The 69259-nt window shown below is 46.9% G+C and overlaps 19 non-coding genes and 8 pseudogenes across 19 annotated transcripts; all 27 read left to right on the top strand.

Annotated features, from left to right (window-relative positions):
• Positions 1–1198: 1198 nt before the first annotated feature.
• On the top strand, positions 1199–1391 carry LOC130351764 (U2 spliceosomal RNA). The gene has a single exon (XR_008888325.1). It is a non-coding gene; the product is annotated as a U2 spliceosomal RNA (small nuclear RNA).
• A 2093-nt stretch (positions 1392–3484) lies between these two features.
• On the top strand, positions 3485–3675 carry LOC130351738 (U2 spliceosomal RNA). Its single transcript, XR_008888302.1, has one exon. It is a non-coding gene; the product is annotated as a U2 spliceosomal RNA (small nuclear RNA).
• A 3633-nt stretch (positions 3676–7308) lies between these two features.
• On the top strand, positions 7309–7517 carry LOC130351775 (U2 spliceosomal RNA; annotated as a pseudogene).
• A 2082-nt stretch (positions 7518–9599) lies between these two features.
• On the top strand, positions 9600–9790 carry LOC130351737 (U2 spliceosomal RNA). Its single transcript, XR_008888301.1, has one exon. It is a non-coding gene; the product is annotated as a U2 spliceosomal RNA (small nuclear RNA).
• A 2083-nt stretch (positions 9791–11873) lies between these two features.
• LOC130351736 (U2 spliceosomal RNA) lies at positions 11874–12064 on the top strand. Its single transcript, XR_008888300.1, has one exon. It is a non-coding gene; the product is annotated as a U2 spliceosomal RNA (small nuclear RNA).
• A 6908-nt stretch (positions 12065–18972) lies between these two features.
• On the top strand, positions 18973–19155 carry LOC130351776 (U2 spliceosomal RNA). The gene has a single exon (XR_008888330.1). It is a non-coding gene; the product is annotated as a U2 spliceosomal RNA (small nuclear RNA).
• A 2090-nt stretch (positions 19156–21245) lies between these two features.
• On the top strand, positions 21246–21436 carry LOC130351735 (U2 spliceosomal RNA). The gene has a single exon (XR_008888299.1). It is a non-coding gene; the product is annotated as a U2 spliceosomal RNA (small nuclear RNA).
• Positions 21437–27967: 6531 nt separating this feature from the next.
• Positions 27968–28147, top strand: LOC130351767 (U2 spliceosomal RNA; annotated as a pseudogene).
• A 2097-nt stretch (positions 28148–30244) lies between these two features.
• Positions 30245–30435, top strand: LOC130351734 (U2 spliceosomal RNA). Its single transcript, XR_008888298.1, has one exon. It is a non-coding gene; the product is annotated as a U2 spliceosomal RNA (small nuclear RNA).
• Positions 30436–32521: 2086 nt separating this feature from the next.
• Positions 32522–32681, top strand: LOC130351717 (U2 spliceosomal RNA; annotated as a pseudogene).
• A 693-nt stretch (positions 32682–33374) lies between these two features.
• Positions 33375–33559, top strand: LOC130351772 (U2 spliceosomal RNA). Its single transcript, XR_008888328.1, has one exon. It is a non-coding gene; the product is annotated as a U2 spliceosomal RNA (small nuclear RNA).
• Positions 33560–35641: 2082 nt separating this feature from the next.
• LOC130351732 (U2 spliceosomal RNA) lies at positions 35642–35832 on the top strand. The gene has a single exon (XR_008888296.1). It is a non-coding gene; the product is annotated as a U2 spliceosomal RNA (small nuclear RNA).
• Positions 35833–37925: 2093 nt separating this feature from the next.
• On the top strand, positions 37926–38116 carry LOC130351731 (U2 spliceosomal RNA). Its single transcript, XR_008888295.1, has one exon. It is a non-coding gene; the product is annotated as a U2 spliceosomal RNA (small nuclear RNA).
• Positions 38117–40223: 2107 nt separating this feature from the next.
• On the top strand, positions 40224–40414 carry LOC130351730 (U2 spliceosomal RNA). The gene has a single exon (XR_008888294.1). It is a non-coding gene; the product is annotated as a U2 spliceosomal RNA (small nuclear RNA).
• A 2086-nt stretch (positions 40415–42500) lies between these two features.
• On the top strand, positions 42501–42691 carry LOC130351728 (U2 spliceosomal RNA). Its single transcript, XR_008888293.1, has one exon. It is a non-coding gene; the product is annotated as a U2 spliceosomal RNA (small nuclear RNA).
• Positions 42692–44778: 2087 nt separating this feature from the next.
• On the top strand, positions 44779–44969 carry LOC130351727 (U2 spliceosomal RNA). The gene has a single exon (XR_008888292.1). It is a non-coding gene; the product is annotated as a U2 spliceosomal RNA (small nuclear RNA).
• Positions 44970–47048: 2079 nt separating this feature from the next.
• Positions 47049–47158, top strand: LOC130351721 (U2 spliceosomal RNA; annotated as a pseudogene).
• Positions 47159–47890: 732 nt separating this feature from the next.
• On the top strand, positions 47891–48097 carry LOC130351771 (U2 spliceosomal RNA; annotated as a pseudogene).
• Positions 48098–50191: 2094 nt separating this feature from the next.
• Positions 50192–50382, top strand: LOC130351726 (U2 spliceosomal RNA). The gene has a single exon (XR_008888291.1). It is a non-coding gene; the product is annotated as a U2 spliceosomal RNA (small nuclear RNA).
• A 2080-nt stretch (positions 50383–52462) lies between these two features.
• LOC130351725 (U2 spliceosomal RNA) lies at positions 52463–52653 on the top strand. Its single transcript, XR_008888290.1, has one exon. It is a non-coding gene; the product is annotated as a U2 spliceosomal RNA (small nuclear RNA).
• Positions 52654–54733: 2080 nt separating this feature from the next.
• Positions 54734–54843, top strand: LOC130351720 (U2 spliceosomal RNA; annotated as a pseudogene).
• Positions 54844–55575: 732 nt separating this feature from the next.
• On the top strand, positions 55576–55782 carry LOC130351769 (U2 spliceosomal RNA; annotated as a pseudogene).
• A 2094-nt stretch (positions 55783–57876) lies between these two features.
• LOC130351765 (U2 spliceosomal RNA) lies at positions 57877–58025 on the top strand (annotated as a pseudogene).
• A 2107-nt stretch (positions 58026–60132) lies between these two features.
• On the top strand, positions 60133–60323 carry LOC130351724 (U2 spliceosomal RNA). Its single transcript, XR_008888289.1, has one exon. It is a non-coding gene; the product is annotated as a U2 spliceosomal RNA (small nuclear RNA).
• Positions 60324–62431: 2108 nt separating this feature from the next.
• Positions 62432–62622, top strand: LOC130351723 (U2 spliceosomal RNA). The gene has a single exon (XR_008888288.1). It is a non-coding gene; the product is annotated as a U2 spliceosomal RNA (small nuclear RNA).
• A 2105-nt stretch (positions 62623–64727) lies between these two features.
• On the top strand, positions 64728–64918 carry LOC130351722 (U2 spliceosomal RNA). The gene has a single exon (XR_008888287.1). It is a non-coding gene; the product is annotated as a U2 spliceosomal RNA (small nuclear RNA).
• Positions 64919–67010: 2092 nt separating this feature from the next.
• Positions 67011–67201, top strand: LOC130351770 (U2 spliceosomal RNA). Its single transcript, XR_008888327.1, has one exon. It is a non-coding gene; the product is annotated as a U2 spliceosomal RNA (small nuclear RNA).
• The last annotated feature ends 2058 nt before the right edge of the window (positions 67202–69259 follow it).

Here is a 69259-nt window from a genome sequence, read left to right as displayed (position 1 = left end):
ACTTTCTGTGCGACAAATTCAGACAGGAAAAATCAGTATAAATCCTTAGAAAATTATCCCCCAGTGTCTCCATCTGCTGGCGGTATTGAATAAGCATTGCTGCACTGATGGGGTATGCATTAGACGAAAAAAAAGAAGAAAAAGAAGAATAATACGCCCAGAAAAGAGGCGAAAAGGAGAAAAACGTAAAAAAACGTGAAAAAAAAGTAAGAGGAAGAGAAGGGAAAAAAAGGTGGAAATGGGTTTAAAAGTGATTTCGGCGGAGAAATATATATATATATATAATATATATATATATATATATATATATATATATATATATATATGCGCACACACACACATAGATATAAACGTATTCTCCGTTGAGATATTGCAGCCGCTGCTGTGTCCAGGCCCAGGAGCCTTAGCACTGTGCTGTGATGTCACTCAATACCACTGACATCACTAGGTGTAAACAACATCTCTCCTTTGCTGTGTATGTGACTATGGAGCTGTTTGGTGATGTCGTCTATTACGGCCTTCATAGAAGCAACAGGAGATTGTTGCATCCATCTTGAACCCTCAGAACTACAGTGCTATGATGTCACTCACTTCCACAGGCCTTGCAGAGTGTACACAACAACAACCCAGCTTTGTTGTGTATGTAACCAAAGGGATTTGTGATGTCACCTAGAACCTTCACAGCAGCGACAGCTTTATGAGGAGCATCAGCACTGCTCTGCCTGAGCAGAACCATCACCGCCATAGGTTGTCAAATAACCCGGATTTAACCCACACAGGTAAGTCCAATGGGGTGCAGGCATGTCCTCTATGCTTACAGCTTCCCGTGGGTGTTGGTTTGATACCGTTTGGGGACAGCCAAGGAGGCATCTGCAGGCAACAAAGGTAGGTGTGTGCTTGTGTGTGTGTTTCCTATGCAGATCCTAAGCCCAGTGTCACATGCAAGTAGGAGGAGTAAGAAGGGTTCCTGGCAAATCCGGGTTATGGATTGCATTTAAAAAGGCCCCGTGGGAGTGCAATGGGCCCCTGTCTTGCTGCTTAGCAATAATGGTATGGGTTTAGGTTCTGCTGTGTGTACTGGTGGTTGACTGCCCCCCAGCCCAGAGTGTGCATGGAAAATTGTCTGGCAGCCTCCCTGACAGCAAGCAGTGATAGTGCCCATGAAGGGGACCTTGTTGGGCCCGCCCCTTTCACGGTTATCGCTTCTCGGCCTTTTGGCTAAGATCAAGTGTAGTATCTGTTCTTATCAGTTTAATATCTGATACGTCCCCTATCTGGGGACCATATATTAAATGGATTTTTTTGAGAACGGGGGCCGATTTCGAAGCTTGCTTCCGTCGCCCTATGCATTGACCCGATATGGCAGTATCTTCGGGTACAGTGCACCACCCCCTTACAGGGTTAAAAAGAAAGATTCCTACTTTCATTGCTACCTGCTTGCTGGCTAGCCAGCTAGCCAGCCCTGTGGGCCTTGCTGCTGCTGCAGCCAAAAAACAAAAGGTGGTGCTGCTGCTGCTTCTGCTGCTTCTGCTTCTGCTTGTGTCTGGCCCCTGTTGGAGCGTCCAGGCACAGGACTTCTGCTGCTGCTGACTAAATGGCCTCCTTAATTGGATCATTTGAGTAGCCAGCACACCTGTGCAGGTAGGGCATGACATGATAGGCAGCTGCCTTGATAGCGGGTGGGTGCTGAATGTTCCTAATTGACAAAATAAGATTAATGCTTATGAAGAAATATAAAATCTCATCCCTTCCCCAATATCGCGCCACACCCCTACCCCTTAATTCCCTGGTTGAACGTGATGGACATATGTCTTTTTTCGACCGTACTAACTATGTAACTATGTAACATAACATGGGGGGGGGGGGGTCTCCTGGCTGTTCACACAGGTGTGTCATTGCTGTACATTGACCATGCATTGCTTCTGTGGTATTGCAAAGGCAAAGACAAATGCTTCCAGCCATCCATTGCACTAATGGATTGGTCATCAGCTGGCTGTCTATGTCCCGCATCAATATAGACCAAAGTACAGAGGGTTAGGCTATGCTATTGTGCACCTACCTGATGCATCAGAAGGTGCGAGGCCCTTGCTAAATTCTGTGCACAGACTTTGAGATCTATGCTTTAGACTGTATCTAAACCTGCTCCAACATGGACTGACATTCTGGCCTACTTTCAGCCGATGCGACTTGTCTGTCGCTGAACAGTCGCTTTTTATGTATTCAGCACCTATGTATAATGTTGTAAAAATGCTCTAGAAGCTAAAGTCGCAGAAATGTCACACATATTTGGCCTGCAACTTTCTGTGCGACAAATTCAGACAGGAAAAATCAGTATAAATCCTTAGAAAATTATCCCCCAGTGTCTCCATCTGCTGGCGGTATTGAATAAGCATTGCTGCACTGATGGGGTATGCATTAGACGAAAAAAAAGAAGAAAAAGAAGAATAATACGCCCAGAAAAGAGGCGAAAAGGAGAAAAACGTAAAAAAACGTGAAAAAAAAGTAAGAGGAAGAGAAGGGAAAAAAAGGTGGAAATGGGTTTAAAAGTGATTTCGGCGGAGAATATATATATATATATATATATATATATATATATATATATATATATATATGCGCACACACACACATAGATATAAACGTATTCTCCGTTGAGATATTGCAGCCGCTGCTGTGTCCAGGCCCAGGAGCCTTAGCACTGTGCTGTGATGTCACTCAATACCACTGACATCACTAGGTGTAAACAACATCTCTCCTTTGCTGTGTATGTGACTATGGAGCTGTTTGGTGATGTCGTCTATTACGGCCTTCATAGAAGCAACAGGAGATTGTTGCATCCATCTTGAACCCTCAGAACTACAGTGCTATGATGTCACTCACTTCCACAGGCCTTGCAGAGTGTAAACAACAACAACCCAGCTTTGTTGTGTATGTAACCAAAGGGATTTGTGATGTCACCTAGAACCTTCACAGCAGCGACAGCTTTATGAGGAGCATCAGCACTGCTCTGCCTGAGCAGAACCATCACCGCCATAGGTTGTCAAATAACCCGGATTTAACCCACACAGGTAAGTCCAATGGGGTGCAGGCATGTCCTCTATGCTTACAGCTTCCCGTGGGTGTTGGTTTGATACCGTTTGGGGACAGCCAAGGAGGCATCTGCAGGCAACAAAGGTAGGTGTGTGCTTGTGTGTGTGTTTCCTATGCAGATCCTAAGCCCAGTGTCACATGCAAGTAGGAGGAGTAAGAAGGGTTCCTGGCAAATCCGGGTTATGGATTGCATTTAAAAAGGCCCCGTGGGAGTGCAATGGGCCCCTGTCTTGCTGCTTAGCAATAATGGTATGGGTTTAGGTTCTGCTGTGTGTACTGGTGGTTGACTGCCCCCCAGCCCAGAGTGTGCATGGAAAATTGTCTGGCAGCCTCCCTGACAGCAAGCAGTGATAGTGCCCATGAAGGGGACCTTGTTGGGCCCGCCCCTTTCACGGTTATCGCTTCTCGGCCTTTTGGCTAAGATCAAGTGTAGTATCTGTTCTTATCAGTTTAATATCTGATACGTCCCCTATCTGGGGACCATATATTAAATGGATTTTTGAGAACGGGGGCCGATTTCGAAGCTTGCTTCCGTCGCCCTATGCATTGACCCGATATGGCAGTATCTTCGGGTACAGTGCACCACCCCCTTACAGGGTTAAAAAGAAAGATTCCTACTTTCATTGCTACCTGCTTGCTGGCTAGCCAGCTAGCCAGCCCTGTGGGCCTTGCTGCTGCTGCAGCCAAAAAACAAAAGGTGGTGCTGCTGCTGCTTCTGCTGCTTCTGCTTCTGCTTGTGTCTGGCCCCTGTTGGAGCGTCCAGGCACAGGACTTCTGCTGCTGCTGACTAAATGGCCTCCTTAATTGGATCATTTGAGTAGCCAGCACACCTGTGCAGGTAGGGCATGACATGATAGGCAGCTGCCTTGATAGCGGGTGGGTGCTGAATGTTCCTAATTGACAAAATAAGATTAATGCTTATGAAGAAATATAAAATCTCATCCCTTCCCCAATATCGCGCCACACCCCTACCCCTTAATTCCCTGGTTGAACGTGATGGACATATGTCTTTTTTCGACCGTACTAACTATGTAACTATGTAACATAACATGGGGGGGGGGGTCTCCTGGCTGTTCACACAGGTGTGTCATTGCTGTACATTGACCATGCATTGCTTCTGTGGTATTGCAAAGGCAAAGACAAATGCTTCCAGCCATCCATTGCACTAATGGATTGGTCATCAGCTGGCTGTCTATGTCCCGCATCAATATAGACCAAAGTACAGAGGGTTAGGCTATGCTATTGTGCACCTACCTGATGCATCAGAAGGTGCGAGGCCCTTGCTAAATTCTGTGCACAGACTTTGAGATCTATGCTTTAGACTGTATCTAAACCTGCTCCAACATGGACTGACATTCTGGCCTACTTTCAGCCGATGCGACTTGTCTGTCGCTGAACAGTCGCTTTTTATGTATTCAGCACCTATGTATAATGTTGTAAAAATGCTCTAGAAGCTAAAGTCGCAGAAATGTCACACATATTTGGCCTGCAACTTTCTGTGCGACAAATTCAGACAGGAAAAATCAGTATAAATCCTTAGAAAATTATCCCCCAGTGTCTCCATCTGCTGGCGGTATTGAATAAGCATTGCTGCACTGATGGGGTATGCATTAGACGAAAAAAAAGAAGAAAAAGAAGAATAATACGCCCAGAAAAGAGGCGAAAAGGAGAAAAACGTAAAAAAACGTGAAAAAAAAGTAAGAGGAAGAGAAGGGAAAAAAAGGTGGAAATGGGTTTAAAAGTGATTTCGGCGGAGAAATATATATATATATATATATATATATATATATATATATATATATATATGCGCACACACACACATAGATATAAACGTATTCTCCGTTGAGATATTGCAGCCGCTGCTGTGTCCAGGCCCAGGAGCCTTAGCACTGTGCTGTGATGTCACTCAATACCACTGACATCACTAGGTGTAAACAACATCTCTCCTTTGCTGTGTATGTGACTATGGAGCTGTTTGGTGATGTCGTCTATTACGGCCTTCATAGAAGCAACAGGAGATTGTTGCATCCATCTTGAACCCTCAGAACTACAGTGCTATGATGTCACTCACTTCCACAGGCCTTGCAGAGTGTAAACAACAACAACCCAGCTTTGTTGTGTATGTAACCAAAGGGATTTGTGATGTCACCTAGAACCTTCACAGCAGCGACAGCTTTATGAGGAGCATCAGCACTGCTCTGCCTGAGCAGAACCATCACCGCCATAGGTTGTCAAATAACCCGGATTTAACCCACACAGGTAAGTCCAATGGGGTGCAGGCATGTCCTCTATGCTTACAGCTTCCCGTGGGTGTTGGTTTGATACCGTTTGGGGACAGCCAAGGAGGCATCTGCAGGCAACAAAGGTAGGTGTGTGCTTGTGTGTGTGTTTCCTATGCAGATCCTAAGCCCAGTGTCACATGCAAGTAGGAGGAGTAAGAAGGGTTCCTGGCAAATCCGGGTTATGGATTGCATTTAAAAAGGCCCCGTGGGAGTGCAATGGGCCCCTGTCTTGCTGCTTAGCAATAATGGTATGGGTTTAGGTTCTGCTGTGTGTACTGGTGGTTGACTGCCCCCCAGCCCAGAGTGTGCATGGAAAATTGTCTGGCAGCCTCCCTGACAGCAAGCAGTGATAGTGCCCATGAAGGGGACCTTGTTGGGCCCGCCCCTTTCACGGTTATCGCTTCTCGGCCTTTTGGCTAAGATCAAGTGTAGTTCTGCTCACTTGGTCTGGCCAGAGGGTGTCTGGGGTACCCGGCTCCTTTGCCTGGGGGGATCGTCCTTCTTAACGGAGGGACTTCACCCCCCTGCTGCTATCAGGGAGCCGGCTTAGTCCCCAGACAACGGGAGGCGATCCCCACCTACCTACTTCGGTGGGGGAGGTGTCTGGACATCATGGACATGGAGGAAGATTGCGGTTTTTCTTCGGAAGGCGTGCCGCCTTTTGCGAGACTTCGGAATGGAGTTCGTATTTCCCTGCTCGATGTCCGGAAGAAGGAAAGAGGCCTTGTCTTTGTCGTGGAAGAAGTGCTGTTTAAGTTGCTGGAAGTCAAGAGGGAGCAAATCCTATCCATGCTTGAGTTTCCCAGAAGTGGATACTACGACGTGGTGCTGGCTTCTGAAGAGGACTATGAGTCATTTTGGAACATATTGCAGCAAAAGAAGGTATGTCCGGTTTTGGAAGGGGTGGAGATAGTTCCACATTTCCCACGTAGAGAACGATTGGTGACTATAAGGATGTATAGCCCATATACTTCGGAGGAGGATATCGTTACCTTTTTGTCTCGATTCTGTGACAGTGTTCTGCCTAAAGGCAAGGTATTTAATCAATATGGACTATGGACCACCAAGTGGAGGTTCCATGTGAAATTTAAAATGGCAGATGGCAAGTTAGTGATCCCCCCAGGACGGTTTAAAATTGGTTCTGTGAACGGGGATCTGTATTTTTCTGGCATGCAAGATTTTTGCCGCAAATGTAAACAGTACGGTCACAGAAAGGAGGATTGCACGTTTTTGTGGTGTTTCAAGTGTCAAGAGGAGGGTCACGACGTGGAAAATTGTCAAAAGAAAAGGAAATGCCATCTGTGTGGTGAGGAGGGCCATCTGCTTGGCTCGTGTCCTAAGAAAAAGTCTGAGAAAAATTCAGAGAAAAAGGAAGCTGTAAAAAGAAGCAGAGAGGAACCAGCTGAAGTGAAAGAACCAGAAGTGGAGCAGGTTCCAACTAGAAGACCTACAGAGCAGAAGAAGAAGAGAGAGGAGGAAGTGTATGTGCCAGTGCAGTATTTTGGTGTGCTTGGTGGTTTGTTGGAAAATTTGTCGGAAGCAGAAAGAAAAACGTTTGACAAAGATATGATGGATCTAAAGATAGGCTTGAAGAACCGGGAGGAAGAAGCTCGGGATAAAGTCTATTTTTCTTTCAAGGCAGACATGAACCGTTTTGTTGAAACGTATAAAATTCCAGGCTGGTTAGCGTCTCAAGTTAAGAAAGATATAGCAAATGGCAATATCAGTCGAGGACTGATAGACTTTCTAATGGTGTTTGCATGGAGGAAGGGGATGACCTTCTAATTTGGTTTTGCTTAATTAGAAAGTAATGTTTGGTTTTGCTATTTTATGTTGTTTCTTATTTTGTTTTTAAATGTTCTATTTTGTTTCATTAGTGTTTAAGAAAAGAAATAAAAACATGTTACCTGATGATGAACACAAAATTGAGTTCCAAATAAGATCTTGGAACTCTGAGTGAGTTCTGAGGGCTAATAAAAAAAAAAAAAAAAAAAATCTGTTCTTATCAGTTTAATATCTGATACGTCCCCTATCTGGGGACCATATATTAAATGGATTTTTGAGAACGGGGGCCGATTTCGAAGCTTGCTTCCGTCGCCCTATGCATTGACCCGATATGGCAGTATCTTCGGGTACAGTGCACCACCCCCTTACAGGGTTAAAAAGAAAGATTCCTACTTTCATTGCTACCTGCTTGCTGGCTAGCCAGCTAGCCAGCCCTGTGGGCCTTGCTGCTGCTGCAGCCAAAAAACAAAAGGTGGTGCTGCTGCTGCTTCTGCTGCTTCTGCTTCTGCTTGTGTCTGGCCCCTGTTGGAGCGTCCAGGCACAGGACTTCTGCTGCTGCTGACTAAATGGCCTCCTTAATTGGATCATTTGAGTAGCCAGCACACCTGTGCAGGTAGGGCATGACATGATAGGCAGCTGCCTTGATAGCGGGTGGGTGCTGAATGTTCCTAATTGACAAAATAAGATTAATGCTTATGAAGAAATATAAAATCTCATCCCTTCCCCAATATCGCGCCACACCCCTACCCCTTAATTCCCTGGTTGAACGTGATGGACATATGTCTTTTTTCGACCGTACTAACTATGTAACTATGTAACATAACACGGGGGGGGGTCTCCTGGCTGTTCACACAGGTGTGTCATTGCTGTACATTGACCATGCATTGCTTCTGTGGTATTGCAAAGGCAAAGACAAATGCTTCCAGCCATCCATTGCACTAATGGATTGGTCATCAGCTGGCTGTCTATGTCCCGCATCAATATAGACCAAAGTACAGAGGGTTAGGCTATGCTATTGTGCACCTACCTGATGCATCAGAAGGTGCGAGGCCCTTGCTAAATTCTGTGCACAGACTTTGAGATCTATGCTTTAGACTGTATCTAAACCTGCTCCAACATGGACTGACATTCTGGCCTACTTTCAGCCGATGCGACTTGTCTGTCGCTGAACAGTCGCTTTTTATGTATTCAGCACCTATGTATAATGTTGTAAAAATGCTCTAGAAGCTAAAGTCGCAGAAATGTCACACATATTTGGCCTGCAACTTTCTGTGCGACAAATTCAGACAGGAAAAATCAGTATAAATCCTTAGAAAATTATCCCCCAGTGTCTCCATCTGCTGGCGGTATTGAATAAGCATTGCTGCACTGATGGGGTATGCATTAGACGAAAAAAAAGAAGAAAAAGAAGAATAATACGCCCAGAAAAGAGGCGAAAAGGAGAAAAACGTAAAAAAACGTGAAAAAAAAGTAAGAGGAAGAGAAGGGAAAAAAAGGTGGAAATGGGTTTAAAAGTGATTTCGGCGGAGAAATATATATATATATATATATATATATATATATATATATATATGCGCACACACACACATAGATATAAACGTATTCTCCGTTGAGATATTGCAGCCGCTGCTGTGTCCAGGCCCAGGAGCCTTAGCACTGTGCTGTGATGTCACTCAATACCACTGACATCACTAGGTGTAAACAACATCTCTCCTTTGCTGTGTATGTGACTATGGAGCTGTTTGGTGATGTCGTCTATTACGGCCTTCATAGAAGCAACAGGAGATTGTTGCATCCATCTTGAACCCTCAGAACTACAGTGCTATGATGTCACTCACTTCCACAGGCCTTGCAGAGTGTAAACAACAACAACCCAGCTTTGTTGTGTATGTAACCAAAGGGATTTGTGATGTCACCTAGAACCTTCACAGCAGCGACAGCTTTATGAGGAGCATCAGCACTGCTCTGCCTGAGCAGAACCATCACCGCCATAGGTTGTCAAATAACCCGGATTTAACCCACACAGGTAAGTCCAATGGGGTGCAGGCATGTCCTCTATGCTTACAGCTTCCCGTGGGTGTTGGTTTGATACCGTTTGGGGACAGCCAAGGAGGCATCTGCAGGCAACAAAGGTAGGTGTGTGCTTGTGTGTGTGTTTCCTATGCAGATCCTAAGCCCAGTGTCACATGCAAGTAGGAGGAGTAAGAAGGGTTCCTGGCAAATCCGGGTTATGGATTGCATTTAAAAAGGCCCCGTGGGAGTGCAATGGGCCCCTGTCTTGCTGCTTAGCAATAATGGTATGGGTTTAGGTTCTGCTGTGTGTACTGGTGGTTGACTGCCCCCCAGCCCAGAGTGTGCATGGAAAATTGTCTGGCAGCCTCCCTGACAGCAAGCAGTGATAGTGCCCATGAAGGGGACCTTGTTGGGCCCGCCCCTTTCACGGTTATCGCTTCTCGGCCTTTTGGCTAAGATCAAGTGTAGTATCTGTTCTTATCAGTTTAATATCTGATACGTCCCCTATCTGGGGACCATATATTAAATGGATTTTTGAGAACGGGGGCCGATTTCGAAGCTTGCTTCCGTCGCCCTATGCATTGACCCGATATGGCAGTATCTTCGGGTACAGTGCACCACCCCCTTACAGGGTTAAAAAGAAAGATTCCTACTTTCATTGCTACCTGCTTGCTGGCTAGCCAGCTAGCCAGCCCTGTGGGCCTTGCTGCTGCTGCAGCCAAAAAACAAAAGGTGGTGCTGCTGCTGCTTCTGCTGCTTCTGCTTCTGCTTGTGTCTGGCCCCTGTTGGAGCGTCCAGGCACAGGACTTCTGCTGCTGCTGACTAAATGGCCTCCTTAATTGGATCATTTGAGTAGCCAGCACACCTGTGCAGGTAGGGCATGACATGATAGGCAGCTGCCTTGATAGCGGGTGGGTGCTGAATGTTCCTAATTGACAAAATAAGATTAATGCTTATGAAGAAATATAAAATCTCATCCCTTCCCCAATATCGCGCCACACCCCTACCCCTTAATTCCCTGGTTGAACGTGATGGACATATGTCTTTTTTCGACCGTACTAACTATGTAACTATGTAACATAACATGGGGGGGGGGGGGGTCTCCTGGCTGTTCACACAGGTGTGTCATTGCTGTACATTGACCATGCATTGCTTCTGTGGTATTGCAAAGGCAAAGACAAATGCTTCCAGCCATCCATTGCACTAATGGATTGGTCATCAGCTGGCTGTCTATGTCCCGCATCAATATAGACCAAAGTACAGAGGGTTAGGCTATGCTATTGTGCACCTACCTGATGCATCAGAAGGTGCGAGGCCCTTGCTAAATTCTGTGCACAGACTTTGAGATCTATGCTTTAGACTGTATCTAAACCTGCTCCAACATGGACTGACATTCTGGCCTACTTTCAGCCGATGCGACTTGTCTGTCGCTGAACAGTCGCTTTTTATGTATTCAGCACCTATGTATAATGTTGTAAAAATGCTCTAGAAGCTAAAGTCGCAGAAATGTCACACATATTTGGCCTGCAACTTTCTGTGCGACAAATTCAGACAGGAAAAATCAGTATAAATCCTTAGAAAATTATCCCCCAGTGTCTCCATCTGCTGGCGGTATTGAATAAGCATTGCTGCACTGATGGGGTATGCATTAGACGAAAAAAAAGAAGAAAAAGAAGAATAATACGCCCAGAAAAGAGGCGAAAAGGAGAAAAACGTAAAAAAACGTGAAAAAAAAGTAAGAGGAAGAGAAGGGAAAAAAAGGTGGAAATGGGTTTAAAAGTGATTTCGGCGGAGATATATATATATATATATATATATATATATATATATATATGCGCACACACACACATAGATATAAACGTATTCTCCGTTGAGATATTGCAGCCGCTGCTGTGTCCAGGCCCAGGAGCCTTAGCACTGTGCTGTGATGTCACTCAATACCACTGACATCACTAGGTGTAAACAACATCTCTCCTTTGCTGTGTATGTGACTATGGAGCTGTTTGGTGATGTCGTCTATTACGGCCTTCATAGAAGCAACAGGAGATTGTTGCATCCATCTTGAACCCTCAGAACTACAGTGCTATGATGTCACTCACTTCCACAGGCCTTGCAGAGTGTAAACAACAACAACCCAGCTTTGTTGTGTATGTAACCAAAGGGATTTGTGATGTCACCTAGAACCTTCACAGCAGCGACAGCTTTATGAGGAGCATCAGCACTGCTCTGCCTGAGCAGAACCATCACCGCCATAGGTTGTCAAATAACCCGGATTTAACCCACACAGGTAAGTCCAATGGGGTGCAGGCATGTCCTCTATGCTTACAGCTTCCCGTGGGTGTTGGTTTGATACCGTTTGGGGACAGCCAAGGAGGCATCTGCAGGCAACAAAGGTAGGTGTGTGCTTGTGTGTGTGTTTCCTATGCAGATCCTAAGCCCAGTGTCACATGCAAGTAGGAGGAGTAAGAAGGGTTCCTGGCAAATCCGGGTTATGGATTGCATTTAAAAAGGCCCCGTGGGAGTGCAATGGGCCCCTGTCTTGCTGCTTAGCAATAATGGTATGGGTTTAGGTTCTGCTGTGTGTACTGGTGGTTGACTGCCCCCCAGCCCAGAGTGTGCATGGAAAATTGTCTGGCAGCCTCCCTGACAGCAAGCAGTGATAGTGCCCATGAAGGGGACCTTGTTGGGCCCGCCCCTTTCACGGTTATCGCTTCTCGGCCTTTTGGCTAAGATCAAGTGTAGTATCTGTTCTTATCAGTTTAATATCTGATACGTCCCCTATCTGGGGACCATATATTAAATGGATTTTTGAGAACGGGGGCCGATTTCGAAGCTTGCTTCCGTCGCCCTATGCATTGACCCGATATGGCAGTATCTTCGGGTACAGTGCACCACCCCCTTACAGGGTTAAAAAGAAAGATTCCTACTTTCATTGCTACCTGCTTGCTGGCTAGCCAGCTAGCCAGCCCTGTGGGCCTTGCTGCTGCTGCAGCCAAAAAACAAAAGGTGGTGCTGCTGCTGCTTCTGCTGCTTCTGCTTCTGCTTGTGTCTGGCCCCTGTTGGAGCGTCCAGGCACAGGACTTCTGCTGCTGCTGACTAAATGGCCTCCTTAATTGGATCATTTGAGTAGCCAGCACACCTGTGCAGGTAGGGCATGACATGATAGGCAGCTGCCTTGATAGCGGGTGGGTGCTGAATGTTCCTAATTGACAAAATAAGATTAATGCTTATGAAGAAATATAAAATCTCATCCCTTCCCCAATATCGCGCCACACCCCTACCCCTTAATTCCCTGGTTGAACGTGATGGACATATGTCTTTTTTCGACCGAACTAACTATGTAACTATGTAACATAACATGGGGGGGGGGGTCTCCTGGCTGTTCACACAGGTGTGTCATTGCTGTACATTGACCATGCATTGCTTCTGTGGTATTGCAAAGGCAAAGACAAATGCTTCCAGCCATCCATTGCACTAATGGATTGGTCATCAGCTGGCTGTCTATGTCCCGCATCAATATAGACCAAAGTACAGAGGGTTAGGCTATGCTATTGTGCACCTACCTGATGCATCAGAAGGTGCGAGGCCCTTGCTAAATTCTGTGCACAGACTTTGAGATCTATGCTTTAGACTGTATCTAAACCTGCTCCAACATGGACTGACATTCTGGCCTACTTTCAGCCGATGCGACTTGTCTGTCGCTGAACAGTCGCTTTTTATGTATTCAGCACCTATGTATAATGTTGTAAAAATGCTCTAGAAGCTAAAGTCGCAGAAATGTCACACATATTTGGCCTGCAACTTTCTGTGCGACAAATTCAGACAGGAAAAATCAGTATAAATCCTTAGAAAATTATCCCCCAGTGTCTCCATCTGCTGGCGGTATTGAATAAGCATTGCTGCACTGATGGGGTATGCATTAGACGAAAAAAAAGAAGAAAAAGAAGAATAATACGCCCAGAAAAGAGGCGAAAAGGAGAAAAACGTAAAAAAACGTGAAAAAAAAGTAAGAGGAAGAGAAGGGAAAAAAAGGTGGAAATGGGTTTAAAAGTGATTTCGGCGGAGATATATATATATATATATATATATATATATATATATATATATATATATATATGCGCACACACACACATAGATATAAACGTATTCTCCGTTGAGATATTGCAGCCGCTGCTGTGTCCAGGCCCAGGAGCCTTAGCACTGTGCTGTGATGTCACTCAATACCACTGACATCACTAGGTGTAAACAACATCTCTCCTTTGCTGTGTATGTGACTATGGAGCTGTTTGGTGATGTCGTCTATTACGGCCTTCATAGAAGCAACAGGAGATTGTTGCATCCATCTTGAACCCTCAGAACTACAGTGCTATGATGTCACTCACTTCCACAGGCCTTGCAGAGTGTAAACAACAACAACCCAGCTTTGTTGTGTATGTAACCAAAGGGATTTGTGATGTCACCTAGAACCTTCACAGCAGCGACAGCTTTATGAGGAGCATCAGCACTGCTCTGCCTGAGCAGAACCATCACCGCCATAGGTTGTCAAATAACCCGGATTTAACCCACACAGGTAAGTCCAATGGGGTGCAGGCATGTCCTCTATGCTTACAGCTTCCCGTGGGTGTTGGTTTGATACCGTTTGGGGACAGCCAAGGAGGCATCTGCAGGCAACAAAGGTAGGTGTGTGCTTGTGTGTGTGTTTCCTATGCAGATCCTAAGCCCAGTGTCACATGCAAGTAGGAGGAGTAAGAAGGGTTCCTGGCAAATCCGGGTTATGGATTGCATTTAAAAAGGCCCCGTGGGAGTGCAATGGGCCCCTGTCTTGCTGCTTAGCAATAATGGTATGGGTTTAGGTTCTGCTGTGTGTACTGGTGGTTGACTGCCCCCCAGCCCAGAGTGTGCATGGAAAATTGTCTGGCAGCCTCCCTGACAGCAAGCAGTGATAGTGCCCATGAAGGGGACCTTGTTGGGCCCGCCCCTTTCACGGTTATCGCTTCTCGGCCTTTTGGCTCCGATCAAGTGTAAACTTGGTCTGGGTCAGGGGTGCGGGTGTTCTGCTGAGCAGGAATCCGGAGTGGTGATCTTACTGTGGAATCGACAGACAAGAGAAGAATAATGGCTGGAAAGGAATACCTCCCTGCGATTGAGAAGACTGTACGTTTTGTGGTGGAAACTTCTGACCGGGGTAAGAATCGGATTGAGTACATTGGACATGAACTTGTGGAGAAATTGGGCGGTTTTGGCATGGATAGTTTGTTCTGTGTGCAAGAGAATAGGAAGCAAGGAATATATGATGTGTCCTTCATCTATGAAGCTGATTGCCAGAACTTCTATGAATGTTTGAAAAGAAATGCCAATAACTCTGTCTTGGAAAATGTAAAGTTTTTCCCTCTGTTTGAGATGGGAGTGAAGACTCTGTTTGTACATATGTACAATCCGTTCTTAGACCCGGATATGATTAAGAACTTTCTAAGTATCTACTGTGAAAGTGTCCAAGGGGGAGTGAAGCAAACTAGTAGTTTGGGTGTGTTTAATGGCACATGGAAGTTCTTTGTAAAACTGAAGCTGGATCCTGGGAGCATTGGTGGAGTGAAACACCCACCGGCCAATTTTTCAATCGCTGGAAACCGGGGTTATGTCTATTATTATGGCCAGCCATTGTTTTGCCGTGATTGTTTGCTGTTTGGACATGTTAAAGAGGCTTGTCCAGGTAATAAGAAGTGCCGAAATTGTAAAATGCCAGGGCATGAGGCGGGAGCTTGTCCACAGCCCAGAACTTGTGATCTTTGTGGCCTTGTTGGACATGTGTATAGAAATTGTCCGGAGGTGGCTAAGAGGGAGAAGGAGAAAGAGGCCAGAAAAGATTTGGCAATTAAAAAAAGGGAAAAGGCAAAGGCAGACATGGCAGAAAAGAGTGTGATTGCTAGCATTATTGAGAAAGCAACGGTGGTGGAAGAGAAGGTGCAGGAGGAGATTGAAGAGGAGATGGAGGAGGAGGTGAGAATTGAAGAGGTGCCTAGTCCTCAGGTGTCTGGCACTCAAAAAGTTGAATGGTCGAATTCAGAAGAGGAAAGTGCTAAAGAGAGAGAGGAAGATCTTTTTCGTCCCCCACGGAAGGCGGCGAGAGGTGCCAGTGGTGAAAAGATGGAGCAGACGGTGGTGGAGACGAGTAATCGTTTTGCCGCAATATCTGAGGGTGAAATGGATAAATGCATTGGAGAAGAAACTTCTCCCTCGACACTGAGCCGTAAAGTTCATTAACTCTCTTCTAGGTTTTTTCTTCCTATGGGTTGTTATTTGATTTGATATGTCTTTTTCGGTTAGTTTGTCAAATGTTAGAGTCTTTAAAAATAAGAATAGAAGAGCGGCCATTCTGGAGGAATTGGCAGGAACTAATAATGACATAATTTGTCTACAGGAATGTGGATTGGATTTTCCTCCAAAAAAGGAGGAGTGGAGATATGGACCAGCAGTGTGGTCTTGCTCTAATGTAAATAGAAATGATGGAGTTGGGGTTTTGTTTAGGAATAATAAGTTTAAAGTTTGTAGTCAAATGGTGTTAAGGGAAGGAAGGTGTGTGTTGGTGGAGGTTGGGTTACATGGGTTTAAGTTTAAGTTAATTAATGTTTATGCACCTGTGAATAAGGAGGAGAGGGTGGGTTTGTTTGAAATAATTAAGGGGTTTTTGTCTGGGAAGGAACCAGTGTTGTTAGTAGGTGATTTCAACTGTGAGATTGGGAGGGATGCGGATGTTTCTGGAAATATGCTTAAGAGTATGGTGAGTGATTTCAAGTTAAGAGATGTGGTTGAAGTGTGTGGTGTGAATCCTGTGTTAGCAACATATCATGCTGAGAGTGGAAGGAGTGAGTCAAGATTAGATATGTGTTTTGTGTCCAAAATGATAGGATGTATGTGGTATAAGCAAGAGAGAGTGATTTATTCTGATCATGAGCGTGTGAGTTGTGGTTTGGTGTTGGATGAGATTTGCATAAGTGGGAGGGGTTACTGGAAGCTTAATGTGAAACTGTTGGATGAAAAGGAGGTATATGATAGGTATATTAAGAAGTATAAGTTATGGTGTGAGAAGAAAAAAGAATTTTTGGATTTATTGTGTTGGTGGGAGTGGGTTAAAGAAAGAACTAAGGTTTTTTTCAAGAGGGAAGGTTATAAAAGGAAAGCTAGGGAAAGAAAGAAGTATGAATGGCTGAATAAAAGGTTGGGGTTTCTCATTAAGTTGAAAAAGAAGGGATGGAGAGTGGATGGTAAGATTGATGCTGTGAAAAGAGATATAAAGGATTGGTTGAATGAAAGAGGAAAAGAGTTAATGTACCGAGCAAAAGTGGACAAATTGGAGAAGGATGAAAAGTGTTCAAGATATTTTTTTAAGAAAGTGATTGGGAGAAAGGATGATTTAGTGAGTGTGTATGATAAGGATGGTGGTTTGGTGAGAGGCAAAGCTGTACTGAATGTGGTGAAAGAGTTTTATGAGGACTTATATGCAGTCAAACAGTGTGATAGGGGTTTGGCTGAGGAAGTGCTGGAAGTGATTGATAAGAAGGTAGATTGTAATGAGTATGAGAGTTTAATGAGAGAGATTGGAATGGAAGAAATTAAAAGGACGGTTGATAGTATGGCTAAAAATAAGACTCCTGGAGAGGATGGGTTGCCGGCTGAGTTTTATGTGAAATTGTGGGATGTACTGAAGGATGATATGGAGAGTATCTTTAAGTATATGTGGGCTAATGGAAGATTGGTGGAAAGTATGAAGAGTGGGATAGTGGTTTTGATTTATAAGAAAGGGGATGTGAATGATGTAAGGAATTGGAGGCCGATAACTTTGTTGAATGTGGATTATAAAATATTTGCAAAGCTGATTACAAATAGAATGAGGGACGTGATAGAGCAAGTGATTGGGGAGGAGCAAGTGTGTGGTGTGCCAGGAAGAAGAATTAGTGAGAATTTGTGTTTGTTGAGAGATATATTGTGGGATGGTATGTGTAGAAAGCAGGTGGTTCGTGTGTTGTCAATTGATTTTGAAAAAGCTTTTGACCGTTTGTCGCATGGGTTTTTGTTTAAGGTGCTAGTTAAAATGGGGTTTCCAGGTGATTTTGTGAATATTGTGAGAATGTTGTATAAGGAAGTGTATAGTAAGATTCTGATTAATGGATGGATGACTGAGGAGATTAAAGTATGTTCAGGGGTGAGACAGGGATGTCCCTTGTCACCTATTGCTTTTATTTGTGCTATGGAACCATTATTAGAATTATTGCGTAAGGATAAATGTGTGAGAGGTGTGAGAGTTCCGGGGGGTCGTGGTAAAGAGGTTAAAGTGTTGGCTTATATGGATGATGTATGTGTGGTAAGTGAATCTGTTGCGGCTGTAAGAAGATCCAAGTTATTGGTAAGTCTGTTTTGTGGTGCGTCTGGTTTTAAGGTCAATTGGGGAAAGAGTGAATATAAATGTTTTGGTGGTGTGACTCAGAGTGAGGATGTTGGTATGGAAGGGGTGGAAGGGCCTATTCAGGTGTTGGGGGTGAAGATGGATGAACGGTTGGATGGTAGAAATAGTTGGGAGGATGTGGGGAAGAGAGTGCAAAAGAAATTGAATTTTTGGAGGTTGAGAGAGTTGTCAATGGTTGGTAAGGTTATGATAGTGAAGAGTGTGATTTTGCCAATACTGTTATATGTTGCTGTTGTGTTTCCGCCAAGTTATATGGTTTTGCGAAAGGTGAAAAGAATGTTATTTGTGTTTTTGTGGGGTACAAAGATGGAAAGAGTTAAGAGAGAGATTGTAATGAAAGATGGTAAAAATGGAGGAATGGACTTTCCGAATGTTGATGTGTATCTGGGTGTGAATATTGTTTTTGCTTTGAAAAGAATGATGGGAGGTGAAAAGAGTTGTGCATGTATGGTGAGATATTTGGGTGGCAGTGTGTTATGTAAATTGGGTTGGTTGGAAAGAGATTTGAGAGTGCCTTATGCTTTTGTGTGTCCTAGTTGGTATGTATATGTGGTGAAATTTTTGGAGAATTATAGGTTGATTGGTGTGGGTCCAGAAGTGTTTGTGAGTAAAAAGAGTATGATTGGGTACATTAAAAAAGACGAAGTTGAATGTTCAATTAATATGGTGAGAGCTGTAGATGTGGGGAGAGTGTGGAAGAGTATAATGACTGTTGGAGTAACAAATAGACAACGTGAGATAGTATGGCAGAGTTTGCATGGTGCGTTACCGGTAAGAGAATTTCAAAGAAATAGAGGGATTGGAAGGTATGAGAGGTGTCCAAGAGATGGGTGTGATGGGATTGAGAGTGTGATGCATGTATTTTGGAATTGTGAAATGGCGCAAGGTGTGTGGAAAGGGATGAGTTTGCTGTTTAAAGAATTGACTGGTATAAGGTATATGTCGTATGATGTGGTTATGTTTGGACTTAGTATGGTAGGGAGAGATAAGGAAAGGGTTTTTTTTGTGTTGCTTGCCATTATTAAAGAAGTACTTTGGGATGTTAGGAATTTATGTGTATTCAAAAGAAAAAACGTGTCGGTGGAGGGTTGTATTAAGTTGATTCTAGATAGGTTATATGTTGTTTATTTGTGTGATAGGAAGAATTTGGGGGATAAGGATGCTGAGGGGATATGGAAGTTTTTGAAATGGAGATATCTTGTAAGTTTGTAATTGGTGATGGTATTTATGTTTGTTTGAAATTGAAAATAAAAAGAAAGACCTAATGATGAGTTGGACTTTACTTCAGAAAGTCTAAGTGACGAAGTATGGAGTTGGATTTTGATGTTTTAATGTCCAAACCTGAAGGTTTAAAAAAAAAAAAAAAAAAAAAAATCTGTTCTTATCAGTTTAATATCTGATACGTCCCCTATCTGGGGACCATATATTAAATGGATTTTTGAGAACGGGGGCCGATTTCGAAGCTTGCTTCCGTCGCCCTATGCATTGACCCGATATGGCAGTATCTTCGGGTACAGTGCACCACCCCCTTACAGGGTTAAAAAGAAAGATTCCTACTTTCATTGCTACCTGCTTGCTGGCTAGCCAGCTAGCCAGCCCTGTGGGCCTTGCTGCTGCTGCAGCCAAAAAACAAAAGGTGGTGCTGCTGCTGCTTCTGCTGCTTCTGCTTCTGCTTGTGTCTGGCCCCTGTTGGAGCGTCCAGGCACAGGACTTCTGCTGCTGCTGACTAAATGGCCTCCTTAATTGGATCATTTGAGTAGCCAGCACACCTGTGCAGGTAGGGCATGACATGATAGGCAGCTGCCTTGATAGCGGGTGGGTGCTGAATGTTCCTAATTGACAAAATAAGATTAATGCTTATGAAGAAATATAAAATCTCATCCCTTCCCCAATATCGCGCCACACCCCTACCCCTTAATTCCCTGGTTGAACGTGATGGACATATGTCTTTTTTCGACCGTACTAACTATGTAACTATGTAACATAACATGGGGGGGGGGGTCTCCTGGCTGTTCACACAGGTGTGTCATTGCTGTACATTGACCATGCATTGCTTCTGTGGTATTGCAAAGGCAAAGACAAATGCTTCCAGCCATCCATTGCACTAATGGATTGGTCATCAGCTGGCTGTCTATGTCCCGCATCAATATAGACCAAAGTACAGAGGGTTAGGCTATGCTATTGTGCACCTACCTGATGCATCAGAAGGTGCGAGGCCCTTGCTAAATTCTGTGCACAGACTTTGAGATCTATGCTTTAGACTGTATCTAAACCTGCTCCAACATGGACTGACATTCTGGCCTACTTTCAGCCGATGCGACTTGTCTGTCGCTGAACAGTCGCTTTTTATGTATTCAGCACCTATGTATAATGTTGTAAAAATGCTCTAGAAGCTAAAGTCGCAGAAATGTCACACATATTTGGCCTGCAACTTTCTGTGCGACAAATTCAGACAGGAAAAATCAGTATAAATCCTTAGAAAATTATCCCCCAGTGTCTCCATCTGCTGGCGGTATTGAATAAGCATTGCTGCACTGATGGGGTATGCATTAGACGAAAAAAAAGAAGAAAAAGAAGAATAATACGCCCAGAAAAGAGGCGAAAAGGAGAAAAACGTAAAAAAACGTGAAAAAAAAGTAAGAGGAAGAGAAGGGAAAAAAAGGTGGAAATGGGTTTAAAAGTGATTTCGGCGGAGAAATATATATATATATATATATATATATATATATATATATATATATATATGCGCACACACACACATAGATATAAACGTATTCTCCGTTGAGATATTGCAGCCGCTGCTGTGTCCAGGCCCAGGAGCCTTAGCACTGTGCTGTGATGTCACTCAATACCACTGACATCACTAGGTGTAAACAACATCTCTCCTTTGCTGTGTATGTGACTATGGAGCTGTTTGGTGATGTCGTCTATTACGGCCTTCATAGAAGCAACAGGAGATTGTTGCATCCATCTAGAACCCTCAGAACTACAGTGCTATGATGTCACTCACTTCCACAGGCCTTGCAGAGTGTAAACAACAACAACCCAGCTTTGTTGTGTATGTAACCAAAGGGATTTGTGATGTCACCTAGAACCTTCACAGCAGCGACAGCTTTATGAGGAGCATCAGCACTGCTCTGCCTGAGCAGAACCATCACCGCCATAGGTTGTCAAATAACCCGGATTTAACCCACACAGGTAAGTCCAATGGGGTGCAGGCATGTCCTCTATGCTTACAGCTTCCCGTGGGTGTTGGTTTGATACCGTTTGGGGACAGCCAAGGAGGCATCTGCAGGCAACAAAGGTAGGTGTGTGCTTGTGTGTGTGTTTCCTATGCAGATCCTAAGCCCAGTGTCACATGCAAGTAGGAGGAGTAAGAAGGGTTCCTGGCAAATCCGGGTTATGGATTGCATTTAAAAAGGCCCCGTGGGAGTGCAATGGGCCCCTGTCTTGCTGCTTAGCAATAATGGTATGGGTTTAGGTTCTGCTGTGTGTACTGGTGGTTGACTGCCCCCCAGCCCAGAGTGTGCATGGAAAATTGTCTGGCAGCCTCCCTGACAGCAAGCAGTGATAGTGCCCATGAAGGGGACCTTGTTGGGCCCGCCCCTTTCACGGTTATCGCTTCTCGGCCTTTTGGCTAAGATCAAGTGTAGTATCTGTTCTTATCAGTTTAATATCTGATACGTCCCCTATCTGGGGACCATATATTAAATGGATTTTTGAGAACGGGGGCCGATTTCGAAGCTTGCTTCCGTCGCCCTATGCATTGACCCGATATGGCAGTATCTTCGGGTACAGTGCACCACCCCCTTACAGGGTTAAAAAGAAAGATTCCTACTTTCATTGCTACCTGCTTGCTGGCTAGCCAGCTAGCCAGCCCTGTGGGCCTTGCTGCTGCTGCAGCCAAAAAACAAAAGGTGGTGCTGCTGCTGCTTCTGCTTGTGTCTGGCCCCTGTTGGAGCGTCCAGGCACAGGACTTCTGCTGCTGCTGACTAAATGGCCTCCTTAATTGGATCATTTGAGTAGCCAGCACACCTGTGCAGGTAGGGCATGACATGATAGGCAGCTGCCTTGATAGCGGGTGGGTGCTGAATGTTCCTAATTGACAAAATAAGATTAATGCTTATGAAGAAATATAAAATCTCATCCCTTCCCCAATATCGCGCCACACCCCTACCCCTTAATTCCCTGGTTGAACTTGATGGACATATGTCTTTTTTCGACCGTACTAACTATGTAACTATGTAACATAACATGGGGGGGGTCTCCTGGCTGTTCACACAGGTGTGTCATTGCTGTACATTGACCATGCATTGCTTCTGTGGTATTGCAAAGGCAAAGACAAATGCTTGCAGCCATCCATTGCACTAATGGATTGGTCATCAGCTGGCTGTCTATGTCCCGCATCAATATAGACCAAAGTACAGAGGGTTAGGCTATGCTATTGTGCACCTACCTGATGCATCAGAAGGTGCGAGGCCCTTGCTAAATTCTGTGCACAGACTTTGAGATCTATACTTTAGACTGTATCTAAACCTGCTCCAACATGGACTGACATTCTGGCCTACTTTCAGCCGATGCGACTTGTCTGTCGCTGAACAGTCGCTTTTTATGTATTCAGCACCTATGTATAATGTTGTAAAAATGCTCTAGAAGGCGGCGCAGAATCTTTTCGAAGAAACTCGCTGCCTCTGGAGAAGGATTTGCATAGCTCCTCCCACCGGGACCGGATCTGCATAGCTCCTCCCACCCGGGAAAGAAGACTTTGCGAAGCCTCTCTCCACAAGCAAGCAAGGAAGCGGAAAAGAGCCTGCTGGAAGAAGCCATGGCCTCAACCAGCAAGTCCACCCAGGAGGCTGCAGGGCAAGGCCTGGAGGTCCAGCCCCAACCACAGCAAGCTTCAACCTCCACCACGGCAAGGCAGAAGGGCGGCAGAATTCCTAACCTGGAAGCTCCAACCCTGGAGCCCTGGATGAGGCAGACTGTTGCCTTGAAGCTCAAGCCCGTGGACGGAAGGGTGCCGGACATGTCCCACGACGTGTTCTGCAAGAAGATGCTGGCGGATCAAGGCTTCCCCACGGCTGACACCCTGGGAATAGCAACCTTCTTTTCGGGAATCTTCTACATCACCTTTGCCACCATTGGGACCTGTAGAAGATACTGGGAGGTGGTGAAAGCGGCGAGTCCCGAATCCCCTTTCTCTCGCTTTGTGGGCAACTGCCTTATTCAAAGAGAGGAGAGGCGGGTGACGGTCTCAATGCGGAACCCACACACCCCAGGCACGGACATCTCGACCTTCCTGAAGCGCTTCTGCACCGTGGTGAGGGAGCCCACCCGCATCCTGAACTCACTCGGATACTGGACCTGCAAGTGGTCTGTGGTCGTCAGACTCAACAAGAACCCTGCTTCTCCAGACGGACTACAGCACCTGCCAACGACATTTTCCTTGGGCAACTCCACAGGACTTATCTTCTACCCGGACATGCCGCAGACCTGCAGGAGATGTGGCAAGATGGGCCACGAGGGCAAGGACTGTACGGAGGATGCCTGCAGGTATTGCCGTGTGACAGGTCACACGACCAAGGACTGCCCCAAGAGCAAGACCTGCAACCTCTGCGGACTGGCAGCCCACAGCTACAAGGACTGCCCCCAGAGGGAGAGAACATGGGCATCTGTGGCAGCGAGAGCACCGAAGCCAGCCCCAGCTCCGGAGCCAACACCACGGATGGCCAAGCCGACCAAGGAGGGTAAGAAGGCGAAAGCCACCACCCCTGCCCCGTCCCGCCCCTCCCCTGCCCCTCCTGCCCCATCCCCTGCCCCTCCCGCCCCATCCCCTGCCCCTCCCGCCCCATCTCCTGCCCCACCCCGCCCCACCCCTGCCCCATCCCGCCCCACCCCTGCCCCATCCCGTCCCACCCCTGCCCCTCCTGCCCCATCCCGTCCCACCCCCGCCCCTCCTGCCCCATCCCGTCCCACCCCCGCCCCTCCTGCCCCATCCCGGCCCACCCCTGCCCCCCGTACCCCACCCCGGCCCACCCCTGCCCCCCGTACCCCACCCCGGCCCACCCCTGCCCCGTCCTCCCCTGCCCGGCCCACCCCTGCCCCGTCCTCCCCTGCCCGGCCCACCCCTGCCCCGTCCTCCCCTGCCCGGGCACTCTCTCCTGCCCCCCGCCCCACCCAGCCTCCTTTCTCTCCTGGCCCAGCAGCACCTAACCCCCCTCCAGCTGCTGGTGCCCGCCCTTCGGAGGACTTTCCTGTGCTTCCTCCCCCAGGTACCATACAGAGGAAGAGGAAAGGAAGGGACAACGTATCAGAAGAGTCCCACAAAAGAAAGATAATCGAGACCTGCGAGACCCCTCAAGCTTCAGATGAGGAGGAGGAGATGGAGCAGGTCTGCGAGAGCCTTGAGGCTTCAGAAGGAGAGGAGGTGATGGAGCAGGCCCAAGTGGAGCAGGTCCAAGCAGAGCCAGTCCAAGCTCAATCTATGGAGGAGCTGCTGCAGGACCCAGAGGTTAAGAAAATCCTGGACACTCCGTCCAACACGGTCTACGACGAGTTCTTGGAAGGGCGCTACGAGAAGCCACACGAGCCGACAGGCGCCAGAGAAGAGGACCCGTCCGACCAGACTGGTAACTAGTATCAGAACTAACCTCTCTTTTTATTCCCATGGCTGATCTCAACATCTTCTGCATTAATGTGAGGAGTATTAGAGCTTGGTTTAGATTTCAGACTGTTCTTACGTTCTTAGATTCCCAGAGGTGTGATGTTTACATGTTGCAGGAATGTGCTTTGTCTGCTTCTAGGTCTTACAACCATCTGGCCAGGCAGTGGCCTCACGGCCCTTCCTACTGGTCTGGTGGGGGCGACAATAGGTCTGCGGGGGTGGCCATCCTGATCAGGGGAGGTAACTTTGCACTTGATTCCGTCCGGGAGCTCGTCTGTGGCAGACTTCTTGTCGCAGACGGTTCCTGGGCGGGTGAGCCCGTGCGGCTCATCAACGTGTATGCCTCCCCTGAGAGGGATGTCCGACTGGAGGTTCTCCAGGCCCTGCGGGCTGAACTCGCCACCACTAGAGCAGTAGTGTTGGGTGGTGACTTCAACTGCCCCATTGAGGTGGACGGGCGCAGTTCTGGCACATCCGCCAACCTGGACGTGACGTCTAAACTGCTGATTGAGATGGTGACGGAGGCATCCTTGCAGGACGTTGTCGGGTCCATCGGGAACGGCTCCGTAAACTATACGTGGAGCCGCCCCGATGGCTCGCTCCGTTCTCGGATAGACTTCATCTTCACTTCGAGAGCAGTCAGAAAGGTGTCGTACTCTATGGTCCCCTGCTTCTTCTCTGACCACAGGGCCATTCGATTCCGGGGGACTCTGGGCCATGGATTCCCACCTGGCCCGGGCTCCTGGAAGTTGAATTGTGCCCTGTTGGAGCAGAGGGAGGTCATGGAGGAACTTAGGGATGCTTACCTTGTATGGCGAAATGACAAATGTCTGTTCAAGTGCATCAGCGATTGGTGGGAATATGTTAAAGTCGAATTCCGTTGTTTCTTTCAGGCAAAAGGCAGACAACAGGCGTGTGCGAAGAAGTGGGACTTGAGGAAACTGCAGCGCGAGCTGCGGTCCCTGCAGGACCTGCTCCAGTGTGGCTGGGACGTCAGGGAGGAGCTGGAGGAGACCAAAAAGAGCTTGAAAAGGCACTTTGAGGAGGAATCCAAGCGAATCGTCTTTCGTTCCAAGGTGGAGAACCTGGAGAAGGGTGAGAAATGTAACTCTTTCTTTTTCAGGAAGCTCCATGCCGGCCACACGCCCCTGACTGAGCTACGAGATGAGACCGGACACATGAGGAGCGGCAAGGAGGAAGTGATGGGGGTCGTCCACGACTTCTACAGCAACCTCTACGCCCCCAAGTCATCCGACCCCGAAGCCGCCGAGAGGTTCCTGTCAGGTGTCACTAACGTTGTTGATCCCGCAGGTGCGGCGGCTATGGACTATCCCTTGACGGTGGGGGAGCTGCTCTCTGCCGCTAAATCCTTTAAGCCCGGCAGGACCCCGGGCAGTGACGGTCTCCCGGCCGAGCTCTACGTAGCGCTGGGTGACCTGATCTGTCCGGACCTGTTGGAGGTGTACGAGGAGATGGTGGTGGGGGGCAGAATGCCTCCGTCGTTGAGGGAAGGGATGATCACGATCTTGTATAAGCGGAAGGGGGAGAGATGTGACCTGAAAAACTGGCGTCCCATCTCTCTCCTGAACGTGGACTACAAGATCCTCGCCAAGGTGCTGGCCAACAGGCTGAAACCTGTCATGGGGCAGATCGTCCATCCGGACCAGACCTGCAGCATTCCTGGCCGCAGGATTGCCGACAGCCTTGCCCTTGTGAGAGACACGGTCCATTACATCCAGGACCGCGGGGGCCGCGCCGCCCTGGTCAGCTTAGATCAGGAGAAGGCGTTCGACCGTGTCTCCCACGCATTCATGGACAGGGTTTTGCGCAGGCTGGGTCTGGGGAAGATGTTTTGCTCTTTTGTTAACGTTATGTATTTTGACATTTACAGCACGGTGTTGGTGAACGGCTGGAAGACTGACCCCTTTCCTATTCTTTCAGGGGTTAGACAAGGCTGCCCTCTTTCACCTCTCCTTTTTGTTTGTGTTATAGAGCTCTTCGCTGAGACTATCCGGCAGAATGGAGAGATCAGAGGGATCACCGCACCAGGACCAGATCGCCACGAGGTCAAGTGCTCGCTCTACATGGACGACGTGACCGTCTTCTGCGCTGACCAGCGTTCGGTGACTGCACTCGTCCAGACCTGCGAGGACTTCGGCAGAGCTTCGGGGGCAAAAGTCAACTGCGGGAAGTCGGAGGCCATGCTCTTCGGGGAATGGCACCTGGCTTCTTCCGCCCCCTTCCCCTTTGCCGTTAAGCCGGACTTCATTCAAATTCTTGGAGTCTGGTTCGGGAAGGAAGGAGCGGCCCTTAAGTCTTGGCAAGACCGACTAGGAAGGATAAACTCAAAGATCGGACTGTGGAGCTCCAGAAAGCTCACGATGGAAGGCAAGGCACTTGTCCTGCGGAGTGAAGTTTTGCCTGTGCTCCAATATACCGCACAGGCCTGGCCTCCCCATACCACCGTTTGCAAGGCCATCACCCGGACAGTGTTTGGCTTCATCTGGGGCAAAATGGACAGAGTCAAGAGGACCGTGATGTACAAGGAACCCCGCAAGGGTGGGAAGGGAATACCCGACATCCCCGCTCTGCTGAGGGCCTCCTTTGCATGTGTCACGGTGCAGCGGACTCTTGTAGAAAAGACTGGCTCAGCGGGCAGGTCCATGTCTCGCTTGCTTCTCATGCCCCTCTGGAGACAGCTGGGCTGGGACAAGTGGGACAGCTCCATCCCTTACAACTGGAACACTCCCTGGTTCTATGGGGATGTTGTCCGGTTTGTGAGGGAGCACCAGCTGGAAGGACTGAAACCAGACCTATGGAAGCCAAAGACAATCCACAAGCTCATCCGAGCTAAGGACTCGACCGAGCTGGTTCCGGGACTCCCCGCAGCCACTGCAGAGACAGTTTGGAACAATGTGGCCTCAAAGCGGCTTACCAATGGACACAAGGACTTGTCGTGGATGGCCGTCATGGGAGGTCTCTCTCTCAGGTCATTCATGCATGCCCGCAACCTGTGCAAGACCCGGTACTGTCCCCGTTGCCCCTACGTGGAGGAAACATCTTTCCACGTGTTTTGGCAGTGCCCCTTTTCACAGGGTCTGTTGGACGCCCTAGAACAGGAACTCAGAGACTCAGTGCCCAGGAGCTGCCTATCGTACCATTCGGTGCTTTACGGCCTGTTCCCTGGGACCCACGACGTGGAGGCCATCCAGGAGGCCTGGCGCCTTATGAACTGTTTTAAGGACGCAGTGTGGCTTGCCAGGAACCGCCTCGTGATCAACAGGGAAAACATGTCCGTCCGGGACTGCCGCAGGTTCATCAAGAACCTGCTTAGAGACTATTCCATCTTGGACAGCTCGGCCGTTGATGAGGAAGAAGAGGAGTGAAGACCCCTCTCCTTCTCCCATGTCTCCCTGAAGATACAGCCCAACAGTTTGGCCCTGTGATCCGCCCCCTCCCTACCCCCACATAGTCGCCCACACCCCTACCCCGATCACAGATTGTATTAATTGGTTTTTGTTTGATCTCTTGTGCCTTTCTATTGCAGGATTGAGCTGAATGTTAGAGTAGCATGGTGTGCGATGTATAGCTTAGGGAACCTTTGCTGTGTATTGTACTATCATGCTTTGTGTGACTGTAATTTATTGTACGACTTGTAATGACTGAACGGAAAATAAAGCTCTTTCAATCAAAAAAAAAAAATCTGTTCTTATCAGTTTAATATCTGATACGTCCCCTATCTGGGGACCATATATTAAATGGATTTTTGAGAACGGGGGCCGATTTCGAAGCTTGCTTCCGTCGCCCTATGCATTGACCCGATATGGCAGTATCTTCGGGTACAGTGCACCACCCCCTTACAGGGTTAAAAAGAAAGATTCCTACTTTCATTGCTACCTGCTTGCTGGCTAGCCAGCTAGCCAGCCCTGTGGGCCTTGCTGCTGCTGCAGCCAAAAAACAAAAGGTGGTGCTGCTGCTGCTTCTGCTGCTTCTGCTTCTGCTTGTGTCTGGCCCCTGTTGGAGCGTCCAGGCACAGGACTTCTGCTGCTGCTGACTAAATGGCCTCCTTAATTGGATCATTTGAGTAGCCAGCACACCTGTGCAGGTAGGGCATGACATGATAGGCAGCTGCCTTGATAGCGGGTGGGTGCTGAATGTTCCTAATTGACAAAATAAGATTAATGCTTATGAAGAAATATAAAATCTCATCCCTTCCCCAATATCGCGCCACACCCCTACCCCTTAATTCCCTGGTTGAACGTGATGGACATATGTCTTTTTTCGACCGTACTAACTATGTAACTATGTAACATAACATGGGGGGGGGGGGGGGGTCTCCTGGCTGTTCACACAGGTGTGTCATTGCTGTACATTGACCATGCATTGCTTCTGTGGTATTGCAAAGGCAAAGACAAATGCTTCCAGCCATCCATTGCACTAATGGATTGGTCATCAGCTGGCTGTCTATGTCCCGCATCAATATAGACCAAAGTACAGAGGGTTAGGCTATGCTATTGTGCACCTACCTGATGCATCAGAAGGTGCGAGGCCCTTGCTAAATTCTGTGCACAGACTTTGAGATCTATGCTTTAGACTGTATCTAAACCTGCTCCAACATGGACTGACATTCTGGCCTACTTTCAGCCGATGCGACTTGTCTGTCGCTGAACAGTCGCTTTTTATGTATTCAGCACCTATGTATAATGTTGTAAAAATGCTCTAGAAGCTAAAGTCGCAGAAATGTCACACATATTTGGCCTGCAACTTTCTGTGCGACAAATTCAGACAGGAAAAATCAGTATAAATCCTTAGAAAATTATCCCCCAGTGTCTCCATCTGCTGGCGGTATTGAATAAGCATTGCTGCACTGATGGGGTATGCATTAGACGAAAAAAAAGAAGAAAAAGAAGAATAATACGCCCAGAAAAGAGGCGAAAAGGAGAAAAACGTAAAAAAACGTGAAAAAAAAGTAAGAGGAAGAGAAGGGAAAAAAAGGTGGAAATGGGTTTAAAAGTGATTTCGGCGGAGAAATATATATATATATATATATATATATATATATATATATATATATATATATGCGCACACACACACATAGATATAAACGTATTCTCCGTTGAGATATTGCAGCCGCTGCTGTGTCCAGGCCCAGGAGCCTTAGCACTGTGCTGTGATGTCACTCAATACCACTGACATCACTAGGTGTAAACAACATCTCTCCTTTGCTGTGTATGTGACTATGGAGCTGTTTGGTGATGTCGTCTATTACGGCCTTCATAGAAGCAACAGGAGATTGTTGCATCCATCTTGAACCCTCAGAACTACAGTGCTATGATGTCACTCACTTCCACAGGCCTTGCAGAGTGTAAACAACAACAACCCAGCTTTGTTGTGTATGTAACCAAAGGGATTTGTGATGTCACCTAGAACCTTCACAGCAGCGACAGCTTTATGAGGAGCATCAGCACTGCTCTGCCTGAGCAGAACCATCACCGCCATAGGTTGTCAAATAACCCGGATTTAACCCACACAGGTAAGTCCAATGGGGTGCAGGCATGTCCTCTATGCTTACAGCTTCCCGTGGGTGTTGGTTTGATACCGTTTGGGGACAGCCAAGGAGGCATCTGCAGGCAACAAAGGTAGGTGTGTGCTTGTGTGTGTGTTTCCTATGCAGATCCTAAGCCCAGTGTCACATGCAATTAGGAGGAGTAAGAAGGGTTCCTGGCAAATCCGGGTTATGGATTGCATTTAAAAAGGCCCCGTGGGAGTGCAATGGGCCCCTGTCTTGCTGCTTAGCAATAATGGTATGGGTTTAGGTTCTGCTGTGTGTACTGGTGGTTGACTGCCCCCCAGCCCAGAGTGTGCATGGAAAATTGTCTGGCAGCCTCCCTGACAGCAAGCAGTGATAGTGCCCATGAAGGGGACCTTGTTGGGCCCGCCCCTTTCACGGTTATCGCTTCTCGGCCTTTTGGCTAAGATCAAGTGTAGTATCTGTTCTTATCAGTTTAATATCTGATACGTCCCCTATCTGGGGACCATATATTAAATGGATTTTTGAGAACGGGGGCCGATTTCGAAGCTTGCTTCCGTCGCCCTATGCATTGACCCGATATGGCAGTATCTTCGGGTACAGTGCACCACCCCCTTACAGGGTTAAAAAGAAAGATTCCTACTTTCATTGCTACCTGCTTGCTGGCTAGCCAGCTAGCCAGCCCTGTGGGCCTTGCTGCTGCTGCAGCCAAAAAACAAAAGGTGGTGCTGCTGCTGCTTCTGCTGCTTCTGCTTCTGCTTGTGTCTGGCCCCTGTTGGAGCGTCCAGGCACAGGACTTCTGCTGCTGCTGACTAAATGGCCTCCTTAATTGGATCATTTGAGTAGCCAGCACACCTGTGCAGGTAGGGCATGACATGATAGGCAGCTGCCTTGATAGCGGGTGGGTGCTGAATGTTCCTAATTGACAAAATAAGATTAATGCTTATGAAGAAATATAAAATCTCATCCCTTCCCCAATATCGCGCCACACCCCTACCCCTTAATTCCCTGGTTGAACGTGATGGACATATGTCTTTTTTCGACCGTACTAACTATGTAACTATGTAACATAACATGGGGGGGGGTCTCCTGGCTGTTCACACAGGTGTGTCATTGCTGTACATTGACCATGCATTGCTTCTGTGGTATTGCAAAGGCAAAGACAAATGCTTCCAGCCATCCATTGCACTAATGGATTGGTCATCAGCTGGCTGTCTATGTCCCGCATCAATATAGACCAAAGTACAGAGGGTTAGGCTATGCTATTGTGCACCTACCTGATGCATCAGAAGGTGCGAGGCCCTTGCTAAATTCTGTGCACAGACTTTGAGATCTATGCTTTAGACTGTATCTAAACCTGCTCCAACATGGACTGACATTCTGGCCTACTTTCAGCCGATGCGACTTGTCTGTCGCTGAACAGTCGCTTTTTATGTATTCAGCACCTATGTATAATGTTGTAAAAATGCTCTAGAAGCTAAAGTCGCAGAAATGTCACACATATTTGGCCTGCAACTTTCTGTGCGACAAATTCAGACAGGAAAAATCAGTATAAATCCTTAGAAAATTATCCCCCAGTGTCTCCATCTGCTGGCGGTATTGAATAAGCATTGCTGCACTGATGGGGTATGCATTAGACGAAAAAAAAGAAGAAAAAGAAGAATAATACGCCCAGAAAAGAGGCGAAAAGGAGAAAAACGTAAAAAAACGTGAAAAAAAAGTAAGAGGAAGAGAAGGGAAAAAAAGGTGGAAATGGGTTTAAAAGTGATTTCGGCGGAGAAATATATATATATATATATATATATATATATATATATATATATATATGCGCACACACACACATAGATATAAACGTATTCTCCGTTGAGATATTGCAGCCGCTGCTGTGTCCAGGCCCAGGAGCCTTAGCACTGTGCTGTGATGTCACTCAATACCACTGACATCACTAGGTGTAAACAACATCTCTCCTTTGCTGTGTATGTGACTATGGAGCTGTTTGGTGATGTCGTCTATTACGGCCTTCATAGAAGCAACAGGAGATTGTTGCATCCATCTTGAACCCTCAGAACTACAGTGCTATGATGTCACTCACTTCCACAGGCCTTGCAGAGTGTAAACAACAACAACCCAGCTTTGTTGTGTATGTAACCAAAGGGATTTGTGATGTCACCTAGAACCTTCACAGCAGCGACAGCTTTATGAGGAGCATCAGCACTGCTCTGCCTGAGCAGAACCATCACCGCCATAGGTTGTCAAATAACCCGGATTTAACCCACACAGGTAAGTCCAATGGGGTGCAGGCATGTCCTCTATGCTTACAGCTTCCCGTGGGTGTTGGTTTGATACCGTTTGGGGACAGCCAAGGAGGCATCTGCAGGCAACAAAGGTAGGTGTGTGCTTGTGTGTGTGTTTCCTATGCAGATCCTAAGCCCAGTGTCACATGCAAGTAGGAGGAGTAAGAAGGGTTCCTGGCAAATCCGGGTTATGGATTGCATTTAAAAAGGCCCCGTGGGAGTGCAATGGGCCCCTGTCTTGCTGCTTAGCAATAATGGTATGGGTTTAGGTTCTGCTGTGTGTACTGGTGGTTGACTGCCCCCCAGCCCAGAGTGTGCATGGAAAATTGTCTGGCAGCCTCCCTGACAGCAAGCAGTGATAGTGCCCATGAAGGGGACCTTGTTGGGCCCGCCCCTTTCACGGTTATCGCTTCTCGGCCTTTTGGCTAAGATCAAGTGTAGTATCTGTTCTTATCAGTTTTCATGCTGGTGGGGATGGGTGCTGCATGGAGGATGCAGGTGTACCAGGGCTTTCCGGGGCTGGTTCTGAGGAATCAGCTCGACGGCTGCCCCGATGTGACCTGTTCCCTCCGGGTCTCGCCATGAGGCTGAGAGGGTCTAGAGCCGAGGTACTTTTGTGCCTCGGGGAGTGGTGACCCCGAGGTGCCGAAACTCACTGGGAGAATAGACTCACTGAGTTGAAGCACGGGCACCATAATCTCTTCACCTTGTGGCACTCACCTCTTGATTCCCGGCCTTCTGGCTAGGATCAGAGAAATTTTTATAGATCCGGCCGGATGTCCGGGCAGTATATCTGCACACATTCACTTATTTATTTCTTTTTTGTCTCACTGTGTCACTTTTTGCGTGTTGTGTGTTCACAGGATTGGTCAGGATGCGGTAGCCCTTCTGGGTGTCCCTCCTGGCGGTCTAGGGGAGGTGTGTGTGGCCATTAGGTTCCGCACCTCCCTGCAAACACCCCGGGTACTCCTGCTTTGGCAGGGTACCTACCGTAATCGGCTCTGCGGGCAGATACCTTGGCTAACGCCAAGGGGGATGCCGGGAGCATTTGTGGTCCCCTAGTAGCTTCGGCGAAAAGGGACATCGAACCTGGAACCTCGCAGGTACCTTTTGGTCCGGAGGCGAAGGGTAAGGTTTGTTGGGGGGCCTCTCTCCTATCGGAGAAGGGCTTGCGATAGACCGCATCCTTTGTGCACGTTTTTTTAGTGTAACACGTTTGCACTTTTTCTTGCACTTTGGGTGAATCGAAAGCACGTTCCTCGGCTTTAGATAAAAAAAAAAAAAAAAAAATCTGTTCTTATCAGTTTAATATCTGATACGTCCCCTATCTGGGGACCATATATTAAATGGATTTTTGAGAACGGGGGCCGATTTCGAAGCTTGCTTCCGTCGCCCTATGCATTGACCCGATATGGCAGTATCTTCGGGTACAGTGCACCACCCCCTTACAGGGTTAAAAAGAAAGATTCCTACTTTCATTGCTACCTGCTTGCTGGCTAGCCAGCTAGCCAGCCCTGTGGGCCTTGCTGCTGCTGCAGCCAAAAAACAAAAGGTGGTGCTGCTGCTGCTTCTGCTTCTGCTTGTGTCTGGCCCCTGTTGGAGCGTCCAGGCACAGGACTTCTGCTGCTGCTGACTAAATGGCCTCCTTAATTGGATCATTTGAGTAGCCAGCACACCTGTGCAGGTAGGGCATGACATGATAGGCAGCTGCCTTGATAGCGGGTGGGTGCTGAATGTTCCTAATTGACAAAATAAGATTAATGCTTATGAAGAAATATAAAATCTCATCCCTTCCCCAATATCGCGCCACACCCCTACCCCTTAATTCCCTGGTTGAACGTGATGGACATATGTCTTTTTTCGACCGTACTAACTATGTAACTATGTAACATAACATGGGGGGGGGGGGGGGGTCTCCTGGCTGTTCACACAGGTGTGTCATTGCTGTACATTGACCATGCATTGCTTCTGTGGTATTGCAAAGGCAAAGACAAATGCTTCCAGCCATCCATTGCACTAATGGATTGGTCATCAGCTGGCTGTCTATGTCCCGCATCAATATAGACCAAAGTACAGAGGGTTAGGCTATGCTATTGTGCACCTACCTGATGCATCAGAAGGTGCGAGGCCCTTGCTAAATTCTGTGCACAGACTTTGAGATCTATGCTTTAGACTGTATCTAAACCTGCTCCAACATGGACTGACATTCTGGCCTACTTTCAGCCGATGCGACTTGTCTGTCGCTGAACAGTCGCTTTTTATGTATTCAGCACCTATGTATAATGTTGTAAAAATGCTCTAGAAGCTAAAGTCGCAGAAATGTCACACATATTTGGCCTGCAACTTTCTGTGCGACAAATTCAGACAGGAAAAATCAGTATAAATCCTTAGAAAATTATCCCCCAGTGTCTCCATCTGCTGGCGGTATTGAATAAGCATTGCTGCACTGATGGGGTATGCATTAGACGAAAAAAAAGAAGAAAAAGAAGAATAATACGCCCAGAAAAGAGGCGAAAAGGAGAAAAACGTAAAAAAACGTGAAAAAAAAGTAAGAGGAAGAGAAGGGAAAAAAAGGTGGAAATGGGTTTAAAAGTGATTTCGGCAGAGAAATATATATATATATATATATATATATATATATATATATATATATGCGCACACACACACATAGATATAAACGTATTCTCCGTTGAGATATTGCAGCCGCTGCTGTGTCCAGGCCCAGGAGCCTTAGCACTGTGCTGTGATGTCACTCAATACCACTGACATCACTAGGTGTAAACAACATCTCTCCTTTGCTGTGTATGTGACTATGGAGCTGTTTGGTGATGTCGTCTATTACGGCCTTCATAGAAGCAACAGGAGATTGTTGCATCCATCTTGAACCCTCAGAACTACAGTGCTATGATGTCACTCACTTCCACAGGCCTTGCAGAGTGTAAACAACAACAACCCAGCTTTGTTGTGTATGTAACCAAAGGGATTTGTGATGTCACCTAGAACCTTCACAGCAGCGACAGCTTTATGAGGAGCATCAGCACTGCTCTGCCTGAGCAGAACCATCACCGCCATAGGTTGTCAAATAACCCGGATTTAACCCACACAGGTAAGTCCAATGGGGTGCAGGCATGTCCTCTATGCTTACAGCTTCCCGTGGGTGTTGGTTTGATACCGTTTGGGGACAGCCAAGGAGGCATCTGCAGGCAACAAAGGTAGGTGTGTGCTTGTGTGTGTGTTTCCTATGCAGATCCTAAGCCCAGTGTCACATGCAAGTAGGAGGAGTAAGAAGGGTTCCTGGCAAATCCGGGTTATGGATTGCATTTAAAAAGGCCCCGTGGGAGTGCAATGGGCCCCTGTCTTGCTGCTTAGCAATAATGGTATGGGTTTAGGTTCTGCTGTGTGTACTGGTGGTTGACTGCCCCCCAGCCCAGAGTGTGCATGGAAAATTGTCTGGCAGCCTCCCTGACAGCAAGCAGTGATAGTGCCCATGAAGGGGACCTTGTTGGGCCCGCCCCTTTCACGGTTATCGCTTCTCGGCCTTTTGGCTAAGATCAAGTGTAGTATCTGTTCTTATCAGTTTAATATCTGATACGTCCCCTATCTGGGGACCATATATTAAATGGATTTTTGAGAACGGGGGCCGATTTCGAAGCTTGCTTCCGTCGCCCTATGCATTGACCCGATATGGCAGTATCTTCGGGTACAGTGCACCACCCCCTTACAGGGTTAAAAAGAAAGATTCCTACTTTCATTGCTACCTGCTTGCTGGCTAGCCAGCTAGCCAGCCCTGTGGGCCTTGCTGCTGCTGCAGCCAAAAAACAAAAGGTGGTGCTGCTGCTGCTTCTGCTGCTTCTGCTTCTGCTTGTGTCTGGCCCCTGTTGGAGCGTCCAGGCACAGGACTTCTGCTGCTGCTGACTAAATGGCCTCCTTAATTGGATCATTTGAGTAGCCAGCACACCTGTGCAGGTAGGGCATGACATGATAGGCAGCTGCCTTGATAGCGGGTGGGTGCTGAATGTTCCTAATTGACAAAATAAGATTAATGCTTATGAAGAAATATAAAATCTCATCCCTTCCCCAATATCGCGCCACACCCCTACCCCTTAATTCCCTGGTTGAACGTGATGGACATATGTCTTTTTTCGACCGTACTAACTATGTAACTATGTAACATAACATGGGGGGGGGGGGGGGGGGTCTCCTGGCTGTTCACACAGGTGTGTCATTGCTGTACATTGACCATGCATTGCTTCTGTGGTATTGCAAAGGCAAAGACAAATGCTTCCAGCCATCCATTGCACTAATGGATTGGTCATCAGCTGGCTGTCTATGTCCCGCATCAATATAGACCAAAGTACAGAGGGTTAGGCTATGCTATTGTGCACCTACCTGATGCATCAGAAGGTGCGAGGCCCTTGCTAAATTCTGTGCACAGACTTTGAGATCTATGCTTTAGACTGTATCTAAACCTGCTCCAACATGGACTGACATTCTGGCCTACTTTCAGCCGATGCGACTTGTCTGTCGCTGAACAGTCGCTTTTTATGTATTCAGCACCTATGTATAATGTTGTAAAAATGCTCTAGAAGCTAAAGTCGCAGAAATGTCACACATATTTGGCCTGCAACTTTCTGTGCGACAAATTCAGACAGGAAAAATCAGTATAAATCCTTAGAAAATTATCCCCCAGTGTCTCCATCTGCTGGCGGTATTGAATAAGCATTGCTGCACTGATGGGGTATGCATTAGACGAAAAAAAAGAAGAAAAAGAAGAATAATACGCCCAGAAAAGAGGCGAAAAGGAGAAAAACGTAAAAAAACGTGAAAAAAAAGTAAGAGGAAGAGAAGGGAAAAAAAGGTGGAAATGGGTTTAAAAGTGATTTCGGCGGAGAAATATATATATATATATATATATATATATATATATATATATATATGCGCACACACACACATAGATATAAACGTATTCTCCGTTGAGATATTGCAGCCGCTGCTGTGTCCAGGCCCAGGAGCCTTAGCACTGTGCTGTGATGTCACTCAATACCACTGACATCACTAGGTGTAAACAACATCTCTCCTTTGCTGTGTATGTGACTATGGAGCTGTTTGGTGATGTCGTCTATTACGGCCTTCATAGAAGCAACAGGAGATTGTTGCATCCATCTTGAACCCTCAGAACTACAGTGCTATGATGTCACTCACTTCCACAGGCCTTGCAGAGTGTAAACAACAACAACCCAGCTTTGTTGTGTATGTAACCAAAGGGATTTGTGATGTCACCTAGAACCTTCACAGCAGCGACAGCTTTATGAGGAGCATCAGCACTGCTCTGCCTGAGCAGAACCATCACCGCCATAGGTTGTCAAATAACCCGGATTTAACCCACACAGGTAAGTCCAATGGGGTGCAGGCATGTCCTCTATGCTTACAGCTTCCCGTGGGTGTTGGTTTGATACCGTTTGGGGACAGCCAAGGAGGCATCTGCAGGCAACAAAGGTAGGTGTGTGCTTGTGTGTGTGTTTCCTATGCAGATCCTAAGCCCAGTGTCACATGCAAGTAGGAGGAGTAAGAAGGGTTCCTGGCAAATCCGGGTTATGGATTGCATTTAAAAAGGCCCCGTGGGAGTGCAATGGGCCCCTGTCTTGCTGCTTAGCAATAATGGTATGGGTTTAGGTTCTGCTGTGTGTACTGGTGGTTGACTGCCCCCCAGCCCAGAGTGTGCATGGAAAATTGTCTGGCAGCCTCCCTGACAGCAAGCAGTGATAGTGCCCATGAAGGGGACCTTGTTGGGCCCGCCCCTTTCACGGTTATCGCTTCTCGGCCTTTTGGCTAAGATCAAGTGTAGTATCTGTTCTTATCAGTTTAATATCTGATACGTCCCCTATCTGGGGACCATATATTAAATGGATTTTTGAGAACGGGGGCCGATTTCGAAGCTTGCTTCCGTCGCCCTATGCATTGACCCGATATGGCAGTATCTTCGGGTACAGTGCACCACCCCCTTACAGGGTTAAAAAGAAAGATTCCTACTTTCATTGCTACCTGCTTGCTGGCTAGCCAGCTAGCCAGCCCTGTGGGCCTTGCTGCTGCTGCAGCCAAAAAACAAAAGGTGGTGCTGCTGCTGCTTCTGCTGCTTCTGCTTCTGCTTGTGTCTGGCCCCTGTTGGAGCGTCCAGGCACAGGACTTCTGCTGCTGCTGACTAAATGGCCTCCTTAATTGGATCATTTGAGTAGCCAGCACACCTGTGCAGGTAGGGCATGACATGATAGGCAGCTGCCTTGATAGCGGGTGGGTGCTGAATGTTCCTAATTGACAAAATAAGATTAATGCTTATGAAGAAATATAAAATCTCATCCCTTCCCCAATATCGCGCCACACCCCTACCCCTTAATTCCCTGGTTGAACGTGATGGACATATGTCTTTTTTCGACCGTACTAACTATGTAACTATGTAACATAACATGGGGGGGGGGGGGGGGGGGGTCTCCTGGCTGTTCACACAGGTGTGTCATTGCTGTACATTGACCATGCATTGCTTCTGTGGTATTGCAAAGGCAAAGACAAATGCTTCCAGCCATCCATTGCACTAATGGATTGGTCATCAGCTGGCTGTCTATGTCCCGCATCAATATAGACCAAAGTACAGAGGGTTAGGCTATGCTATTGTGCACCTACCTGATGCATCAGAAGGTGCGAGGCCCTTGCTAAATTCTGTGCACAGACTTTGAGATCTATGCTTTAGACTGTATCTAAACCTGCTCCAACAGGGACTGACATTCTGGCCTACTTTCAGCCGATGCGACTTGTCTGTCGCTGAACAGTCGCTTTTTATGTATTCAGCACCTATGTATAATGTTGTAAAAATGCTCTAGAAGCTAAAGTCGCAGAAATGTCACACATATTTGGCCTGCAACTTTCTGTGCGACAAATTCAGACAGGAAAAATCAGTATAAATCCTTAGAAAATTATCCCCCAGTGTCTCCATCTGCTGGCGGTATTGAATAAGCATTGCTGCACTGATGGGGTATGCATTAGACGAAAAAAAAGAAGAAAAAGAAGAATAATACGCCCAGAAAAGAGGCGAAAAGGAGAAAAACGTAAAAAAACGTGAAAAAAAAGTAAGAGGAAGAGAAGGGAAAAAAAGGTGGAAATGGGTTTAAAAGTGATTTCGGCGGAGAAATATATATATATATATATATATATATATATATATATATATATATATATATATATATGCGCACACACACACATAGATATAAACGTATTCTCCGTTGAGATATTGCAGCCGCTGCTGTGTCCAGGCCCAGGAGCCTTAGCACTGTGCTGTGATGTCACTCAATACCACTGACATCACTAGGTGTAAACAACATCTCTCCTTTGCTGTGTATGTGACTATGGAGCTGTTTGGTGATGTCGTCTATTACGGCCTTCATAGAAGCAACAGGAGATTGTTGCATCCATCTTGAACCCTCAGAACTACAGTGCTATGATGTCACTCACTTCCACAGGCCTTGCAGAGTGTAAACAACAACAACCCAGCTTTGTTGTGTATGTAACCAAAGGGATTTGTGATGTCACCTAGAACCTTCACAGCAGCGACAGCTTTATGAGGAGCATCAGCACTGCTCTGCTTGAGCAGAACCATCACCGCCATAGGTTGTCAAATAACCCGGATTTAACCCACACAGGTAAGTCCAATGGGGTGCAGGCATGTCCTCTATGCTTACAGCTTCCCGTGGGTGTTGGTTTGATACCGTTTGGGGACAGCCAAGGAGGCATCTGCAGGCAACAAAGGTAGGTGTGTGCTTGTGTGTGTGTTTCCTATGCAGATCCTAAGCCCAGTGTCACATGCAAGTAGGAGGAGTAAGAAGGGTTCCTGGCAAATCCGGGTTATGGATTGCATTTAAAAAGGCCCCGTGGGAGTGCAATGGGCCCCTGTCTTGCTGCTTAGCAATAATGGTATGGGTTTAGGTTCTGCTGTGTGTACTGGTGGTTGACTGCCCCCCAGCCCAGAGTGTGCATGGAAAATTGTCTGGCAGCCTCCCTGACAGCAAGCAGTGATAGTGCCCATGAAGGGGACCTTGTTGGGCCCGCCCCTTTCACGGTTATCGCTTCTCGGCCTTTTGGCTAAGATCAAGTGTAGTATCTGTTCTTATCAGTTTAATATCTGATACGTCCCCTATCTGGGGACCATATATTAAATGGATTTTTGAGAACGGGGGCCGATTTCGAAGCTTGCTTCCGTCGCCCTATGCATTGACCCGATATGGCAGTATCTTCGGGTACAGTGCACCACCCCCTTACAGGGTTAAAAAGAAAGATTCCTACTTTCATTGCTACCTGCTTGCTGGCTAGCCAGCTAGCCAGCCCTGTGGGCCTTGCTGCTGCTGCAGCCAAAAAACAAAAGGTGGTGCTGCTGCTGCTTCTGCTGCTTCTGCTTCTGCTTGTGTCTGGCCCCTGTTGGAGCGTCCAGGCACAGGACTTCTGCTGCTGCTGACTAAATGGCCTCCTTAATTGGATCATTTGAGTAGCCAGCACACCTGTGCAGGTAGGGCATGACATGATAGGCAGCTGCCTTGATAGCGGGTGGGTGCTGAATGTTCCTAATTGACAAAATAAGATTAATGCTTATGAAGAAATATAAAATCTCATCCCTTCCCCAATATCGCGCCACACCCCTACCCCTTAATTCCCTGGTTGAACGTGATGGACATATGTCTTTTTTCGACCGTACTAACTATGTAACTATGTAACATAACATGGGGGGGGGGGGGTCTCCTGGCTGTTCACACAGGTGTGTCATTGCTGTACATTGACCATGCATTGCTTCTGTGGTATTGCAAAGGCAAAGACAAATGCTTCCAGCCATCCATTGCACTAATGGATTGGTCATCAGCTGGCTGTCTATGTCCCGCATCAATATAGACCAAAGTACAGAGGGTTAGGCTATGCTATTGTGCACCTACCTGATGCATCAGAAGGTGCGAGGCCCTTGCTAAATTCTGTGCACAGACTTTGAGATCTATGCTTTAGACTGTATCTAAACCTGCTCCAACATGGACTGACATTCTGGCCTACTTTCAGCCGATGCGACTTGTCTGTCGCTGAACAGTCGCTTTTTATGTATTCAGCACCTATGTATAATGTTGTAAAAATGCTCTAGAAGCTAAAGTCGCAGAAATGTCACACATATTTGGCCTGCAACTTTCTGTGCGACAAATTCAGACAGGAAAAATCAGTATAAATCCTTAGAAAATTATCCCCCAGTGTCTCCATCTGCTGGCGGTATTGAATAAGCATTGCTGCACTGATGGGGTATGCATTAGACGAAAAAAAAGAAGAAAAAGAAGAATAATACGCCCAGAAAAGAGGCGAAAAGGAGAAAAACGTAAAAAAACGTGAAAAAAAAGTAAGAGGAAGAGAAGGGAAAAAAAGGTGGAAATGGGTTTAAAAGTGATTTCGGCGGAGAAATATATATATATATATATATATATATATATATATATATATATGCGCACACACACACATAGATATAAACGTATTCTCCGTTGAGATATTGCAGCCGCTGCTGTGTCCAGGCCCAGGAGCCTTAGCACTGTGCTGTGATGTCACTCAATACCACTGACATCACTAGGTGTAAACAACATCTCTCCTTTGCTGTGTATGTGACTATGGAGCTGTTTGGTGATGTCGTCTATTACGGCCTTCATAGAAGCAACAGGAGATTGTTGCATCCATCTTGAACCCTCAGAACTACAGTGCTATGATGTCACTCACTTCCACAGGCCTTGCAGAGTGTAAACAACAACAACCCAGCTTTGTTGTGTATGTAACCAAAGGGATTTGTGATGTCACCTAGAACCTTCACAGCAGCGACAGCTTTATGAGGAGCATCAGCACTGCTCTGCCTGAGCAGAACCATCACCGCCATAGGTTGTCAAATAACCCGGATTTAACCCACACAGGTAAGTCCAATGGGGTGCAGGCATGTCCTCTATGCTTACAGCTTCCCGTGGGTGTTGGTTTGATACCGTTTGGGGACAGCCAAGGAGGCATCTGCAGGCAACAAAGGTAGGTGTGTGCTTGTGTGTGTGTTTCCTATGCAGATCCTAAGCCCAGTGTCACATGCAAGTAGGAGGAGTAAGAAGGGTTCCTGGCAAATCCGGGTTATGGATTGCATTTAAAAAGGCCCCGTGGGAGTGCAATGGGCCCCTGTCTTGCTGCTTAGCAATAATGGTATGGGTTTAGGTTCTGCTGTGTGTACTGGTGGTTGACTGCCCCCCAGCCCAGAGTGTGCATGGAAAATTGTCTGGCAGCCTCCCTGACAGCAAGCAGTGATAGTGCCCATGAAGGGGACCTTGTTGGGCCCGCCCCTTTCACGGTTATCGCTTCTCGGCCTTTTGGCTAAGATCAAGTGTAGTATCTGTTCTTATCAGTTTAATATCTGATACGTCCCCTATCTGGGGACCATATATTAAATGGATTTTTGAGAACGGGGGCCGATTTCGAAGCTTGCTTCCGTCGCCCTATGCATTGACCCGATATGGCAGTATCTTCGGGTACAGTGCACCACCCCCTTACAGGGTTAAAAAGAAAGATTCCTACTTTCATTGCTACCTGCTTGCTGGCTAGCCAGCTAGCCAGCCCTGTGGGCCTTGCTGCTGCTGCAGCCAAAAAACAAAAGGTGGTGCTGCTGCTGCTTCTGCTGCTTCTGCTTCTGCTTGTGTCTGGCCCCTGTTGGAGCGTCCAGGCACAGGACTTCTGCTGCTGCTGACTAAATGGCCTCCTTAATTGGATCATTTGAGTAGCCAGCACACCTGTGCAGGTAGGGCATGACATGATAGGCAGCTGCCTTGATAGCGGGTGGGTGCTGAATGTTCCTAATTGACAAAATAAGATTAATGCTTATGAAGAAATATAAAATCTCATCCCTTCCCCAATATCGCGCCACACCCCTACCCCTTAATTCCCTGGTTGAACGTGATGGACATATGTCTTTTTTCGACCGTACTAACTATGTAACTATGTAACATAACATGGGGGGGGGGGGGGTCTCCTGGCTGTTCACACAGGTGTGTCATTGCTGTACATTGACCATGCATTGCTTCTGTGGTATTGCAAAGGCAAAGACAAATGCTTCCAGCCATCCATTGCACTAATGGATTGGTCATCAGCTGGCTGTCTATGTCCCGCATCAATATAGACCAAAGTACAGAGGGTTAGGCTATGCTATTGTGCACCTACCTGATGCATCAGAAGGTGCGAGGCCCTTGCTAAATTCTGTGCACAGACTTTGAGATCTATGCTTTAGACTGTATCTAAACCTGCTCCAACATGGACTGACATTCTGGCCTACTTTCAGCCGATGCGACTTGTCTGTCGCTGAACAGTCGCTTTTTATGTATTCAGCACCTATGTATAATGTTGTAAAAATGCTCTAGAAGCTAAAGTCGCAGAAATGTCACACATATTTGGCCTGCAACTTTCTGTGCGACAAATTCAGACAGGAAAAATCAGTATAAATCCTTAGAAAATTATCCCCCAGTGTCTCCATCTGCTGGCGGTATTGAATAAGCATTGCTGCACTGATGGGGTATGCATTAGACGAAAAAAAAGAAGAAAAAGAAGAATAATACGCCCAGAAAAGAGGCGAAAAGGAGAAAAACGTAAAAAAACGTGAAAAAAAAGTAAGAGGAAGAGAAGGGAAAAAAAGGTGGAAATGGGTTTAAAAGTGATTTCGGCGGAGAAATATATATATATATATATATATATATATATATATATATATATGCGCACACACACACATAGATATAAACGTATTCTCCGTTGAGATATTGCAGCCGCTGCTGTGTCCAGGCCCAGGAGCCTTAGCACTGTGCTGTGATGTCACTCAATACCACTGACATCACTAGGTGTAAACAACATCTCTCCTTTGGTGTGTATGTGACTATGGAGCTGTTTGGTGATGTCGTCTATTACGGCCTTCATAGAAGCAACAGGAGATTGTTGCATCCATCTTGAACCCTCAGAACTACAGTGCTATGATGTCACTCACTTCCACAGGCCTTGCAGAGTGTAAACAACAACAACCCAGCTTTGTTGTGTATGTAACCAAAGGGATTTGTGATGTCACCTAGAACCTTCACAGCAGCGACAGCTTTATGAGGAGCATCAGCACTGCTCTGCCTGAGCAGAACCATCACCGCCATAGGTTGTCAAATAACCCGGATTTAACCCACACAGGTAAGTCCAATGGGGTGCAGGCATGTCCTCTATGCTTACAGCTTCCCGTGGGTGTTGGTTTGATACCGTTTGGGGACAGCCAAGGAGGCATCTGCAGGCAACAAAGGTAGGTGTGTGCTTGTGTGTGTGTTTCCTATGCAGATCCTAAGCCCAGTGTCACATGCAAGTAGGAGGAGTAAGAAGGGTTCCTGGCAAATCCGGGTTATGGATTGCATTTAAAAAGGCCCCGTGGGAGTGCAATGGGCCCCTGTCTTGCTGCTTAGCAATAATGGTATGGGTTTAGGTTCTGCTGTGTGTACTGGTGGTTGACTGCCCCCCAGCCCAGAGTGTGCATGGAAAATTGTCTGGCAGCCTCCCTGACAGCAAGCAGTGATAGTGCCCATGAAGGGGACCTTGTTGGGCCCGCCCCTTTCACGGTTATCGCTTCTCGGCCTTTTGGCTAAGATCAAGTGTAGTATCTGTTCTTATCAGTTTAATATCTGATACGTCCCCTATCTGGGGACCATATATTAAATGGATTTTTGAGAACGGGGGCCGATTTCGAAGCTTGCTTCCGTCGCCCTATGCATTGACCCGATATGGCAGTATCTTCGGGTACAGTGCACCACCCCCTTACAGGGTTAAAAAGAAAGATTCCTACTTTCATTGCTACCTGCTTGCTGGCTAGCCAGCTAGCCAGCCCTGTGGGCCTTGCTGCTGCTGCTGCAGCCAAAAAACAAAAGGTGGTGCTGCTGCTGCTTCTGCTTCTGCTTGTGTCTGGCCCCTGTTGGAGCGTCCAGGCACAGGACTTCTGCTGCTGCTGACTAAATGGCCTCCTTAATTGGATCATTTGAGTAGCCAGCACACCTGTGCAGGTAGGGCATGACATGATAGGCAGCTGCCTTGATAGCGGGTGGGTGCTGAATGTTCCTAATTGACAAAATAAGATTAATGCTTATGAAGAAATATAAAATCTCATCCCTTCCCCAATATCGCGCCACACCCCTACCCCTTAATTCCCTGGTTGAACGTGATGGACATATGTCTTTTTTCGACCATACTAACTATGTAACTATGTAACATAACATGGGGGGGGGGGGGGGGGGTCTCCTGGCTGTTCACACAGGTGTGTCATTGCTGTACATTGACCATGCATTGCTTCTGTGGTATTGCAAAGGCAAAGACAAATGCTTCCAGCCATCCATTGCACTAATGGATTGGTCATCAGCTGGCTGTCTATGTCCCGCATCAATATAGACCAAAGTACAGAGGGTTAGGCTATGCTATTGTGCACCTACCTGATGCATCAGAAGGTGCGAGGCCCTTGCTAAATTCTGTGCACAGACTTTGAGATCTATGCTTTAGACTGTATCTAAACCTGCTCCAACATGGACTGACATTCTGGCCTACTTTCAGCCGATGCGACTTGTCTGTCGCTGAACAGTCGCTTTTTATGTATTCAGCACCTATGTATAATGTTGTAAAAATGCTCTAGAAGCTAAAGTCGCAGAAATGTCACACATATTTGGCCTGCAACTTTCTGTGCGACAAATTCAGACAGGAAAAATCAGTATAAATCCTTAGAAAATTATCCCCCAGTGTCTCCATCTGCTGGCGGTATTGAATAAGCATTGCTGCACTGATGGGGTATGCATTAGACGAAAAAAAAGAAGAAAAAGAAGAATAATACGCCCAGAAAAGAGGCGAAAAGGAGAAAAACGTAAAAAAACGTGAAAAAAAAGTAAGAGGAAGAGAAGGGAAAAAAAGGTGGAAATGGGTTTAAAAGTGATTTCGGCGGAGAAATATATATATATATATATATATATATATATATATATGCGCACACACACACATAGATATAAACGTATTCTCCGTTGAGATATTGCAGCCGCTGCTGTGTCCAGGCCCAGGAGCCTTAGCACTGTGCTGTGATGTCACTCAATACCACTGACATCACTAGGTGTAAACAACATCTCTCCTTTGCTGTGTATGTGACTATGGAGCTGTTTGGTGATGTCGTCTATTACGGCCTTCATAGAAGCAACAGGAGATTGTTGCATCCATCTTGAACCCTCAGAACTACAGTGCTATGATGTCACTCACTTCCACAGGCCTTGCAGAGTGTAAACAACAACAACCCAGCTTTGTTGTGTATGTAACCAAAGGGATTTGTGATGTCACCTAGAACCTTCACAGCAGCGACAGCTTTATGAGGAGCATCAGCACTGCTCTGCCTGAGCAGAACCATCACCGCCATAGGTTGTCAAATAACCCGGATTTAACCCACACAGGTAAGTCCAATGGGGTGCAGGCATGTCCTCTATGCTTACAGCTTCCCGTGGGTGTTGGTTTGATACCGTTTGGGGACAGCCAAGGAGGCATCTGCAGGCAACAAAGGTAGGTGTGTGCTTGTGTGTGTGTTTCCTATGCAGATCCTAAGCCCAGTGTCACATGCAAGTAGGAGGAGTAAGAAGGGTTCCTGGCAAATCCGGGTTATGGATTGCATTTAAAAAGGCCCCGTGGGAGTGCAATGGGCCCCTGTCTTGCTGCTTAGCAATAATGGTATGGGTTTAGGTTCTGCTGTGTGTACTGGTGGTTGACTGCCCCCCAGCCCAGAGTGTGCATGGAAAATTGTCTGGCAGCCTCCCTGACAGCAAGCAGTGATAGTGCCCATGAAGGGGACCTTGTTGGGCCCGCCCCTTTCACGGTTATCGCTTCTCGGCCTTTTGGCTAAGATCAAGTGTAGTATCTGTTCTTATCAGTTTTTCATGCCGGTGTACCGTAACGCCGGTATGGGGCTGGTGGGGATGGGTGCTGCATGGAGGATGCAGGTGTACCAGGGCTTTCCGGGGCTGGTTCTGAGGAATCAGCTCGACGGCTGCCCCGATGTGACCTGTTCCCTCCGGGTCTCGCCATGAGGCTGAGAGGGTCTAGAGCCGAGGTACTTTTGTGCCTCGGGGAGTGGTGACCCCGAGGTGCCGAAACTCACTGGGAGGATAGACTCACTGAGTTGAAGCACGGGCACCATAATCTCTTCACCTTGTGGCACTCACCTCTTGATTCCCGGCCTTCTGGCTAGGATCAGAGAAATTTTTATAGATCCGGCCGGATGTCCGGGCAGTATATCTGCACACATTCACTTATTTATTTCTTTTTTGTCTCACTGTGTCACTTTTTGCGTGTTGTGTGTTCACAGGATTTGTCAGGATGCGGTAGCCCTTCTGGGTGTCCCTCCTGGCGGTCTAGGGGAGGTGTGTGTGGCCATTAGGTTCCGCACCTCCCTGCAAACACCCCGGGTACTCCTGCTTGGCAGGGTACCTACCGTAATCGGCTCTGCGGGCAGATACCTTGGCTAACGCCAAGGGGGATGCCGGGAGCATTTGTGGTCCCCTAGTAGCTTCGGCGAAAAGGGACATCGAACCTGGAACCTCGCAGGTACCTTTTGGTCCGGAGGCGAAGGGTAAGGTTTGTTGGGGGGCCTCTCTCCTATCGGAGAAGGGCTAGCGATAGACCGCATCCTTTGTGCACGTTTTTTTAGTGTAACACGTTTGCACTTTTTCTTGCACTTTGGGTGAATCGAAAGCACGTTCCTCGGCTTTAGAAAAATCTGTTCTTATCAGTTTAATATCTGATACGTCCCCTATCTGGGGACCATATATTAAATGGATTTTTGAGAACGGGGGCCGATTTCGAAGCTTGCTTCCGTCGCCCTATGCATTGACCCGATATGGCAGTATCTTCGGGTACAGTGCACCACCCCCTTACAGGGTTAAAAAGAAAGATTCCTACTTTCATTGCTACCTGCTTGCTGGCTAGCCAGCTAGCCAGCCCTGTGGGCCTTGCTGCTGCTGCAGCCAAAAAACAAAAGGTGGTGCTGCTGCTGCTTCTGCTGCTTCTGCTTCTGCTTGTGTCTGGCCCCTGTTGGAGCGTCCAGGCACAGGACTTCTGCTGCTGCTGACTAAATGGCCTCCTTAATTGGATCATTTGAGTAGCCAGCACACCTGTGCAGGTAGGGCATGACATGATAGGCAGCTGCCTTGATAGCGGGTGGGTGCTGAATGTTCCTAATTGACAAAATAAGATTAATGCTTATGAAGAAATATAAAATCTCATCCCTTCCCCAATATCGCGCCACACCCCTACCCCTTAATTCCCTGGTTGAACGTGATGGACATATGTCTTTTTTCGACCGTACTAACTATGTAACTATGTAACATAACATGGGGGGGGGGGGGGGGGGGTCTCCTGGCTGTTCACACAGGTGTGTCATTGCTGTACATTGACCATGCATTGCTTCTGTGGTATTGCAAAGGCAAAGACAAATGCTTCCAGCCATCCATTGCACTAATGGATTGGTCATCAGCTGGCTGTCTATGTCCCGCATCAATATAGACCAAAGTACAGAGGGTTAGGCTATGCTATTGTGCACCTACCTGATGCATCAGAAGGTGCGAGGCCCTTGCTAAATTCTGTGCACAGACTTTGAGATCTATGCTTTAGACTGTATCTAAACCTGCTCCAACATGGACTGACATTCTGGCCTACTTTCAGCCGATGCGACTTGTCTGTCGCTGAACAGTCGCTTTTTATGTATTCAGCACCTATGTATAATGTTGTAAAAATGCTCTAGAAGCTAAAGTCGCAGAAATGTCACACATATTTGGCCTGCAACTTTCTGTGCGACAAATTCAGACAGGAAAAATCAGTATAAATCCTTAGAAAATTATCCCCCAGTGTCTCCATCTGCTGGCGGTATTGAATAAGCATTGCTGCACTGATGGGGTATGCATTAGACGAAAAAAAAGAAGAAAAAGAAGAATAATACGCCCAGAAAAGAGGCGAAAAGGAGAAAAACGTAAAAAAACGTGAAAAAAAAGTAAGAGGAAGAGAAGGGAAAAAAAGGTGGAAATGGGTTTAAAAGTGATTTCGGCGGAGAAATATATATATATATATATATATATATATATATATATATATATATGCGCACACACACACATAGATGTAAACGTATTCTCCGTTGAGATATTGCAGCCGCTGCTGTGTCCAGGCCCAGGAGCCTTAGCACTGTGCTGTGATGTCACTCAATACCACTGACATCACTAGGTGTAAACAACATCTCTCCTTTGCTGTGTATGTGACTATGGAGCTGTTTGGTGATGTCGTCTATTACGGCCTTCATAGAAGCAACAGGAGATTGTTGCATCCATCTTGAACCCTCAGAACTACAGTGCTATGATGTCACTCACTTCCACAGGCCTTGCAGAGTGTAAACAACAACAACCCAGCTTTGTTGTGTATGTAACCAAAGGGATTTGTGATGTCACCTAGAACCTTCACAGCAGCGACAGCTTTATGAGGAGCATCAGCACTGCTCTGCCTGAGCAGAACCATCACCGCCATAGGTTGTCAAATAACCCGGATTTAACCCACACAGGTAAGTCCAATGGGGTGCAGGCATGTCCTCTATGCTTACAGCTTCCCGTGGGTGTTGGTTTGATACCGTTTGGGGACAGCCAAGGAGGCATCTGCAGGCAACAAAGGTAGGTGTGTGCTTGTGTGTGTGTTTCCTATGCAGATCCTAAGCCCAGTGTCACATGCAAGTAGGAGGAGTAAGAAGGGTTCCTGGCAAATCCGGGTTATGGATTGCATTTAAAAAGGCCCCGTGGGAGTGCAATGGGCCCCTGTCTTGCTGCTTAGCAATAATGGTATGGGTTTAGGTTCTGCTGTGTGTACTGGTGGTTGACTGCCCCCCAGCCCAGAGTGTGCATGGAAAATTGTCTGGCAGCCTCCCTGACAGCAAGCAGTGATAGTGCCCATGAAGGGGACCTTGTTGGGCCCGCCCCTTTCACGGTTATCGCTTCTCGGCCTTTTGGCTAAGATCAAGTGTAGTATCTGTTCTTATCAGTTTAATATCTGATACGTCCCCTATCTGGGGACCATATATTAAATGGATTTTTGAGAACGGGGGCCGATTTCGAAGCTTGCTTCCGTCGCCCTATGCATTGACCCGATATGGCAGTATCTTCGGGTACAGTGCACCACCCCCTTACAGGGTTAAAAAGAAAGATTCCTACTTTCATTGCTACCTGCTTGCTGGCTAGCCAGCTAGCCAGCCCTGTGGGCCTTGCTGCTGCTGCAGCCAAAAAACAAAAGGTGGTGCTGCTGCTGCTTCTGCTTCTGCTTGTGTCTGGCCCCTGTTGGAGCGTCCAGGCACAGGACTTCTGCTGCTGCTGACTAAATGGCCTCCTTAATTGGATCATTTGAGTAGCCAGCACACCTGTGCAGGTAGGGCATGACATGATAGGCAGCTGCCTTGATAGCGGGTGGGTGCTGAATGTTCCTAATTGACAAAATAAGATTAATGCTTATGAAGAAATATAAAATCTCATCCCTTCCCCAATATCGCGCCACACCCCTACCCCTTAATTCCCTGGTTGAACGTGATGGACATATGTCTTTTTTCGACCGTACTAACTATGTAACTATGTAACATAACATGGGGGGGGGGGGGGGGGGGGTCTCCTGGCTGTTCACACAGGTGTGTCATTGCTGTACATTGACCATGCATTGCTTCTGTGGTATTGCAAAGGCAAAGACAAATGCTTCCAGCCATCCATTGCACTAATGGATTGGTCATCAGCTGGCTGTCTATGTCCCGCATCAATATAGACCAAAGTACAGAGGGTTAGGCTATGCTATTGTGCACCTACCTGATGCATCAGAAGGTGCGAGGCCCTTGCTAAATTCTGTGCACAGACTTTGAGATCTATGCTTTAGACTGTATCTAAACCTGCTCCAACATGGACTGACATTCTGGCCTACTTTCAGCCGATGCGACTTGTCTGTCGCTGAACAGTCGCTTTTTATGTATTCAGCACCTATGTATAATGTTGTAAAAATGCTCTAGAAGCTAAAGTCGCAGAAATGTCACACATATTTGGCCTGCAACTTTCTGTGCGACAAATTCAGACAGGAAAAATCAGTATAAATCCTTAGAAAATTATCCCCCAGTGTCTCCATCTGCTGGCGGTATTGAATAAGCATTGCTGCACTGATGGGGTATGCATTAGACGAAAAAAAAGAAGAAAAAGAAGAATAATACGCCCAGAAAAGAGGCGAAAAGGAGAAAAACGTAAAAAAACGTGAAAAAAAAGTAAGAGGAAGAGAAGGGAAAAAAAGGTGGAAATGGGTTTAAAAGTGATTTCGGCGGAGAAATATATATATATATATATATATATATATATATATATATGCGCACACACACACATAGATATAAACGTATTCTCCGTTGAGATATTGCAGCCGCTGCTGTGTCCAGGCCCAGGAGCCTTAGCACTGTGCTGTGATGTCACTCAATACCACTGACATCACTAGGTGTAAACAACATCTCTCCTTTGGTGTGTATGTGACTATGGAGCTGTTTGGTGATGTCGTCTATTACGGCCTTCATAGAAGCAACAGGAGATTGTTGCATCCATCTTGAACCCTCAGAACTACAGTGCTATGATGTCACTCACTTCCACAGGCCTTGCAGAGTGTAAACAACAACAACCCAGCTTTGTTGTGTATGTAACCAAAGGGATTTGTGATGTCACCTAGAACCTTCACAGCAGCGACAGCTTTATGAGGAGCATCAGCACTGCTCTGCCTGAGCAGAACCATCACCGCCATAGGTTGTCAAATAACCCGGATTTAACCCACACAGGTAAGTCCAATGGGGTGCAGGCATGTCCTCTATGCTTACAGCTTCCCGTGGGTGTTGGTTTGATACCGTTTGGGGACAGCCAAGGAGGCATCTGCAGGCAACAAAGGTAGGTGTGTGCTTGTGTGTGTGTTTCCTATGCAGATCCTAAGCCCAGTGTCACATGCAAGTAGGAGGAGTAAGAAGGGTTCCTGGCAAATCCGGGTTATGGATTGCATTTAAAAAGGCCCCGTGGGAGTGCAATGGGCCCCTGTCTTGCTGCTTAGCAATAATGGTATGGGTTTAGGTTCTGCTGTGTGTACTGGTGGTTGACTGCCCCCCAGCCCAGAGTGTGCATGGAAAATTGTCTGGCAGCCTCCCTGACAGCAAGCAGTGATAGTGCCCATGAAGGGGACCTTGTTGGGCCCGCCCCTTTCACGGTTATCGCTTCTCGGCCTTTTGGCTAAGATCAAGTGTAGTATCTGTTCTTATCAGTTTAATATCTGATACGTCCCCTATCTGGGGACCATATATTAAATGGATTTTTGAGAACGGGGGCCGATTTCGAAGCTTGCTTCCGTCGCCCTATGCATTGACCCGATATGGCAGTATCTTCGGGTACAGTGCACCACCCCCTTACAGGGTTAAAAAGAAAGATTCCTACTTTCATTGCTACCTGCTTGCTGGCTAGCCAGCTAGCCAGCCCTGTGGGCCTTGCTGCTGCTGCTGCAGCCAAAAAACAAAAGGTGGTGCTGCTGCTGCTTCTGCTTCTGCTTGTGTCTGGCCCCTGTTGGAGCGTCCAGGCACAGGACTTCTGCTGCTGCTGACTAAATGGCCTCCTTAATTGGATCATTTGAGTAGCCAGCACACCTGTGCAGGTAGGGCATGACATGATAGGCAGCTGCCTTGATAGCGGGTGGGTGCTGAATGTTCCTAATTGACAAAATAAGATTAATGCTTATGAAGAAATATAAAATCTCATCCCTTCCCCAATATCGCGCCACACCCCTACCCCTTAATTCCCTGGTTGAACGTGATGGACATATGTCTTTTTTCGACCATACTAACTATGTAACTATGTAACATAACATGGGGGGGGGGGGGGGGGGGTCTCCTGGCTGTTCACACAGGTGTGTCATTGCTGTACATTGACCATGCATTGCTTCTGTGGTATTGCAAAGGCAAAGACAAATGCTTCCAGCCATCCATTGCACTAATGGATTGGTCATCAGCTGGCTGTCTATGTCCCGCATCAATATAGACCAAAGTACAGAGGGTTAGGCTATGCTATTGTGCACCTACCTGATGCATCAGAAGGTGCGAGGCCCTTGCTAAATTCTGTGCACAGACTTTGAGATCTATGCTTTAGACTGTATCTAAACCTGCTCCAACATGGACTGACATTCTGGCCTACTTTCAGCCGATGCGACTTGTCTGTCGCTGAACAGTCGCTTTTTATGTATTCAGCACCTATGTATAATGTTGTAAAAATGCTCTAGAAGCTAAAGTCGCAGAAATGTCACACATATTTGGCCTGCAACTTTCTGTGCGACAAATTCAGACAGGAAAAATCAGTATAAATCCTTAGAAAATTATCCCCCAGTGTCTCCATCTGCTGGCGGTATTGAATAAGCATTGCTGCACTGATGGGGTATGCATTAGACGAAAAAAAAGAAGAAAAAGAAGAATAATACGCCCAGAAAAGAGGCGAAAAGGAGAAAAACGTAAAAAAACGTGAAAAAAAAGTAAGAGGAAGAGAAGGGAAAAAAAGGTGGAAATGGGTTTAAAAGTGATTTCGGCGGAGAAATATATATATATATATATATATATATATATATATATGCGCACACACACACATAGATATAAACGTATTCTCCGTTGAGATATTGCAGCCGCTGCTGTGTCCAGGCCCAGGAGCCTTAGCACTGTGCTGTGATGTCACTCAATACCACTGACATCACTAGGTGTAAACAACATCTCTCCTTTGCTGTGTATGTGACTATGGAGCTGTTTGGTGATGTCGTCTATTACGGCCTTCATAGAAGCAACAGGAGATTGTTGCATCCATCTTGAACCCTCAGAACTACAGTGCTATGATGTCACTCACTTCCACAGGCCTTGCAGAGTGTAAACAACAACAACCCAGCTTTGTTGTGTATGTAACCAAAGGGATTTGTGATGTCACCTAGAACCTTCACAGCAGCGACAGCTTTATGAGGAGCATCAGCACTGCTCTGCCTGAGCAGAACCATCACCGCCATAGGTTGTCAAATAACCCGGATTTAACCCACACAGGTAAGTCCAATGGGGTGCAGGCATGTCCTCTATGCTTACAGCTTCCCGTGGGTGTTGGTTTGATACCGTTTGGGGACAGCCAAGGAGGCATCTGCAGGCAACAAAGGTAGGTGTGTGCTTGTGTGTGTGTTTCCTATGCAGATCCTAAGCCCAGTGTCACATGCAAGTAGGAGGAGTAAGAAGGGTTCCTGGCAAATCCGGGTTATGGATTGCATTTAAAAAGGCCCCGTGGGAGTGCAATGGGCCCCTGTCTTGCTGCTTAGCAATAATGGTATGGGTTTAGGTTCTGCTGTGTGTACTGGTGGTTGACTGCCCCCCAGCCCAGAGTGTGCATGGAAAATTGTCTGGCAGCCTCCCTGACAGCAAGCAGTGATAGTGCCCATGAAGGGGACCTTGTTGGGCCCGCCCCTTTCACGGTTATCGCTTCTCGGCCTTTTGGCTAAGATCAAGTGTAGTATCTGTTCTTATCAGTTTTTCATGCCGGTGTACCGTAACGCCGGTATGGGGCTGGTGGGGATGGGTGCTGCATGGAGGATGCAGGTGTACCAGGGCTTTCCGGGGCTGGTTCTGAGGAATCAGCTCGACGGCTGCCCCGATGTGACCTGTTCCCTCCGGGTCTCGCCATGAGGCTGAGAGGGTCTAGAGCCGAGGTACTTTTGTGCCTCGGGGAGTGGTGACCCCGAGGTGCCGAAACTCACTGGGAGGATAGACTCACTGAGTTGAAGCACGGGCACCATAATCTCTTCACCTTGTGGCACTCACCTCTTGATTCCCGGCCTTCTGGCTAGGATCAGAGAAATTTTTATAGATCCGGCCGGATGTCCGGGCAGTATATCTGCACACATTCACTTATTTATTTCTTTTTTGTCTCACTGTGTCACTTTTTGCGTGTTGTGTGTTCACAGGATTTGTCAGGATGCGGTAGCCCTTCTGGGTGTCCCTCCTGGCGGTCTAGGGGAGGTGTGTGTGGCCATTAGGTTCCGCACCTCCCTGCAAACACCCCGGGTACTCCTGCTTGGCAGGGTACCTACCGTAATCGGCTCTGCGGGCAGATACCTTGGCTAACGCCAAGGGGGATGCCGGGAGCATTTGTGGTCCCCTAGTAGCTTCGGCGAAAAGGGACATCGAACCTGGAACCTCGCAGGTACCTTTTGGTCCGGAGGCGAAGGGTAAGGTTTGTTGGGGGGCCTCTCTCCTATCGGAGAAGGGCTAGCGATAGACCGCATCCTTTGTGCACGTTTTTTTAGTGTAACACGTTTGCACTTTTTCTTGCACTTTGGGTGAATCGAAAGCACGTTCCTCGGCTTTAGAAAAATCTGTTCTTATCAGTTTAATATCTGATACGTCCCCTATCTGGGGACCATATATTAAATGGATTTTTGAGAACGGGGGCCGATTTCGAAGCTTGCTTCCGTCGCCCTATGCATTGACCCGATATGGCAGTATCTTCGGGTACAGTGCACCACCCCCTTACAGGGTTAAAAAGAAAGATTCCTACTTTCATTGCTACCTGCTTGCTGGCTAGCCAGCTAGCCAGCCCTGTGGGCCTTGCTGCTGCTGCAGCCAAAAAACAAAAGGTGGTGCTGCTGCTGCTTCTGCTGCTTCTGCTTCTGCTTGTGTCTGGCCCCTGTTGGAGCGTCCAGGCACAGGACTTCTGCTGCTGCTGACTAAATGGCCTCCTTAATTGGATCATTTGAGTAGCCAGCACACCTGTGCAGGTAGGGCATGACATGATAGGCAGCTGCCTTGATAGCGGGTGGGTGCTGAATGTTCCTAATTGACAAAATAAGATTAATGCTTATGAAGAAATATAAAATCTCATCCCTTCCCCAATATCGCGCCACACCCCTACCCCTTAATTCCCTGGTTGAACGTGATGGACATATGTCTTTTTTCGACCGTACTAACTATGTAACTATGTAACATAACATGGGGGGGGGGGGGGGGGGGTCTCCTGGCTGTTCACACAGGTGTGTCATTGCTGTACATTGACCATGCATTGCTTCTGTGGTATTGCAAAGGCAAAGACAAATGCTTCCAGCCATCCATTGCACTAATGGATTGGTCATCAGCTGGCTGTCTATGTCCCGCATCAATATAGACCAAAGTACAGAGGGTTAGGCTATGCTATTGTGCACCTACCTGATGCATCAGAAGGTGCGAGGCCCTTGCTAAATTCTGTGCACAGACTTTGAGATCTATGCTTTAGACTGTATCTAAACCTGCTCCAACATGGACTGACATTCTGGCCTACTTTCAGCCGATGCGACTTGTCTGTCGCTGAACAGTCGCTTTTTATGTATTCAGCACCTATGTATAATGTTGTAAAAATGCTCTAGAAGCTAAAGTCGCAGAAATGTCACACATATTTGGCCTGCAACTTTCTGTGCGACAAATTCAGACAGGAAAAATCAGTATAAATCCTTAGAAAATTATCCCCCAGTGTCTCCATCTGCTGGCGGTATTGAATAAGCATTGCTGCACTGATGGGGTATGCATTAGACGAAAAAAAAGAAGAAAAAGAAGAATAATACGCCCAGAAAAGAGGCGAAAAGGAGAAAAACGTAAAAAAACGTGAAAAAAAAGTAAGAGGAAGAGAAGGGAAAAAAAGGTGGAAATGGGTTTAAAAGTGATTTCGGCGGAGAAATATATATATATATATATATATATATATATATATATATATATATGCGCACACACACACATAGATGTAAACGTATTCTCCGTTGAGATATTGCAGCCGCTGCTGTGTCCAGGCCCAGGAGCCTTAGCACTGTGCTGTGATGTCACTCAATACCACTGACATCACTAGGTGTAAACAACATCTCTCCTTTGCTGTGTATGTGACTATGGAGCTGTTTGGTGATGTCGTCTATTACGGCCTTCATAGAAGCAACAGGAGATTGTTGCATCCATCTTGAACCCTCAGAACTACAGTGCTATGATGTCACTCACTTCCACAGGCCTTGCAGAGTGTAAACAACAACAACCCAGCTTTGTTGTGTATGTAACCAAAGGGATTTGTGATGTCACCTAGAACCTTCACAGCAGCGACAGCTTTATGAGGAGCATCAGCACTGCTCTGCCTGAGCAGAACCATCACCGCCATAGGTTGTCAAATAACCCGGATTTAACCCACACAGGTAAGTCCAATGGGGTGCAGGCATGTCCTCTATGCTTACAGCTTCCCGTGGGTGTTGGTTTGATACCGTTTGGGGACAGCCAAGGAGGCATCTGCAGGCAACAAAGGTAGGTGTGTGCTTGTGTGTGTGTTTCCTATGCAGATCCTAAGCCCAGTGTCACATGCAAGTAGGAGGAGTAAGAAGGGTTCCTGGCAAATCCGGGTTATGGATTGCATTTAAAAAGGCCCCGTGGGAGTGCAATGGGCCCCTGTCTTGCTGCTTAGCAATAATGGTATGGGTTTAGGTTCTGCTGTGTGTACTGGTGGTTGACTGCCCCCCAGCCCAGAGTGTGCATGGAAAATTGTCTGGCAGCCTCCCTGACAGCAAGCAGTGATAGTGCCCATGAAGGGGACCTTGTTGGGCCCGCCCCTTTCACGGTTATCGCTTCTCGGCCTTTTGGCTAAGATCAAGTGTAGTATCTCCATATATTAAATGGATTTTTGAGAACGGGGGCCGATTTCGAAGCTTGCTTCCGTCGCCCTATGCATTGACCCGATATGGCAGTATCTTCGGGTACAGTGCACCACCCCCTTACAGGGTTAAAAAGAAAGATTCCTACTTTCATTGCTACCTGCTTGCTGGCTAGCCAGCTAGCCAGCCCTGTGGGCCTTGCTGCTGCTGCAGCCAAAAAACAAAAGGTGGTGCTGCTGCTGCTTCTGCTTCTGCTTGTGTCTGGCCCCTGTTGGAGCGTCCAGGCACAGGACTTCTGCTGCTGCTGACTAAATGGCCTCCTTAATTGGATCATTTGAGTAGCCAGCACACCTGTGCAGGTAGGGCATGACATGATAGGCAGCTGCCTTGATAGCGGGTGGGTGCTGAATGTTCCTAATTGACAAAATAAGATTAATGCTTATGAAGAAATATAAAATCTCATCCCTTCCCCAATATCGCGCCACACCCCTACCCCTTAATTCCCTGGTTGAACGTGATGGACATATGTCTTTTTTCGACCGTACTAACTATGTAACTATGTAACATAACATGGGGGGGGGGGGGGGGGGGGGGTGGGGGTCTCCTGGCTGTTCACACAGGTGTGTCATTGCTGTAACATTGACCATGCATTGCTTCTGTGGTATTGCAAAGGCAAAGACAAATTCTTCCAGCCATCCATTGCACTAATGGATTGGTCATCAGCTGGCTGTCTATGTCCCGCATCAATATAGACCAAAGTACAGAGGGTTAGGCTATGCTATTGTGCACCTACCTGATGCATCAGAAGGTGCGAGGCCCTTGCTAAATTCTGTGCACAGACTTTGAGATCTATGCTTTAGACTGTATCTAAACCTGCTCCAACATGGACTGACATTCTGGCCTACTTTCAGCCGATGCGACTTGTCTGTCGCTGAACAGTCGCTTTTTTATGTATTCAGCACCTATGTATAATGTTGTAAAAATGCTCTAGAAGCTAAAGTCGCAGAAATGTCACACATATTTGGCCTGCAACTTTCTGTGCGACAAATTCAGACAGGAAAAATCAGTATAAATCCTTAGAAAATTATCCCCCAGTGTCTCCATCTGCTGGCGGTATTGAATAAGCATTGCTGCACTGATGGGGTATGCATTAGACGAAAAAAAAGAAGAAAAAGAAGAATAATACGCCCAGAAAAGAGGCGAAAAGGAGAAAAACGTAAAAAAACCGTGAAAAAAAAGTAAGAGGAAGAGAAGGGAAAAAAAGGTGGAAATGGGTTTAAAAGTGATTTCGGCGGAGAAATATATATATATATATATATATATATATATATATATATATATATATATATGCGCACACACACACATAGATATAAACGTATTCTCCGTTGAGATATTGCAGCCGCTGCTGTGTCCAGGCCCAGGAGCCTTAGCACTGTGCTGTGATGTCACTCAATACCACTGACATCACTAGGTGTAAACAACATCTCTCCTTTGCTGTGTATGTGACTATGGAGCTGTTTGGTGATGTCGTCTATTACGGCCTTCATAGAAGCAACAGGAGATTGTTGCATCCATCTAGAACCCTCAGAACTACTAGTGCTATGATGTCACTCACTTCCACAGGCCTTGCAGAGTGTAAACAACAACAACCCAGCTTTGTTGTGTATGTAACCAAAGGGATTTGTGATGTCACCTAGAACCTTCACAGCAGCGACAGCTTTATGAGGAGCATCAGCACTGCTCTGCCTGAGCAGAACCATTCACCGCCATAGGTTGTCAAATAACCCCGGATTTAACCCACACAGGTAAGTCCAATGGGGTGCAGGCATGTCCTCTATGCTTACAGCTTCCCGTGGGTGTTGGTTTGATACCGTTTGGGGACAGCCAAGGAGGCATCTGCAGGCAACAAAGGTAGGTGTGTGCTTGTGTGTGTGTTTCCTATGCAGATCCTAAGCCCAGTGTCACATGCAAGTAGGAGGAGTAAGAAGGGTTCCTGGCAAATCCGGGTTATGGATTGCATTTAAAAAGGCCCCGTGGGAGTGCAATGGGCCCCTGTCTTGCTGCTTAGCAATAATGGTATGGGTTTAGGTTCTGCTGTGTGTACTGGTGGTTGACTGCCCCCCAGCCCAGAGTGTGCATGGAAAATTGTCTGGCAGCCTCCCTGACAGCAAGCAGTGATAGTGCCCATGAAGGGGACCTTGTTGGGCCCGCCCCTTTCACGGTTTATCGCTTCTCGGCCTTTTGGCTAAGATCAAGTGTAGTATCTGTTCTTATCAGTTTAATATCTGATACGTCCCCTATCTGGGGACCATATATTAAATGGATTTTTGAGAACGGGGGCCGATTTCGAAGCTTGCTTCCGTCGCCCTATGCATTGACCCGATATGGCAGTATCTTCGGGTACAGTGCACCACCCCCTTACAGGGTTAAAAAGAAAGATTCCTACTTTCATTGCTACCTGCTTGCTGGCTAGCCAGCTAGCCAGCCCTGTGGGCCTTGCTGCTGCTGCAGCCAAAAAACAAAAGGTGGTGCTGCTGCTGCTTCTGCTGCTTCTGCTTCTGCTTGTGTCTGGCCCCTGTTGGAGCGTCCAGGCACAGGACTTCTGCTGCTGCTGACTAAATGGCCTCCTTAATTGGATCATTTGAGTAGCCAGCACACCTGTGCAGGTAGGGCATGACATGATAGGCAGCTGCCTTGATAGCGGGTGGGTGCTGAATGTTCCTAATTGACAAAATAAGATTAATGCTTATGAAGAAATATAAAATCTCATCCCTTCCCCAATATCGCGCCACACCCCCTACCCCTTAATTCCCTGGTTGAACGTGATGGACATATGTCTTTTTTCGACCGTACTAACTATGTAACTATGTAACATAACATGGGGGGGGGGGGGGGGGGGGGGGGGGTCTCCTGGCTGTTCACACAGGTGTGTCATTGCTGTACATTGACCATGCATTGCTTCTGTGGTATTGCAAAGGCAAAGACAAATGCTTCCAGCCATCCATTGCACTAATGGATTGGTCATCAGCTGGCTGTCTATGTCCCGCATCAATATAGACCAAAGTACAGAGGGTTAGGCTATGCTATTGTGCACCTACCTGATGCATCAGAAGGTGCGAGGCCCTTGCTAAATTCTGTGCACAGACTTTGAGATCTATGCTTTAGACTGTATCTAAACCTGCTCCAACATGGACTGACATTCTGGCCTACTTTCAGCCGATGCGACTTGTCTGTCGCTGAACAGTCGCTTTTTATGTATTCAGCACCTATGTATAATGTTGTAAAAATGCTCTAGAAGCTAAAGTCGCAGAAATGTCACACATATTTGGCCTGCAACTTTCTGTGCGACAAATTCAGACAGGAAAAATCAGTATAAATCCTTAGAAAATTATCCCCCAGTGTCTCCATCTGCTGGCGGTATTGAATAAGCATTGCTGCACTGATGGGGTATGCATTAGACGAAAAAAAAGAAGAAAAAGAAGAATAATACGCCCAGAAAAGAGGCGAAAAGGAGAAAAACGTAAAAAAACGTGAAAAAAAAGTAAGAGGAAGAGAAGGGAAAAAAAAGGTGGAAATGGGTTTAAAAGTGATTTCGGCGGAGAAATATATATATATATATATATATATATATATATATATATATATATATGCGCACACACACACATAGATATAAACGTATTCTCCGTTGAGATATTGCAGCCCGCTGCTGTGTCCAGGCCCAGGAGCCTTAGCACTGTGCTGTGATGTCACTCAATACCACTGACATCACTAGGTGTAAACAACATCTCTCCTTTGCTGTGTATGTGACTATGGAGCTGTTTGGTGATGTCGTCTATTACGGCCTTCATAGAAGCAACAGGAGATTGTTGCATCCATCTTGAACCCTCAGAACTACAGTGCTATGATGTCACTCACTTCCACAGGCCTTGCAGAGTGTAAACAACAACAACCCAGCTTTGTTGTGTATGTAACCAAAGGGATTTGTGATGTCACCTAGAACCTTCACAGCAGCGACAGCTTTATGAGGAGCATCAGCACTGCTCTGCCTGAGCAGAACCATCACCGCCATAGGTTGTCAAATAACCCGGATTTAACCCACACAGGTAAGTCCAATGGGGTGCAGGCATGTCCTCTATGCTTACAGCTTCCCGTGGGTGTTGGTTTGATACCGTTTGGGGACAGCCAAGGAGGCATCTGCAGGCAACAAAGGTAGGTGTGTGCTTGTGTGTGTGTTTCCTATGCAGATCCTAAGCCCAGTGTCACATGCAAGTAGGAGGAGTAAGAAGGGTTCCTGGCAAATCCGGGTTATGGATTGCATTTAAAAAGGCCCCGTGGGAGTGCAATGGGCCCCTGTCTTGCTGCTTAGCAATAATGGTATGGGTTTAGGTTCTGCTGTGTGTACTGGTGGTTGACTGCCCCCCAGCCCAGAGTGTGCATGGAAAATTGTCTGGCAGCCTCCCTGACAGCAAGCAGTGATAGTGCCCATGAAGGGGACCTTGTTGGGGCCCGCCCCTTTCACGGTTTATCGCTTCTCGGCCTTTTGGCTAAGATCAAGTGTAGTATCTGTTCTTATCAGTTTAATATCTGATACGTCCCCTATCTGGGGACCATATATTAAATGGATTTTTGAGAACGGGGGCCGATTTCGAAGCTTGCTTCCGTCGCCCTATGCATTGACCCGATATGGCAGTATCTTCGGGTACAGTGCACCACCCCCTTACAGGGTTAAAAAGAAAGATTCCTACTTTCATTGCTACCTGCTTGCTGGCTAGCCAGCTAGCCAGCCCTGTGGGCCTTGCTGCTGCTGCAGCCAAAAAAACAAAAAGGTGGTGCTGCTGCTGCTTCTGCTGCTTCTGCTTCTGCTTGTGTCTGGCCCCTGTTGGAGCGTCCAGGCACAGGACTTCTGCTGCTGCTGACTAAATGGCCTCCTTAATTGGATCATTTGAGTAGCCAGCACACCTGTGCAGGTAGGGCATGACATGATAGGCAGCTGCCTTGATAGCGGGTGGGTGCTGAATGTTCCTAATTGACAAAATAAGATTAATGCTTATGAAGAAATATAAAATCTCATCCCTTCCCCAATATCGCGCCACACCCCTACCCCCTTAATTCCCTGGTTGAACGTGATGGACATATAGTCTTTTTTCGACCGTACTAACTATGTAACTATGTAACATAACATGGGGGGGGGGGGGGGGGGGGGGGTTCTCCTGGCTGTTCACACAGGTGTGTCATTGCTGTACATTGACCATGCATTGCTTCTGTGGTATTGCAAAGGCAAAGACAAATGCTTCCAGCCATCCATTGCACTAATGGATTGGTCATAAGCTGGCTGTCTATGTCCCGCATCAATATAGACCAAAGTACAGAGGGTTAGGCTATGCTATTGTGCACCTACCTGATGCATCAGAAGGTGCGAGGCCCTTGCTAAATTCTGTGCACAAGACTTTGAGATCTATGCTTTAGACTGTATCTAAACCTGCTCCAACATGGACTGACATTCTGGCCTACTTTCAGCCGATGCGACTTGTCTGTCGCTGAACAGTCGCTTTTTATGTATTCAGCACCTATGTATAATGTTGTAAAAATGCTCTAGAAGCTAAAGTCGCAGAAATGTCACACATATTTGGCCTGCAACTTTCTGTGCGACAAATTCAGACAGGAAAAATCAGTATAAATCCTTAGAAAATTATCCCCCAGTGTCTCCATCTGCTGGCGGTATTGAATAAGCATTGCTGCACTGATGGGGTATGCATTAGACGAAAAAAAAGAAGAAAAAGAAGAATAATACACCCAGAAAAGAGGCGAAAAGGAGAAAAACGTAAAAAAAACGTGAAAAAAAAAGTAAGAGGAAGAGAAGGGAAAAAAAAGGTGGAAATGGTTTAAAGTGATTTCGGCGGAGAAATATATATATATATATATATATATATATATATATATATATATGCGCACACACACACATAGATATAAACGTATTCTCCGTTGAGATATTGCAGCCGCTGCTGTGTCCAGGCCCAGGAGCCTTAGCACTGTGCTGTGATGTCACTCAATACCACTGACATCACTAGGTGTAAACAACATCTCTCCTTTGCTGTGTATGTGACCTATGGAGCTGTTTGGTGATGTCGTCTATTACGGCCTTCATAGAAGCAACAGGAGATTGTTGCATCCATCTTGAACCCTCAGAACTACAGTGCTATGATGTCACTCACTTCCACAGGCCTTGCAGAGTGTAAACAACAACAACCCAGCTTTGTTGTGTATGTAACCAAAGGGATTTGTGATGTCACCTAGGAACCTTCACAGCAGCGACAGCTTTATGAGGAGCATCAGCACTGCTCTGCCTGAGCAGAACCATCACCGCCATAGGTTGTCAAATAACCCGGATTTAACCCACACAGGTAAGTCCAATGGGGTGCAGGCATGTCCTCTATGCTTACAGCTTCCCGTGGGTGTTGGTTTGATACCGTTTGGGGACAGCCAAGGAGGCATCTGCAGGCAACAAAGGTAGGTGTGTGCTTGTGTGTGTGTTTCCTATGCAGATCCTAAGCCCAGTGTCACATGCAAGTAGGAGGAGTAAGAAGGGTTCCTGGCAAATCCGGGTTATGGATTGCATTTAAAAAGGCCCCGTGGGAGTGCAATGGGCCCCTGTCTTGCTGCTTAGCAATAATGGTATGGGTTTAGGTTCTGCTGTGTGTACTGGTGGTTGACTGCCCCCCAGCCCAGAGTGTGCATGGAAAATTGTCTGGCAGCCTCCCTGACAGCAAGCAGTGATAGTGCCCATGAAGGGGACCTTGTTGGGCCCGCCCCTTTCACGGTTATCGCTTCTCGGCCTTTTGGCTAAGATCAAGTGTAGTATCTGTTCTTATCAGTTTAATATCTGATACGTCCCCTATCTGGGGACCATATATTAAATGGATTTTTGAGAACGGGGGCCGATTTCGAAGCTTGCTTCCGTCGCCCTATGCATTGACCCGATATGGCAGTATCTTCGGGTACAGTGCACCACCCCCTTACAGGGTTAAAAAGAAAGATTCCTACTTTCATTGCTACCTGCTTGCTGGCTAGCCAGCTAGCCAGCCCTGTGGGCCTTGCTGCTGCTGCAGCCAAAAAAACAAAAGGTGGTGCTGCTGCTGCTTCTGCTGCTTCTGCTTCTGCTTGTGTCTGGCCCCTGTTGGAGCGTCCAGGCACAGGACTTCTGCTGCTGCTGACTAAATGGCCTCCTTTAATTGGATCATTTGAGTAGCCAGCACACCTGAGCAGGTAGGGCATGACATGATAGGCAGCTGCCTTGATAGCGGGTGGGTGCTGAATGTTCCTAATTGACAAAATAAGATTAATGCTTATGAAGAAATATAAAATCTCATCCCTTCCCCAATATCGCGCCACACCCCTACCCCTTAATTCCCTGGTTGAACGTGATGGACATATGTCTTTTTTCGACCGTACTAACTATGTAACTATGTAACATAACATGGGGGGGGGGGGGGGTCTCCTGGCTGTTCACACAGGTGTGTCATTGCTGTACATTGACCATGCATTGCTTCTGTGGTATTGCAAAGGCAAAGACAAATGCTTCCAGCCATCCATTGCACTAATGGATTGGTCATCAGCTGGCTGTCTATGTCCCGCATCAATATAGACCAAAGTACAGAGGGTTAGGCTATGCTATTGTGCACCTACCTGATGCATCAGAAGGTGCGAGGCCCTTGCTAAATTCTGTGCACAGACTTTGAGATCTATGCTTTAGACTGTATCTAAACCTGCTCCAACATGGACTGACATTCTGGCCTACTTTCAGCCGATGCGACTTGTCTGTCGCTGAACAGTCGCTTTTTATGTATTCAGCACCTATGTATAATGTTGTAAAAATGCTCTAGAACCTAAAGTCGCAGAAATGTCACACATATTTGGCCTGCAACTTTCTGTGCGACAAATTCAGACAGAAAAATCAGTATAAATCCTTAGAAAATTATCCCCCAGTGTCTCCATCTGCTGGCGGTATTGAATAAGCATTGCTGCACTGATGGGGTATGCATTAGACGAAAAAAAAGAAGAAAAAGAAGAATAATACGCCCAGAAAAGAGGCGAAAGGAGAAAAACGTAAAAAAAACGTGAAAAAAAAAGTAAGAGGAAGAGAAGGGAAAAAAAGGTGGAAATGGGTTTAAAAGTGATTTCGGCGGAGAAATATATATATAGTATATATATATATATATATATATATATATGCGCACACACACACATAGATATAAACGTATTCTCCGTTGAGATATTGCAGCCGCTGCTGTGTCCAGGCCCAGGAGCCTTAGCACTGTGCTGTGATGTCACTCAATACCACTGACATCACTAGGTGTAAACAACATCTCTCCTTTGCTGTGTATGTGACTATGGAGCTGTTGGTGATGTCGTCTATTACGGCCTTCATAGAAGCAACAGGAGATTGTTGCAATCCATCTTGAACCCTCAGAACTAACAAGTGCTATGATGTCACTCACTTCCACAGGCCTTGCAGAGTGTAAACAACAACAACCCAGCTTTGTTGTGTATGTAACCAAAGGGATTTGTGATGTCACCTAGAACCTTCACAGCAGCGACAGCTTTATGAGGAGCATCAGCACTGCTCTGCCTGAGCAGAACCATCACCGCCATAGGGTTGTCAAATAACCCGGATTTAACCCACACAGGTAAGTCCAATGGGGTGCAGGCATGTCCTCTATGCTTACAGCTTCCCGTGGGTGTTGGTTTGATACCGTTTGGGGACAGCCAAGGAGGCATCTGCAGGCAACAAAGGTAGGTGTGTGCTTGTGTGTGTGTTTCCTATGCAGATCCTAAGCCCAGTGTCACATGCAAGTAGGAGGAGTAAGAAGGGTTCCTGGCAAATCCGGGTTATGGATTGCATTTAAAAAGGCCCCGTGGGAGTGCAATGGGCCCCTGTCTTGCTGCTTAGCAATAATGGTATGGGTTTAGGTTCTGCTGTGTGTACTGGTGGTTGACTGCCCCCCAGCCCAGAGTGTGCATGGAAAATTGTCTGGCAGCCTCCCTGACAGCAAGCAGTGATAGTGCCCATGAAGGGGACCTTGTTGGGCCCGCCCCTTTCACGGTTATCGCTTCTCGGCCTTTTGGCTAAGATCAAGTGTAGTATCTGTTCTTATCAGTTTAATATCTGATACGTCCCCTATCTGGGGACCATATATTAAATGGATTTTTGAGAACGGGGGCCGATTTCGAAGCTTGCTTCCGTCGCCCTATGCATTGACCCGATATGGCAGTATCTTCGGGTACAGTGCACCACCCCCTTACAGGGTTAAAAAGAAAGATTCCTACTTTCATTGCTACCTGCTTGCTGGCTAGCCAGCTAGCCAGCCCTGTGGGCCTTGCTGCTGCTGCAGCCAAAAAACAAAAGGTGGTGCTGCTGCTGCTTCTGCTGCTTCTGCTTCTGCTTGTGTCTGGCCCCTGTTGGAGCGTCCAGGCACAGGACTTCTGCTGCTGCTGACTAAATGGCCTCCTTAATTGGATCATTTGAGTAGCCAGCACACCTGTGCAGGTAGGGCATGACATGATAGGCAGCTGCCTTGATAGCGGGTGGGTGCTGAATGTTCCTAATTGACAAAATAAGATTAATGCTTATGAAGAAATATAAAATCTCATCCCTTCCCCAATATCGCGCCACACCCCTACCCCTTAATTCCCTGGTTGAACGTGATGGACATATGTCTTTTTTCGACCGTTACTAACTATGTAACTATGTAACATAACGTGGGGGGGGGGGGGGGGGGGGTCTCCTGGCTGTTCACACAGGTGTGTCATTGCTGTACATTGACCATGCATTGCTTCTGTGGTATTGCAAAGGCAAAGACAAATGCTTCCAGCCATCCATTGCACTAATGGATTGGTCATCAGCTGGCTGTCTATGTCCCGCATCAATATAGACCAAAGTACAGAGGGTTAGGCTATGCTATTGTGCACCTACCTGATGCATCAGAAGGTGCGAGGCCCTTGCTAAATTCTGTGCACAGACTTTGAGATCTATGCTTTAGACTGTATCTAAACCTGCTCCAACATGGACTGACATTCTGGCCTACTTTCAGCCGATGCGACTTGTCTGTCGCTGAACAGTCGCTTTTTATGTATTCAGCACCTATGTATAATGTGTAAAAATGCTCTAGAAGCTAAAGTCGCAGAAATGTCACACATATTTGGCCTGCAACTTTCTGTGCGACAAATTCAGACAGGAAAAATCAGTATAAATCCTTAGAAAATTATCCCCCAGTGTCTCCATCTGCTGGCGGTATTGAATAAGCATTGCTGCACTGATGGGGTATGCATTAGACGAAAAAAAAGAAGAAAAAGAAGAATAATACGCCCAGAAAAGAGGCGAAAAGGAGAAAAACGTAAAAAAACGTGAAAAAAAAGTAAGAGGAAGAGAAGGGAAAAAAAGGTGGAAATGGGTTTAAAAGTGATTTCGGCGGAGAAATATATATATATATATATATATATATATATATATATATATATATATATGCGCACACACACACATAGATATAAACGTATTCTCCGTTGAGATATTGCAGCCGCTGCTGTGTCCAGGCCCAGGAGCCTTAGCACTGTGCTGTGATGTCACTCAATACCACTGACATCACTAGGTGTAAACAACATCTCTCCTTTGCTGTGTATGTGACTATGGAGCTGTTTGGTGATGTCGTCTATTACGGCCTTCATAGAAGCAACAGGAGATTGTTGCATCCATCTTGAACCCTCAGAACTACAGTGCTATGATGTCACTCACTTCCACAGGCCTTGCAGAGTGTAAACAACAACAACCCAGCTTTGTTGTGTATGTAACCAAAGGGATTTGTGATGTCACCTAGAACCTTCACAGCAGCGACAGCTTTATGAGGAGCATCAGCACTGCTCTGCCTGAGCAGAACCATCACCGCCATAGGTTGTCAAATAACCCGGATTTAACCCACACAGGTAAGTCCAATGGGGTGCAGGCATGTCCTCTATGCTTACAGCTTCCCGTGGGTGTTGGTTTGATACCGTTTGGGGACAGCCAAGGAGGCATCTGCAGGCAACAAAGGTAGGTGTGTGCTTGTGTGTGTGTTTCCTATGCAGATCCTAAGCCCAGTGTCACATGCAAGTAGGAGGAGTAAGAAGGGTTCCTGGCAAATCCGGGTTATGGATTGCATTTAAAAAGGCCCCGTGGGAGTGCAATGGGCCCCTGTCTTGCTGCTTAGCAATAATGGTATGGGTTTAGGTTCTGCTGTGTGTACTGGTGGTTGACTGCCCCCCAGCCCAGAGTGTGCATGGAAAATTGTCTGGCAGCCTCCCTGACAGCAAGCAGTGATAGTG

Source organism: Hyla sarda, unplaced genomic scaffold (genome assembly GCF_029499605.1).
Source record: "Hyla sarda isolate aHylSar1 unplaced genomic scaffold, aHylSar1.hap1 scaffold_994, whole genome shotgun sequence".
NCBI lineage: Eukaryota > Metazoa > Chordata > Amphibia > Anura > Hylidae > Hyla > Hyla sarda.
This window is presented reverse-complemented; position numbering and strand designations above follow the sequence as displayed.